Below are 72,089 nucleotides of genomic sequence, written 5' to 3'. Positions count from 1 at the left end.
ATCGATAAAATGGCTACAAGTGGTGGATTTAGTGACCAACAGAGGAGCTTGAGGCTGCGGTGGTTGCCCTAAAAGCTCATATGGTAACTCATGATCGACTGAAAGAGATTAGACATCCTAACAAGAGTTGTCTGATACTCTACATATCTTGGGTAAAGAGACCAAAGATGCCTTGAATGTCCTCCAGAGAGAGTTTAAGAAGCTCAGGGCCCAAGTGAGTGTGTTACAAATGGCTATGGCCAGGTCGAGTTCTAGCTCGAAGAAAAAAGGGAAAAAGGTTAAAGTACTGGAGCCTCGATATTATAAGGGGGCAAGAAATGCCAAAGAGCTTGAGAACTTTTTATTTGGCATAGAACAATACTTTTGAGCTATGTACACAAAATTAGAAGATAAAGTTGCAATGGCTTCAATGTACCTTATCAGGGATGCCAAACTGTGGTGGCGTTCAAAATTTGTAAATGATGAATGCCCTATTAAAACTTGGGTAGATCTTAAGCAAAAATTGAAAAACCAGTTCTTTCCTAGTAATGTGGAGTATATGGCCTAAAAGAAACTTCAAGAATTGGTGCAAATGAAAACTGTGTGGGAGTTTGTGAAAAGCTTTTCTATCTTAATGTTCGACATTAGGACATGTTAAAAAAAGACAAGAAGTTTTATTTCCTTAAGGGTCTCAAACCTTAGGTTAGGACGAAATTACAAAGACAAAAGGTGCAAGATGTGGCTACGATTATGGCTGTTGTCAAATGCCTTCATGATTATAATGATGGCCCCTCAAAAAGGAAAAATCCTTCATCAGGTGGCAATAACTCTAACTTTGGGAGTGAGAGAAAGATGGCCAGAGTGGATCGACCCTTTAATGGAGGATCAGATAGAAGGCTTTCTGATCAAGATAATACCCAACCTAAGGCAAACAATGCATCAATTTTTAAGCCAAGGCAACCGCTAGCTTGCTTCCTATGTTAAAGGCCACATTAGGTGGATGAACACCTCCATAAAAGTACCTTTAATGCTCTAAGAGCCTCGTCTTAAGAGTCCTCTAAAGTGCTCGAGACGATCAAAGAAGTTAAAGAGGAGCCAGTAAAGATAGGCTCAATACGGTTCCTTAGTAAAGAACCTAGGAGAGGTCTGATGTATGTGGACCTTGTACTCATAGGACAGCCACAATGGCCATGGTAGATACAAGTGCAACCGATACCTTTATCATACTAAAAGAAGCAAAAAAGTGTGGTCTCAAGGTTAATAAAGACTATAGGTAAATGAAAACGGTTAATTCATCAGCCTTTATGATCAGTGGAAGCTCTAAGAGTGTGATGACCAAGTTGAGGCCATGAAAAAAAAATGTCGACTTCATGGTTTCTTTTGTGGATGACTTTGATGTTGTCTTAGGATTGGACTTTATGATGTTAGCTTAGGCAATCCCAATCTCCATTACTAGTTGTCTATTGTTTTTAAGGGAATGCGCATGTGTTGTGCTGGCCACGATCCTTCCTAAAAATGAGAAAATATAATTTTAACATTACAATTCAAGATAGGGGTAAAGAGAGGAGAGCCCTTCTATATAGTCATGCCAATTTACAAAAAATAGATTGAGTTAGAACCGATACCTGATACGGTGAAAAAGGTATTAAAAGAGTTTGTGAATGTGATGCTAGAGTAATTGCCCAAGGTCTTACCTCTTTATAGATCGGTGGACCATGAAATTGAGCTTTCTCGAGAGTTAAACTACTAGCGAAAGCCCTATATCACATGGCTTTACCAGAGTTGGCTGAATTGAGAAAACAATTAGAAGAGGTCTTACAAGCTGAGTTTATTAGACCATCGAAAGTACTATTTAGTGCACCTATGTTATTTCAGAGAAAGCATGATGAGAGATTACAATTATGTGTGGACTATAAGGCCCCGAACAAAGTCATTATGAGAAATAAATATTCAATTTCCCTTATTGTGAATTTATTTGATCAACTAAGCCAGGCCAAGTAATTATCCAAATTGGACTTGAGATCTAGCTATCATTAGGTTAGAGTTGTTGAAAAAAATGCACTAAAAAGCACTTGTGTAATGCGATATGGTGCATTTGAATTTCTTATTATGCCTTTTGGATTGACTAATGCTCCTGCCACATTTTGTACCTTGATGAATTAGGTGTTCTATGACTATCTTAACAAATTTATGGTCATTTATTTATATAACATAGTGGTCTATAGTTCTACCTTGGAAAAGCACCAAGAGCACTTGTATCTTGTGTTTTATAGACTATAAAACCACCAGTTGTATGTTAAAAGGGAGAAATATGCATTTGCTTAGACGTAAATTTATTTTTTAGGCCACATTGTTGAACAAAGCCACATTTAAATTGACATGAAAAAAGTTAGGGCTGTCAAGAAGTGGGCAACACTAAAGAATGTCAGTAAACTTTGCTCATTTTTTAGATTGATAAATTATTATAGGAGATTTATGGAAAGATACTCGCGTAAAATCACAACCATCATGGGGTTATTAAAAAAGAGCATAAATGATGTTGGACAAGTGAATGTTAAAAGGCTTTTGAAGGATTGAAGGAAGCTATGATGAAGGACCATGTCTTGGCTCTCCCTGACATTATGAAACCTTTTGAAGTTCAAATAAATGCATCTAATTTTGCTATTAAGGGAGTGCTTTTGTAAGAATGGCACTCAATAACATTTGAAAGTTAAAAGTTGGTGAAACCAAAAAGAGATATATAACATAAGAGAAAGAACTCTTGGCAGTAATCCATTATTTGAGAGCATGGTGGCATTATTTGTTGGGTTCACAATTCATCATGAAAATGGACAATGCAACAATTTGTCATTTTTTCACCCAACTGAGACTCATTGCTAAGTAAGCTAAATGGTAGAAATTTTTAGCTGAATTTGAATTTTACTTCGAGCACACAGTTAGAAGAACCAATCAAGTGGTAGATACATTGAATAGATGAGTAGAGTTGGCTACCTTTATGAGAATTACCCCAATGGCAACTAGTAAAGTCACAACAAATGTTCGCAAGCTAATTGAAGATAATCTAGGAAAAGACTCATAAGCTAGTGCCATCATGAAGCCAGTAGAAGAAGAAAAGTGTAAGTACTTTTGGCAAAAAAATAGGGCTTAATTGACAAAGGGACCTCAGTTGTTTATTTCGAAAACAAGAGGTCTAAAATAGATGCTAATGAAATAATGCCATGACACACTATGGACAGGTCACCTTGGTTGACAACATAGTTTAGCTTTATTAAAATAAGGCTATTATTAGCCTTACATGCAAAAGACGTAATAGACTATACGAAAACTTGACTCATTTGCCAATAGGATAAAGTTGAAAAGAAAAAACTGGCAGGCATACTTGAACCATTACCTATACCCACAAGATCATGAAAAAATATCTCCTTTGACTTTATATTAGGCATTTCTAAAATTGGCAATCTCAAGTCTATTTTGGTGGTGATTGACCATTTCTCGAAGAATACTATGTTCATTCCCACCTAAAAGTATTGCACTACAGAAGATACAACCCAGCTAATATTTAAACATGTAACTAAGTATTAGGGTCTTCTTCAAAATATTGTCAGTGATAGGGATCCAAGATTCGTTAGGTTATTCTAGAGAGAACTTTTCAATATCTTAGAATATCAATTCAACATTTTTTCAAGTTATCACCTGTAAACCGATGGCCAAACCAAACAATTTAATGGATTGTTAGAGAAGTACTTAAAATATTTTGTTCAAGCTAATCAGAAAAACTAGCCTTCATTATTGGATGTAGCTTAACTTTGTTTTAATTCTAATAAGTGTTCTTTCACAAATAAGAATCCATTTGAAGTGGTCACTGGACAACTACCAAGACTACCGTATACATCCCTTAAGTCATATCGAGGGAAGAATTCGTGAGCCTTCAACCTTAGCAAAAAATGTAGACAAAATATAAAAATTACATAAGCATTTTAAAGAAGGCATCAAAGTGTATAAAGAAGTGGGTAGACAAGGTTCAAAGGGTACAACAATTCAAAATTGGTGATCATGTTCTTGAGAAAGTGGGATCATAAGTTGGTACATAAATATGAGGATCCAATGAAGATTCTTTCTAAAGTAGGGAATGCCTCTTACAAAATCAACCCACCAAAATGGATGAAGGTGCATCCTGTGTTCCATGTGAGTAACTTAAAGACTTACCATGCAGACTCCACAGATGCAAGTTACAGTGAATCAACCAGGACTGCCATTTTTATGAAGCCACCATCAAAACATCAAGTTGAAAAGATTTTAGTTGATAGGATATCCAAAGTATCTCAAAGATTAGTTCATGAATACTTAGTGAAGTAAAAGGGCTTAAAACTAGAAAAAACTAGTTGGGAAAGAGATTATGATCTCCGAGCATTCAATCAAAAGATTAAAGAACTTCAAGCCAACAAGTCAATGAAGGCATCGATAGGATAAGTGGGTGAGGACATCATAAGCCAACCTTGTATAGGACTATAACCAAGCTTAGGTTGTCATGTGTCACCCATGTATAGGGCCATGATCTGGTAGAAGTGCCAAGGAAGATGGTAGATCTCATATGCTAGGAAAAATGTTCCTATTTCAAAAATTGTAATAGTTCTTGGTAGCGTAGCTATAAAATCTCATTAGATTTTTAGAGGGGTAAACAATCGAGGTATTATTGGACTACTTCACTGGCTAAAGTATATGCTAAACCACTCATCTAAGGTTATACCTCTGGCCTTCACGATGGTGGAAAGACTTGTTATGCTATTCGTAATATTAATAAAATATTTTTTTATACAAAAACATCATAGGTCACTTTAGTGTACTCCTATTTTACCTCGATATATAGTTGTGTTTGCTTGAGATTAACTTATGACTTATTGATGGCCTATTCAGATATTGAACTATCCTTGACTAACTTATGTGGAAGCATCCATTTAAGTACCACACGATCTATTGCTTCATTGAGAGAAAGCTTAGCCCGTGACACCAAGCCTATTTCTTTCAGCTCCCTCTACTGCCTATTCCCTCTTTAGAAGTTCATTTTTCTTTTACATGCATAGCTATATTTATATGAAATACTAGGCTAAAGGCCCCTTCTTACGTCCTATCTAGTATTGTATGAACATCAATGCTTTTTATGCCCATGTATTTTCCTCTCATTTCTTGTTTGTTTTAAAAACCCATGCAAACTTTGTAGACACCCAATTGGGTCTAGGCCCAAATCAATTGGGCCTGGTCCAAATGGGTAAGTCCAATTTAATTTTTATCTTGTATTATTTTAATTTTTTTTTATATTTTATGTATTTTATTATTTATTTATTATTATGTATTAATATGTGTATATCCTTATTTATCTATTTATTTATTTATTTTATTTTTATTTTCATTTTTTTTGTTAATATTTATAGGTATTTTATTTATATAGTTATATATTTATTATATTATTATTATTTTGTAACATTTTTGGATTTATCTTTTTTTTTTAATTAATTATCTGTTAATTTTATTTTTATTCATTTATTTGATTTTTTTTTTATTATCTGATTATTATGATTTTTTTTAAGGCTGTGATTGAAAGTTGAAGAATCTCATTGTGAATGGGAATTCAATCTGAAGAGTCCAGATTGAATTCAAAGATTGAATTCTCGTCCAAGGAGGAATTGGGATTGATCAGGAACTCCTGATCAATTCTTATAAAAGGGACCTCCTAGAACAGATGCTACACACAGAAAACAGTAAGCAAAAGCTACTGATTGAGAGAATAGGGACGTATAGAGAGCTAAGAAAAGGTTTAGGAATGTTCTGGTAGATAGCAAAAATTTTTTAAAGTTTTTTTGATGATTTTTTTTCTGGGAATTTCTGGAAAATTCCAGATTTCGGTTGAATTTTTCGATGAAGTTTGAATTTTTCGGTGAAAATTCCGGCCAACCTTGAAGTTTTCGGTGACCTGCCCAGTTTCCGGCAAGAATCTCAGAAATCAATGATCTTTCGGCCAACTTTCGATGAAATTTTTCAGATTTTGACGACATTTTCCAGAATCCGGTGAAAATTTCACCGGAGTTCTTTAGCCTTTTAGAAAGAAGGGAGAAGAAAAAAGAAAAAGAGAGAGAGAGGGGAGGAGCGTTCTGTCAAAAAACAGAGGGAAGTGCCTTTTATACCCTCTCAAAATGACGTCATTTGACCTTAAGTGACCCAGAGGATCCGCGTATTTTACCGTGACCTGACCCGACTCGACCCGAGCGTCGACCCGCTTCTTGATCTGCGCGTGCCTGGCCCCCTCCAAGCCGAGTCGAGCTGAGCCGAGCTCCAAGCCGCCCCTCCCTGAGCCGTTTCTCTTTCTTGAGCCGAGCCGATAGCCGAGCCGCTCCAAGTTTTTTTTTTCTTTTTTTATTTATTGTTTTATTTTTTTATTTATTAGATTAGATTTATTTAATCTATTTTTTTATCTTTATCTTATTTTTATTTTTGTTTTATTTTTTTTTATTTTTTTATTTTCACTTTTATTCTGTTCTATTTTCTTTAAATAAAAAAAATCAAAAAAATATTTTTGGGGAAAAGTTGAAAGTATCAATTTTCCTTGAAAATCAAAATTTTCGAAAAATATTTTTAGGAAAAGTTGAAAGTATCAATTTTCCTCAGAAATAAATTTTCAAAAAGGGATTTTTGAGGAAAAGTTGAAAGTATCAATTTTCCTTGGAAATCAAAGTTTCAAAAAAAATATTTTTGAGGAAAAGTTGAAAATATCAATTTTCCTTAAAAATAAATTTCAAAAAATATTTTTGGGGAAAAGTTGAAAGTATCAATTTTTCTTAAAAATAAATTTCCAAAAAATATTTTTGGAAAAAAGTTAAAAGTATCAATTTTTCTCACATAAGAACAATCATTCTCTCCTTCATTTCTATTTTGATTTTGATTTTTCTTTAATCAATCCGACAACGGAGCCTCTACAAGTGAAACAGTAGTTTTTCTGGCATACTCTCGAGGTGAGGGAATTTTCTCAATTTTTTGCTAAAAGTATTAGAGTCAATTGAGAAAATTTTCCATTAATTAATTACTTGGTAAAATTTTAAGGCTTTTGGATAACACAAATTTAAGCTGGTACCATCTTTTGATAGGCGTTGTGAGGGTGCTATAACCTTCATCACACGTAACCAAACTCCCGAACCCTGTTCTGGTTAGTAGACCCGAACCTATTCTTTTAGGGACTCTTAAACTTAGGTGTTCCCTAAAAGGACAGATTCCATAAGTGGCCAATCGCACCTAGATAAAAAAAGATTGACGGCGACTCCCTAAAAGTCAATGTCTAGCGATAGATCCCCGGATCTAGACGTTATGACAGCTTGGGGACTCCGCTGGGGACTTTGAGATTCAAGCCAGCAAATAATTTGTGTTACCCAAAAGCCTAATAAAATTGAACCTTTTTATATATATGTATTATTGTTCATTCATGTTTATTTACTTTGTTAATTATGTCATTCATATGCATGTGCATAACATAAGCTCTATACCCGAGCTCCGACCCTCTAAGAGGGAGTAAAGTACCTATTGCTTTCGTGAGGTCTAATACCTCCGCAGTGGCTATTAAAATACTCCTACTCAAATTGAACATTTTTCACTTGTAGCCTGTAATGGGTGAGGATTAGGGTGCCTTACTAGTCTGTGATGGACAAGGATGTAAGGAACAATTTGAGGACCTTTAGACTTTGACCTAAAAACCTTATATAGTGAACCTTAAGAGTGCCTAAACCTAGGATAGAGCCTTTTCTACCCAATGATAGATATACCCTGAAATTAAGACACAAAAAGGGTGTTTATCTAATCATTTTGGTTGTTTAACTTTGTGTATCATTTTCATTATCATATGTAACATTATACATTAGCATCACTTTCATTTCATCCATGGAACTAACTATGTTGTTTGTCTGATTGTATGCATCTGCATTATTTTTATGATCATGTTTTAACACAATCATTTACATCCATTTCATACTATATTTCATTTAGAAAAATGTACATTTCATTAGTGCATCAAAGCATCAGACATAAAGCATAGCATAACATTTTTAATCATAAGATATGGTGCTAAAGGTTCAAGGATAGCTCCATCTAGTGAGAACCCTGCCCATCGATACAACACAAGATCCAGAGCAAGACAAATGGAGTAAAAAAATTCTCATAGATTTGAAAAAATAAAAAAAGCACAGAAAAAGATTGAAAGTGAGCTGAGCAAGATTCTGGAGGCTCTTAATAACATGAATAAAGAAAAAAGAGTTGAAGAAGATACAAGCCAACAAGTTCCCCCGTTGCAGGAAGTGGCTGAGCCTTTATATCCTTCAGGTTTTGGCCCACCTCAAGCCCAGTCTGCTCAAGAGGTCCCGTCACAACACTTTGCATATTCAACATATCCTGAAATGCCATCAATTTTTAACCCAGGGCAGTATAACAGCTATGTAAATCTTGTCTTCACTGAAAAGGTAGCAGAATCGATTCTTGATCTAGATGATTTAAAAGAGAAGGAGAAAGAAAAGATAAGAGTGGAAGTTCAGGAAAGCTCCAAGATTAGTATGCTAGAGCAAAGGTTATGGGCTGTGGAAGGATTTAGCTTTTATGGGTCAGTTGATGCTGCTGGGCTCTGCCTAGTTTCGGATGTGGTTATTCCCCATAAGTTCAAAGTACCAAAATTTGAAAAATATGATGGTACAAAATGCCTCAAAACTCACATCACAATGTATTACCGAAAAATGACAGCTCTGTTCATGATGAAAAACTTTTGATGCATGTTTTTCAGGATAGCCTTACAGGCTCAGCGGTCAGGTGGTATGTTCAGCTAGACAGAGCCCGCATTCGCTCTTGGAGTGATATGGCACATGATTTCATCAATCAGTATCGACATATCATCGATTTGGCCCCTGGTCGTTTGTCTTTACAGAATCTGAAGAAAAAAGCAAATGAGTCTTTTAAAGAATACGCCCAGAGATAGAGAGTTATAGCTTCACAAGTACAACCTCCACTAACAGAAAAAGAGACCACAGTGTTGTTTGTTAGTACTTTGAAACCTTCCTATTATGAAAAGATGATAGGGAATGCAACAAAGAATTTTGCTGACATGGTGATTTCTGGAGAAATTATTGAAAGTACCATAAAAAATGGCAAGTTGAAAGGAGGAGAAACCAAGAAGGCATCAGAAAAGAAGAAAGCTCAAGCTCAAGCTGTGAGCTTTGATAGATAACAATTCAGGGGTTATCAACCCTATCCATCCCAAAGTTACTCTCCATACTATCCTGCTGTGAATAATGCCTCATCCTACCCATACCAGCTAGCTCCACAACCACCTTATTTTAGCCCTCAAGATCTTACATATAGCTTTAACATTCAAGCTCCTACAAGAACCCAAATTCGCCTTATTAACCCAACAAGTGGTTCACGAGAACAACGAACTACTCGAGAAAAACCTGTATTTGATCCAATCCCTATGACTTATACAGAGTTATATCGAGAACTCTATAACAGCCATTTGATTGCCCCCAGCCATGTTGAGCCACTTAAACCACTCTACCTAAAGTGGTATGATCCTACAACCCACTGCGACTATCACTATGGAATTACTAGCCATTCTACTGAAAATTGCACTGCTTTAAAGTATAAGGTGCAACGGTTGATCAATGATGGAATGATAAGTTTTGATCAAGGAAAAGTAACAACATCTAATATTAGCGTTCTGAGTGAAAGTCAAGAACAGAAAGGGTCCGGAGAGTCACAATGGATTGAGGGGCAAGATGTCAATAGAGATTCTTCACCTGATCGCATAGGGGGACAATTTTAAAAAATGGAGATAAGGCTGGTTGAAGGTTTTTTTTGTCATGTTAGGATTTCTTTTCGAGTGATTGTTGGACTTTTTTTTGCAATGTGACTTCACTTGTTATCATTTTAATAAAGGCAAGTCAATGCATTTCATTACATTTTTCTCTTTCACTTGACCATTACTCCATGCTCCGTTACCTTTCATAACTTTACATTCCCATTCTTAAATTTCAGATGATGAATATTTAGACAATGATAACAATAATTCTGGGATTTAATTTTGAGAACTCATCTACGTTTAATATGAGAAGATGATTTGAGCAAAAAGTAAGCTATTACTGGAGGTGAAAAAGATATGTCTTGAAGATATGTAATCTTTCATACAGGATCATGAGCTTTGTTCAATAGATGATGTTCAAGAAAAGTATTCATAATTGAGATGAAAAATGGCCATCTTTCTTTTCGAAAAACCATTTATTGATACCTCTTTGAGCCTATTATGATTTTTTTCAGAGGAACCCCAACCAAGGATCACCCTCTACACTAGAGGGTAATTTTTTTTAAAAAAAAAAGAAAAATAAATGCTACACATGACTTGGGGCAAAGTAATGAGAATCTTTTGTGTGAGGAAAAAAAATAGTGAAACGATGTGGGGTAAAATGCCAAGTTGTATCGAATGATCCTTTGGTTTTAAACCTTTTTAATACATGTTTTGAGCCTATTATATCTATTTTTTTATGACCCTTCACCTTGACCTACGTTACAACCTTGAAAAGTCCATTTAGATCAAGTGTGAATACTCAACTTGAATGGTCATATGTTGAGCAAAGACATGCTCATGATGAAGCAATGGAATCATGCTACATGAAAGATATCAATAATGAATGAAAAATGAAAAAAAAAAGATGATGAAAAAAAAAAAAAAAGAAAGAAAGAAGAAAGAAATGGGAAAATGAAAAAGGAGATTCAAATTGAAAACCTGAAAGGTTGATTTTGATAGAAAAAGATCCAGGTCAAATGACTCACATGAATGGAAGATCAAAGACATCTGAAGATCCCTCAAAGACTGGGGCAAAGTTCGCCAAGCTCAAGATGACTTCAACAGTAAATGGAATGAGTTTTTAAAAAAGAATCCTAGATTAATGTTGAAAATTATCTGAATATTCATCATTCGAACATACCATCCATCTCAATGACATCCGATTTATTTCCTTTCCCATTTGTTTTATACCAAAATAGATCTTCATTGATAATTCACCTTTTGTTCTCTTATTATTACACCCTTAGAATGAATTGAGAAGATGCTTGATTGCATTGTATTTGTCAAGATTTGAAATGATAATGAATGAATGAATATGTGCTTAAAAGAGTCTTGTATTCATTTGAAAAGAAATCTAAGATGATGATAGTAACAAAATGAAGAAATGGTAGAAACCTAAAAGAGATGATTTGAAAAGATATATAATGTGATCAAATGAAGAATATAATTAGGTAAATCTTGAAAAGTGATGAGTAAAAAAATGAATTGGTCGATATAACTTGCAAGTTATGATTGAACAATCAGTGGACCAAGTTTGTTTTGTAATGGTTAATGCTGAGATATCTATGAGTAATGACCCAATGATGGTGGATGAAACTTGTTTTAAAATTTGTTAGTGCTGAGAAATTCATTGAATGATGGTCAAGTGATGATCGATTGATGAAGCTTATTCCAAAGTATTGAGAAACTGAACAAAGAAGAATATGAGTGGAAGAAACAATTAAGAGCTACACTGGTTTGATCTTAGAAGAGCAATACAATTGGATCCTTGAAGAAAAAAAGGGCTTGACACCCAAGAAAGAAAAAAAGAGCTTGAGAAATTTGAGTACCATACATTGAACAGGAATTAATTGACCAACATTTGCATAGCATGCATTGAAATTCATATGCATTTGCACAGCATATACTACTTTCAGGAAAGTATAGTGTATAAATTCAAGAAGCAGGAGTGTTCCAACATCCCACATAGAGAAGACAGATATGAAGATATTTTGCAAAATTGAAAAAAAAAAAGCTTGTCAAGTAAGTCCCTAATCCTTGAAATAGGATGTCATTTGGTATCAAGGTTGATTTATAAGACCTTTGGGCATAATCCCTTAAAATTACTTCAAACACAACTTTCAACTCCTTTGGACATGATCGTCAAGGAGCAATTTACTTTCCCAAAGTTGTGGTACCTCTGTTTAGAGGAGCAATTTATTTTTCCAAAGTCATGGTGCCTCTATTTAGAGGAGCAATTTACTTTTCCAAAGTCGTGGTGCCGGAGCAATTTATTTTTTCAAAGTCGTGGTGCCTCTGTTTAGAGGAGCAATTTACTTTCCAAAGTTGTGGTGCCTCTGTTTAGAGGAGTCGTGGTGCCTCTATTTAGAGGAGCAATTTACTTTTCAAAGTCGTGGTGCCTCTATTTAGAGGAGCAATTTATGTTTCTCAAAGTCGTTGAGCCTCTGTTTAGAGGAGCTTTGGTAAAAAAAAAGAAAAAACAAAAAAACAAAAAACAAAAAAAAAACACAAAAAATAAAAATAAAAAATAAAAAATGACAATGTTGAGTTGAGTCTTGATTGGGTGTCTACATCTTTGCGTAATTTCTGTTTCATAGAAAATGTGCAAAGAGGGGCAGCTGTAGACACCCAATAATGTTGAGTTGAGTCTTGATTGGGTGTCTACATCTTTGCGTAATTTCTGTTTCACATAAAATGTGCAAAGAGGGGCAGCTGTAGACACCCAATTGGGTCTAGGCCCAGATCAATTGGGCCTGGCCCAAATGGGTAAGTCCAATTCAATTTTTATCTTGTGTTATTTTAATTTTTTTTCTTTTGTATTTTATGTATTTTATTATTTATTTATTATTATTATGTATTAATATGTGTATATCCTTATTTATCTATTTATTTATTTATTTTATTTTTATTTTCATTTTTTTTGTTAATATTTATAGGTATTTTATTTATATAGTTATATATTTATTATTATATTATTATTATTTTGTAATATTTTTGGATTTATCTTTTTTTTAATTAATTATCTATTAATTTTATTTTTATTCATTTATCTGATTTTTTTTCGATTATCTGATTATTATGATTTTTTTTTTAGGGCTGTGATTGAAAGTTGAAGAATCCCATTGTGAATGGGAATTCAATCTGAAGAGTCCAGATTGGATTCAAAGATTGAATTCCCGTCCAAAGAGGAATTGGGATTGATCAGAAACTCCTGATCAATCCCTATAAAAGGGACCTCTTGGAACAGATGCTACACATAGAAAACAGTAAGCAAAAGCTACTGATTGAGAGAATAGGGACATATAGAGAGCTAAGAAAAGGTTTAGGAGTGTTCTGGTATATAGCAGAAATTTTTTAAAGTTTTTTTGACAATTTTTTTTCTGGGAATTTCTGAAAAATTTTAGATTTCGGTTGACTTTTTCACCGAAGTTTGAATTTTTCGACGAAAATTCTGGCCAACTTTGAAGTTTTCGGTGACCTGCCCGATTTTCGACAAGAATCCCAGAAATCGGTGATCTTCCGGCCAACTTCCGGTGAAATTTTCCAGATTTCGGTGACTTTTTCCAGAATCCGACGAAAATTCCATCGGAGTTCTTCAGCCTTTTAGAGAGAAAAGAGAGGAAAAAAAAAGAAAAGAGAGAGAGAGGAGGAGCGTTCTATCGAAAAACAGAGGGAAGTGCCTTTTATACCCTCTCAAAATGACGTCGTTTTGGCCTTAAGTGATGCAGAAGATCAGCGCGTTTTGCCGTGATCCGACCCGACCCGACCCGAGCGTCGACCCGCTTCCCGACCTGTGCGTGCCTGCCCCCCTCCAAGCCGAGCTGAGTCGAGCTCCAAGCCGTCCCTCCTGAGCTATTTCTCTTCCTTGAGCCGAGCCGAGCCGATAGCCGAGCCGCTCCAGGTTTTTTTTTTTTTTCGAAATTTTTTTATTTATTTGTTTTATTTTTTTATTTATTAGATTAGATTTATTTAATCTCTTTTTTTATCTTTATCTTATTTTTATTTTTGTTTTACTTTTCTTTATTTTTTTATTTTCGCTTTTATTCTGTTCTATTTTCTTTAAATAAAAAAAATCAAAAAAATATTTTTGGGGAAAAGTTGAAAGTATCAATTTTCCTTAAAAATAAATTTCAAAAAATATTTTTAGGGAAAAGTTGAAAGTATCAATTTTTCTTAAAAATGAATTTCAAAAAAATATTTTTGGGGAAAAGTTAAAAGTATCAATTTTCCTTGGAAATCAAAGTTTCAAAAAAAATATTTTTGAGGAAAAGTTGAAAATATCAATTTTCCTTAAAAATAAATTTTCAAAAAATATTTTTGGGGAAAAGTTGAAAGTATCAATTTTCCTTGAAAATCAAAATTTTCGAAAAATATTTTTGGAGAAAAGTTGAAAGTATCAATTTTTCCCACACAAGAACAATCATTCTCTCTTTCCTTTTTATTTTGATTTTGATTTTGATTTTTCTTTAACCAATCCGACGACGGAGCCTCTGCAAGTGAAACAATAGTTTTTCTGGCATACTCTCAGGTGAGGGAATTTTCTCAATTTTCTGGTAAAAGTATTAGAGTCAATTAAGAAAAATTTTTAATAATTAATTACTTGGTAAAATTTTAAGGCTTTTGGATAACACAAATTTAAGCTGGTACCATCTTTTGGTGGGCGTTGTGAGGGTGCTATAACCTTTCTCACACATAACCAAACTCCCGAACCCTGTTCTAGTTAGTAGACCCGAATCTATTCTTTTAGGGACCCTTAAACTTAGGTTTTCCCTAAAAGGATAGATTTCATAGGTGGCCAATCGCACCTAGATAAAAAAAGATTGGTGGCGACTCCCTAAAAGTCAATGTCTAGCAATAGATCCCCGGATCTAGACGTTATGACAAACTTCATGTGCATGGATTGCTAAGTTGGTTTTAAAACTATTCCATTCCTCCAAGTTTACTAATGAGTCTTTTGTTACAAATGCCAATCTTTTTCCCAATGCTTCACTGTTTATTGCATCATCACCTATCATGTTTTAACCTATGCATATTTATTTAGAGTCAACTAAGGTTTGTTAGGATCTATTGGATTTAAAATTTTTCCCGTCTCTTTTACTATCATACCTTGAATTATCATTCCTTAAAATCTTCTTAATATCTTCTATAGAAGTTGTTCCCAAATTAAACTCCACTTTCATTTTCTTCACTTGGTATTATGCTAATAAATTGTTCCCCATATGTTTCTGCTAGTTTACCCTGGATGCCTCTCCCAATTTACCTACCTCTTTTGTTGACCTTTGGCGTTTATCCCTTTTTACCCCTAGAGATATAGCCTTCTTTCATCACTCTGGAGTTTGTACTTGATTATTTACCCTGAATGATGGTTTGATTTAGTTAGTGCTCATCCCTCTCTTGACCGATGATATATAAAGCCAATCACCTTATTGTGTATCATTTTCCATCATTGAGTCCACCTCTTCCATGCCATTGCATTTGACATGCATATGCTCGAGAAGGCCATTGATATAATAGAATTCAAAGAGCTTTTCATATTTAAAATGACCTTAATGTCAACTACTCCTCCCTTTCGGAATAATGTCACATACCTTCTCAGTGTTTTTGAATATGAATTTCCACTTTGATTCTGATAAACCTTCCCTAACCAATATAGTCTTTATTCACATTAGTGTTTTTTGGTACCCTTATTCACCACCTTATGCATTCTACCATTTTTTATTCATCCACTTCATTGGAAAATCATAGACTTTTACCTAAAACAGTGCTAAGTTGAACGTATAATCGATGGTTTGATATATTTATTGTAATCTTAAAGCACTAGTAGAAGTTTGTTGAAGGATCAAAGGGCCTCATCAAGTACTCTAATTTTATCTTTTTTTGTCCCAAACTTAAAAAGAAAAAGTTTTGCATCGAGTACACTAACTTGTAGCTCTTTTACAAGTTTTCATATTACTTTGAAAGTGCCTAACATAGCATCTCTATTGAAATTCTATCTCATGAAAAGCTTTCCCATTAGCCAATTCTTTCCCTCTGGGGCTCCCATTAGCCATTTTCACCTAATCTAACTCCTCTTCTATTAGGCTGAGATTTCTCCCACACCATCTCTAAATCATCTACCATCATATCGTAGCATTGTTTGTCAAACAATCCCGTAACTAGTCTACGACCATAGAAAGAAATATTACTGCAACTTCTGATGTGCTAAACTAAAACTAAGGAACTTTGAGACCTTTCGCTTCTATTCCTCCATACAGAGAAACTCTAAGGAGACTTAATCAAAGCTTAATTATTGCTATCATTTTTTTAATGTAAATGATTGAGGAATCAAACATTAAGATATCTTCTATATAGATTTGAAATGAAAAAAAAAAGTTAGGTAAAAGTTTTGAAGTACTGAGAATAAAAGAAAAAACCTATAAAAGTTCAATACTATATTATTGTTGAATATTCAACAAAAAAGTCAAAATCAATACTACCCTATATAAAAAGGATCCTGATGATGACACATATAATTTTTTTTTAAGGTTTTCCTATTAAAGTTTCATGGTGACTTCTATGTTTAAAGAACAAAAATGGGAAAATAGATACATGTATTTAACTAGTTTTTTTTCTATTGCTAGGTGTATTAGACTTGTGTTTTTTGAATTTTTTTTAGGCTTTGTTTTATTTAAGATTAATACTAGTTTGAAAGAGTTGAATGTTGTTGCAAAACACAGTCATTGGTATGTAATTTTTTTCTGTCTTTTGTTTTTGGTTTTCTTTTTTTTTATGCATTTTTAGGTCAATTTCTTGGGTTTTTTTTTATTTTTTTAATTAAATGTGGATTTTGTTTATTTTTCTTTTTTTGGGAGGTTTTTGGTGTTATAGACTTCAATTTCTTTTGATGGTGATGAATTATTGAATAGGGTTTAGGTTTTTTTTATTTTTTGATTTAGTTTTTATGTTATTAAACACATTTTTTTCAATGCAATAGTTAACAAAGCCCAAAAGAAATTTTGAAAATATAAGAGAAACTATTGTGAGGTTTGCATGTTGGTGTTATTTCGATTTAAGGGTTTTCTTGATCTAAGGGTTGCATGTGTGCTTTGTCGTAAGATTTGCAAGTTGGGTATTTTTTTCTTAAATATTTACTTAAGTTTTTTGTTGCATGTTGTATAGATGATAGTATATTGGGTTTTTTTGTATATCGATTTGTTTTTTTTCTTTAATTATGTTTTTTGGACAAATATTGTTGAATGTTGTTGTAGATTTAATTACAGGTTAGCGGGTGTTTTGTTTTTGTGATTATTTTTTTATATTTTTAAGTTGAGTGGGATTTTGTTTTGTCATATGATTTTTATATGTCCTATTTTATTTTTATTTATGTCATAAAAAATTAGTCTATAAACTCAATCGTTAAACATAATCATTTATAATCGTAAAAAACATGGGGAGTCACCACCAATCATTTTAGGATGCAATTGGCCACCCAAAAAATTTATCTTTGTAATAAAACAAATTTAAAATTAATTAAAAAGATAATTTTGATTTACAAAAATAGGATTGGATTCGAGAATAAATTACGTATGAGGAAGGAGTAACACCCTTATAATGGCCACAAAATTGATTCCAATTAATTATGTTCTATTTATAATTTTGGATAAAAATAGTTTCTATATGAGATTTAATTGTAATTCCCTTCATATTTTAGGAAAGAAAATTAATTTAAAGAAATTTTATTTAAGAATATTATGAAAATTTTATATTAAAAAAATGCCTTTAAATTTTTCGACATAACGATAGAATTCAAAAATAATCTTTTCATCTTAAAATTTATCTAAACATTCCTTTTAAAAATAATAAAATAATATTCTTTGTAAATAATAATTCTTAGTAACTCTTCAACACCTATGCAGAGTACCAATACTTATATTTCACAGAATGTTATTTTAATTTTATTTGTTTAAAACTAATTTCTTTAAGAACTTTTTATGTAGTAAAAAAATCAAAATATAATATAATTAATGTTTAAACATCAATAATTAGAATAAACATATATAAGCATTATAAATGTACACATTAATAAAAAAAATTAGAAATGCAAATGATGATAAAATGCATATTTAATAATCGGGTTTTCAAATATAAGGAGACGACCTAAACTCCACAACCTGTAAACAAAGTTCAGATGTGACTAATTATATTTAAAATCTCATTTTATTATTTTATTATTTTTACTATTAAAATTTTTATTCTTTATTCTTTATTTAATTTTATTATTTTAAAATATGGAATTATTCAAAGATTCTTAATGAAATAAAATTTTCTAAATACCTTATTATCTAGCCAATATTCAGAAACAAATCACTTCACAAAAAGTTTTCACATAAGTTCTTAAATTTTGGAAGAATTTCAGGGTTTTATATAGATTTAAACTTCAAGGCTTCATCTAGGGTTTCAATTAGAATTTCGAGGTTTTGTTTAGGGTTTAGAATTTCACATAAGGATTAAGGTTTACCTAGGGTTTTGTTTTAGGGTTTACACATAGGGTTTTAAGGTTTACCTAAGGGTTTTAGGGTGTAAGTTCTCACATAGGGTTTTGTTTTAAGGTTTAATCTTGAGATTTCATTCTATAGTTTTAATTTAAGAATTCAAATTAAGGTTTTATTTTAAGGTTTTAACAAGTTTACAAATCTTTCTCAAAATTTTCAACAACTAGACAAACTCTTGTAGCAAGCTCGCTTTCTACAATTTTTCTAAAAACTATATATATTCTTATATATTTCTTTTTTATTGGAATATTATTATTATTATTATTATTATTATTATTATTATTATTATTTAATCTTTTATTTTTATTATTTGATACTTAATAATTCTCCAACATATAGGTAAAATTATTATATATATTTTTTAAAATACGATTTTTTTCCTTCCCTTCAACATTTAGGCAAAGATTTTAAAACAATTACTCTTTTTTTATCATGTTTTATAATTAAACTTTAAGAGACTTTAAAAATACAAATATTATCTAACATGTATGAATATAATTAAAAATAATAAGTATGCAAATTAATAAGCTATTGTATGTACAAACATATTAAAAAATCAAAATTGCATAAAAAACCAATCAAACATGATTAGAATAATAAAAAAATGAAACAAATATAAATAACTATGAACATAGTAGGGTTTCAAGCGTACAACTTTCATGCCAAAAGGGTTTACCAAGCTATAAAATGAAAGTCCCATATTATTAGAACCTAAAGCAAACTATTGTCCAATCTATCAAAAGCCAAAAGTATGGGTGGATAATCAAAGAAAAATAATAGACAAATTAACAAGAGGTAAATGTGGCAACATCAACTTTCTCCATGAACATGAAACAAAACAAATTGAAACTACCATCAACAATTAAACATGCATTGATATAAAATACCAAAAACAGGACATAAAACCCATGCCAAGAAGAAGGAAGAAAAAAACAACACATGCAACATGTTAATGCATAAAAACAAAACCAAAAGAGGAAAATAAAAGCATGCAACAAGAAAAAGAACAAAGATTTAACAAAACAAAAAAAAAAAGTTTGTTGCAGGACTTTTCAATTTTTTTTTTTTGCTTTGCTGCTATCTCTTTGCTTTTTGGTATTGCTCAAATTTTTTACTGCTGCTCATGGTTTAAAATTGTTTGCTGCATCTAATTTTTTTTAAAACTTTTTCCTTATGTTCAGCTCACTGGTTTTTTTTTTTTTTTTACTACCGTCATTTTAGCATGCTACCTTTCTCTTTCAGTTTTTTTGTTCACCTTTCCTCCCTCATTTTTTTCATTTTTCCCCATTGCTTGAACTTTGCTTCACCATTGCTGCTATTGATTTTTACTTCCTACGTTCTTCTTACTGTTCATGTCAAGTTTTTTCATTTATCCTAAAGCTTCACGTCAAGGTTTTTTCTTTTTCATTACTCACATTGCCCATATGGCCTCCTACGAAAGCCTTTCCACATTCTACTCTCTTTTATTTTATTTTTACGCGCTTCTTTTTTTTCCTTTTTGGTTACATGTTCTAGTCCCTATTTTTTTTGTTTTGTCATTTTTTTAAATTTTTTTCTGCTTCCCTTCTTGTTTTGTCACGTTCATGCCCTTAATGCCTTTTTTCCTTATTCATATTTTTTGCTTTACTTTTTGTTTTGTTTTCCTTTTTAGTTCACGGGCTTTTTTTTCTTTGTTGAATGCCTCTAAAGTTTTCTTCTTTGTTGCCATTAGTTTATGCCTTTCTCCACATTTTTTTTTTGTTTTTCATGCTAAGCTTCCTTCTCTTTAACCGGTCACTAATTATAGCTTTTATTTTGTAGTTTTTCTTTGCTTTCTTCTCATAAAAATGCCTTACGTTGGTCGACAATCTCTGATATAACTTTTCATTCTTTAGTAGGCTTATTTTTTTATGTGCAACTTCATATTCCATACACTTATTTTGCATGACTTTTTCCTTTTTCTTTCATGTGTTTTCATACACCTCAAGGTTTCCCCTCTTCTTCTATAAACATAGTCCTTTAAATAAGGCCAAATGGGCTTTTAACTATATTTGATTTTGAACCTTCATTGACTTTTTCTTATATCTTATTTTTGGGTTTTAAGGCCTTTAATTTTTTTACTTATTTATTTTATCTCCATTTAGGCTGTCAAAATCTTATTTTAAGCCAAGCCCATTTTCTTTTTAATAATTAATATATTTATTATTATTATTATTATTATTATTATTATTATTATATATCTTTTGTATTCTATTTATTTTTTATTTTGATTTTTTTTGTTTATGGCAACAATGAGCCATTATTGGGTTTTAAAAATTATCTTTTATCGAAGCTCAAATCGAACCTTTTAAAAATGGGCTTGAATGAGCTCAAAAAATAATAATCGGGGCTTAATTATCAAAACAAGTTTGAATTAAAAGAAGAAAATATACAGGATAAAGTTAAATGTTTATAGTTGTTCTTTTTTGCATATTTTTAAGGATCAAGAATAATTGAAAAACATAAATAATAATTTTTTTCGGATGTTACTTCCTACCAAAAATTTTTTTTTGGTTTTTCATTTTGTTTTTGTTTTTCTAAGACGGCTAGGATTAAATCGTGAGTTAAAAAAAATAATGATCGAGATTAAATTGTAGGTTGAATGAAGTTATCGAGATTAAACTATAAGTTAGATGAGATGATCGGGATTAAACTATAGGTCGAATGAGGTGACTGCTAATCTAGACTTGTGTGCCAATAAATTTGGGCTTTCATGCCAATTAAATTGGACTTAAATTTTTATTGGTGCCAGTTAATGCTGGGCTCAAAATCTATGTGCCAATTAAATTGGGCTTAAATTTTATTGGGTGTCAGCTAAGCTGGGCTTAAATCTTTTCATGAGTACAAGATAAAAACTGGGCTTAAATTTTCATAAGGTGTCAGCTAAGTTGGGCTTAAATTTTCACGAAATGTCAACTAATCAGGGGTTAAATTTTCATCAAATGCCAGCAAATCGATGATTAGATTTTCATTAAGCACCAAATAATCTAGGCTCAAATTTTTGTTGGGCGTCAACTAAACTAGGCCTAAATTTTCACTTGGTGCCAGTTAAATTAGGCTTAAATTTCATTAGGTACCAACTAAGCTAGACTTAAATCTTCATTGAGTGCTAGCTACAATGGCTTAAATTTTCACTTGGTGCCAACTAAGCTGGGCTTAAATTTTCACTAGGTGCCGACTAAATTGGGTTTAAAACTTCATTGAGTGCTATCTAAACTAGGTTTAATTTTTATAGGTGTCAATTAAACTAGATTCAAATCTTTCATAAGTGCTAGTTAAACTGGGCTTAAAACCTAAATGCTAGCTAAACTAGACTTAAATCTTCATTGATGCTAGCTAAATTGGACTTAAGACTTTATTGGTGTTAAATAATCTGGGCTTAAAACTTGGTACTAGTTAACTAGGCTTTTATTCTTCAGAATTGGCGATCCTTATAGAAAATAAAAAAGGTAAAAATTTTCTTTCCAAATGAATTGAATGGTTCAACATGTTGAGGTTTTTATTCAATCAAAAAGGTTTCTCTACCTAAAGAGGATAAAAGGGCTTATACTTTTTTCATGTAGGTTCATAGATAAAATATATGTTTTTTTCAAAAACATGAATCCCTTTAAAATCAAACATGTTAAACACTTTTTAGCTTTCAAATGTGACATTTTGATGTATGTCAAAATTAGCTATAAGGGCTTGAGATTTTTAAAGGTTACTTGGGAATGAAAAAAGAAAAGCTAAGATTTTCAAAATCAATGCTTCTCAAACTTCTAAGACTTTAATGTTTCAAATCTTACAAAAAGGTTTGACTTATCTTTTTCAGTATCCACTTTATTTAGTATTATGAGTGACCTTCAAAGTTTGCTCTATACTACCATTTTATAGGGTTTTCACCCTAGAGCCATATTAATATTTTTTTTTCCTTTTGTCCCATTTTTTATTATTATTATACTATACACTTAAAAATTCAAACTTATCTAAAAGGAGTTAATAGTCCAAATAGGAAATTAAATGATAAAAAATGTATCATATGGTTTATGGTCACTTTTTCAGAAGAAGCTCTTCAATTTTTACGCATTCATATATAACCCAATAAGAACTTTTCATAAAATGCAACATAAGCTAAGGTCCAGGGTTTTCAATGAAATGGATAGATAGGCTCAAAATAAATATATGAGGGTAATTAAAATCAAGAATCATTCTTTCATTTGAAGGATTTATTTTAGGGTATATTCTTTTCCATTTATTGGATTTATTGGAAATATTCCCCTGCATTTCATTATGAATTTCCCTATTGGCATCCATAATTTTTCCCATTTTTATCCCATCCTCGATTCTGCCTACAACAAATAGCAAATCGATAAATTTTGATGATGTATGACGAATCAACTTATCATAATGAGAATATGGAAAGGTATCCACAAATAGAAAATTCAACTTCCTACTAGTTAAAGGTGGTCAAACTTACGATGTAATATCTTTCTATCTAGCAGCATATTCTTTATAGCTCTCATTAAGGCTCTTTTCTCATATTTTGAAGGGTTAATCAATCTGAAGCAATCTCTAATATGTGTTAGTATTGTTTCAAGAATACTCACGATAAATCCCTCCAAGTATGAATTTGGCTACTTTCTAAACTATAACACTAATTAGCTACTGTCCTAGTTAAACTTTCTTGAAATATATGAATAAAAAACTTTTCATCATCGACATAACCAAATATTTTGTGACAATATTGAGCCAAATATGTCTTAGGACATCCATTTTTATTATACTTCTCAAATGTAAGAACCTTGAACTCGAGCGAAATAACCACATTTGAAACTAGATTCCTTTGCATAACAAGATTTATACATACATTCAACAACTTAAATCCTTTTTTCTAAGAGATTATACATCCTCTGTTCATCTAGATTCCACGATTGCTCCTTTAAAGGTCCTAAGCTATGTCCTTCAGGTTGATCATTTCCTTAAGCAAAAAGTCATTTGGTAATCTCTTTTATTTTTATTTTTTAAATCAATATTCTTCTTATCCTTAAAAAAGATCACGTGAATTATTCTCGAAGAAAATCTTTCTTGTTTTAGAGCACACATGAATTACATTCTATTACGTGCATACATAAATAAATGAATGAATGAATGCATGAATGACAAAACTCTTTAGTGAAAAGTGTAGAAATTTAAAAAAAAAGGGGTAAAAATTAAAGTTAAACCATAATTCACATATTCAAGTTCAAAAAGACATCATATTAACATAAAAAGAAACATTTTCCAAATGGAAAAAAATTATAAAGCATTTTACTTTTCAAATAATCTATCACTTGTAGACCTTCTTTAATCAAAAGTCCCATCTATGTTGGTCACAATACCCTTCCCTTCTTATTGTTTCAAAACTTTAATCCCTTATTATCATTAGATCAAACCATTTCGTATCTATGCGTGATTGCACCTTGTATTTAAACCCTCACAATTCTCAATGGAATACCTCATAACCCCACCATAGTATTCACATCTTGCATTGGAGTCAAAATATTTTAAGTATGAAGGCTTTAAAGGCTCTGAAGGCATAAGACCAATAAGGTGTCTCTTAAACAGATGAGGATAGAGTTTTTCATATAAAATGGAGATACATCTAATTGTTTCTTTTTTTTTAGGTAATTTTTAGGTAATAATTCACTAGGAGTTCGAGGATTTGGTAATGGTGCAAAAGTGCAAAATGGAAAAATTAATTGAATAAGTGATTGAGAAATAAAAGGGTGAAAATGTGGACTCCTTAGAAACTGCATGAAGTTTTGGGGCCTAATCCTAGATGCTTGAAAAAAGGTTGAAAACAGACATAAGAAGGATTTGAATACAGATTTAGGTTTAAAACGACTAGTAAAGGTTGTATGAAACTTGGTAACTCTGTTCTAAAAATCAAATTTTGGAGCCCAGTTACATGTGAGAAAAAATTAGCAACCCCACAACCCCACAAAATTGGTACCAATTAATTATGGGTTATTTACAATTATGGATAAAAATGGTTTCCATGTGAGATTTAATTGTAATTCCCTTCATATTTTAGGAAAGAAAATTAATTTAAAGAAATTATTTAAAAATGTTACGAAAATTTTAGATTAAAGAAATACCTTCAAATATTCCAACATAAAGAGAGAATTCAAATATAGTTTTTTCATTTTAAAATTTCTCACAACATTCTTTTTAAAAATAATAAAATAATATTCTTTGTAAATGATATTTATTGACAACTCTCCAACACTTAGGTAAAGTATCAACACTTATATTTCACCAAATGCTATTTTAATTTTATTTGTTTAAAATTAATTTTTTTTAAGAACTTTTTATGCAGTAAAAAAATAAAATAAAATATAATTAATGTTAAACATCAATAATTAGAATAAACATATATAAGCATTATAAATGTATACATTAATATAAAAAAATGAGATGCAAATAACAATAAAATGTGAATTTAAGAATCGGATTTTCAAATATAAAGAGATCACTTGAACTTCCCAACCTCTAGGTAGAGTTTAGGTATGATTATTTATATTTAAAATCTTATTTTATTATTTTTTATTTTTACCATTAAAATTTTTATTCTTTATTCTTTATTTAATTTTATTATTTTAGAATATGAAATTATACAAAGATTCTTAATGAAATAAAAATTTCTAAATACCCCCATCATCTAAGCAGTATTCAAAACAAATCACTTTACAAAAAGTTTTCACATAAGTCCTTAAAATTTGGAAGAATTTTAGGATTTTGCGTAGATTTAAGCTTCAAGACTTCATTTAGGGTTTCAACTAGAATTGCTTAGAGTTTAGGATTTCACATAAGGCTTAGCGTTTTACCTAAGGGTTTGTTTTAGGGTTTACATTTTAGGGTTTAATCTTGGGGTTTTATTTTAGGGTTTTAATTTAAGGTTTCAGATTATGGTTTTATTTTAGGATTTTAATAAGTTTACGAACCTCTATAAAAATTTTCAATATCTAGGCAAACTCTCAAAACAAGTTCGTTTTCTACAATTTTTTTGAAAAAATGAATTTTTATGCTCTTATATATTTCCTTTTTATTGAAATTTTATTATTATTATTTAATCTTTTATTTTTTGTTTTTATTATTTGATATTTAATAATTTTCCAACATATAGGTATTATATATACTTTTTAAAACATGATTTTTTTCCTTCCCTTCAACATCCAAGTAGGGATTTTAAAACAATTACTCTTTTTTATCATATTTTATTATTAAACTTTAAGAGACTTTAAAAATACAAATATTATCTAACATGTATAAATATAATTAAAAATAATATGAGCATGCAAATTAATAGGCTATTATATGTACAAACTTATTAAAAAAATCAAAATCGCATAAAAATCCAAGCAAACATGATTATAATAATAAAAAATAAAACAAATATAAACAACCATGATCGCACTAAGGTTTCAAGCATACAACTTTCATGCCAAAAAGGTTTACCAAGCTATAAAATAAAAGTCCCATATTATTAGAACCTAAAGCAAACTATTTTTCAATCCATCAAAAGCCGAGAATATAGGTGGATGCTCAAAGAAAAATAATAGACAAATCAACAAGAGGTAAACGTGGCAACATCAACTTTCCCTATGAACACGAAACAAAGTAAATTAAAACTATCATTAACAACTAAACATATATGGACGTAAAACACTAAAAATAGGATATAAAGTTCATGCCAAGAAAAAAGAAGAAAAGAACAATGCATGCAACATGTTAATGCATAAAAACAAAACCAAAAGAGGAAAATAAAAGCATGCAATAAAAAAAAAAAACAAAGTTTCAACCAAAAAAAATCTTTGCTGCAAGACCTTTCAGTCTTTTTTTTTTTTTTTGCTTTGTTGTTGCCTCTTTACTTTTTGTTACTGCATAAATTTTTGACTACTGCTCACTGTTTAAAATTGTTTGGTGCACCTAGTTTTTTTTTTCTGTGACTTTCTACTTGTGTTTTGCTCACTAATTTTTTTTACTACCATCGATTTAGCTTGTAACTTTCCTTTTTTGCCTTTTTCATCTACCCTTCCTCCTTTATTCTTTTATTTTTCCCCGTTACCTGAACTTTGCTTCATGCTTACTACTATTGATTTTTTTTTCTTATGTTCTTCTTACTGTTCACATTAAGTTTTTTTCATTTTTCTTAAAATCCCATGTCTAGTTTTTTTTTTTTTTTTGCTACTCATATTGTTCGAAAGGCTTTTTACAAAAACCTCTCCATGTTTGCTCCTCTTCATTTCATTTTTGTTACTTCTTCTCTTTCTTTTTTGGTTACACATTCCAATCCCCATTTTTCTGTTTTACCACTTTTTTTTGTTCCCCTTCTTTTCATATCTCTTTAATGCCTTTAATACATTATTTCCTCCATCTTTTTTACTTTACTTTTTGTTTTGTTTCCCTCTTTAGTTTATGGGCCTTCCTTTTTCTCTATTAAATACCCCTAAAGTCTTCACTTTTACTGCCACTAGTTCACACCTCTCTCCACTTTTTTTTTTTTCGTTCTGTTAAGCCAATCTTCATTCTCTTTTAATCGATCACTAACTATAGCTTTTCTTTGCTTTCTTCCCATAAAAATGCCCCACATTGGCCGCCCAGCTCTCATGCAATTTTTCATTGTTTACTAGGCTTGTTTCTTCACATGTAGCTTTTTATTCTATGCACTTATTTTGCATGAGTTTTTCCTATTCTTTTCACATGATTTTCATGCACCATAAGGCTTTTTCTCTTCTTTCATGAACCTAACCCTTTAAATAAGGCCAAACAGGCCTTTAACTATGTTTGATTGTGGGATTTCATTGTATTTTCCTTAGATCCTATTTTTGGGTTTTAAGGCTTTCAATTTTTTTGCTTATTTATTTTATCTTCATTCTGACTATCATAATCTTATTTTGAGCTAAGCCTTTTTTTAATAATAATAATAATAATAATTATTATTATTATTATTATTATTCAATTTCAATTTTGATTTTTTTGTTTGGTTTGATGGCAACAATGGATCATTATTGGGCTTTAAAAAGATATCTTTTATCAAGGCCTATATCGAATAATTTAAAATGGATTGTGCAATGAGCTTAAAAAAGATAATCGAGACCTAATTACCAAAACAAGCTTTGATTTAAAGAAGAAAATATCTTGAACAAAATTAGGTGTTTACAATTTAAAATCAATGTCAAAAATTCCAAAAATTAGGATATTATTTATAATTGTAAAACCATTTGCCTTATTACTCATGAAATCACTTTTGCCCCAGCATTAGTGTTTTTTTTTTTTTTTTGCTCATTATTTTTGAATGATATCAACGTTGAAGACTTACTAGTTAAACAAAAAAAAAGGAAAAAAAAATATCAATGCCTAAAACTTAAAATTTAATTGGTTGAGAGATAACAGCTTATAACTTTTTTTATTGGTGCTTGGTTTTGATAGCTTATTGTTGGTTGGCGTCGAGATAGTTAGATCCTGAGAAACATCCATTATTGATTACATGTGGAATCCATTATTGATTACATGTGGAACTGGAGCACACCTAATCCAATGATTTTCTTCGTTGTTTAATTAAAATAATAGAATATGTAGACAATTTGTTTATTCTAGAATAAACGAATTCTTGAGAAACATCCATTGTTGACTGCTTGGCCTTTAAGAAGAATAGCAAGAATCTTATATTGATGATTTATTGAAAAGAGAAATAAAATAGAAATATTAGGCATGGAGAAAAGAAGTAAAGAAAGAAAAGTGTTTGGGTTTGTGCTTTTTTCTTTCTCATTCAGTTTTTCTTTTTGTTTTTGATAAAAGTTTTTGTCTCTTTTGGTTGTTTAATTGAATGTGAGTTTTTTTTCTTTGGTTTTCTTCAAGTAGTTTACATTGTACAAGGTTCAATTTGGATTTATGGAGCTTAATTATTGAGTGGGTTTTTAGTTTTTATTTTTTTAGATTTTTATTTCTTATTAGAGAATATTTTCTCAATGTTATTTTTTTTTTTTGTTTATTTGTTTAAATTGTTTCTTCTAGGGTTTGCATGTTTTTTAATTCTCATTTAAAGTGATGTAAAAGTAGTATTATTTGGGATTGGGTTGCATGGATGGTGATTGAAATAGGATTTCTTTGTAGATTAGTTTTTGTTGTATATTTGATTTTTTTTTACAGCGATTGTTCAGTGCTGTTTTATGATTGAGTTCAAGGTGAATGAATGATTTTTTTATTGTCTTTTTGTGTCTTTAAGTTGAATGGAATTTTACTTCACTGCATCTAATGTGGTGATAGTTGTTTGAGTTGTTTTTGGTTCAACTTGAATGTTAGTTCGGTTTGACTTTTGTCTATATGTTGGTTGAAGGTATAGTTTGTAGGAATCAAAAGCTTGGACCTTTCACGCAAGTCCTTTTGATAAGTAGCCACTATTAAATGAAGGAACTTCTTTTACTATGTCATTCTTGGATCTAGGTTTTTTTTTTTTTTTTTATGCTCGAAATTTTTTCTACTTTTTATTTGGGATTGGGTTGTATGGATAATGATAGGAATAGAATTTCTTTATGGATTGGTTTCTGTTTTTTATTTGATTGTTTTTTTTTTTTTGGACAAGGATTGTTCGGTGCTATTTTGTGATTGAGTTCAAGGTGAGTGGATGGTTTTTTTTTTTTTTTTTTATTGTTTGTTTGTGTCTTTAAGTTGAATGGGATTTTATTTTGTTACATTTAATGTGATGATACTTGTTTGAGTTGTTTTTGTCTTTTACTTCAATGCTAGTTCGGTTTGAGTTTTGTGTATATATTGGTTGAAGGTATAGTTTGCAGGCATCCAAAGCTTGGACCTTTCACACAAGCCCTTCCAATATGTAACTGACTGTTGAATTAAGGTTACTTCTTTTACTTTGTCGCTCTTAGATCCAGATTTTTTTTTCCTAGGAATTTTGCTGCTTTTTAATTAACCATGTTAGATCAACCTGATTATTACGATCTTTGCTTGATCATATACTTGATCCAAAATTTTTTAGTTTGCTATGTGTTCCAATGCTGAAACACGACAACTCCCATCACACCATTGTGTTTTGGATACTGCCTCAATACTAAAATTAGTTGTTTACGACAAAGTCACTCAATGATCGTTATTGTTTTTATTAAATGGGCTTAAAATACTATCATCTTAAGCTGGCACACATTCCTGAGTATTAAGAATTCCAACCTTAGGTCTACCAGGGTTATGGTATGGTTTTTTTTCTTCCTTTTGATTCAAAGTGCCATGCATTTGACAAAAATGAATTTTAAGAGATTCTTAAGTTTTGGACTCTAAAGCTTATTGCGATTCAAGTTTTACTGATATCTTGAGGAGAATGTTTGACCATAGAAAAGCTAGGGTAAAAAAGGAGTAGCAATGTAAGTAGAGATTGAGTTAATGTAGGTACAAGTGCCACAAAAGAAAAAAACTACAAGACAATTACTCTGCTAAATTTGAATTTCAGAAAATCTTCTGATGTTTAATCTACTTGCAAGAATGTTAAGCTAATTATCTTGATTAGTTTGGACTAGAAATGATTTTCTAAAGTCTTACACATTCATTGTTTAGCATCAAACAGAAGTTTATATATTTTTCCAGCTAGCTAACCTTCCTACAACTAACATTAGCATTCTAAATGCATTTTTTTCGTTTTTATTCTTTCCATATTTTAGTATATTTTAGGTTCTAAGGTTTTTTTTTTTTTTTTCTAAGTCTTGCCTTAGAATGGTTAACAAGGGAGATCTGTTTTATTTTACTTGTGGTCAATGTCCTATTCGTACTTTGCAACCTTCATTATCCACTGTGGTCATTTTATGTTTCTCTGATTTGGTTTTAGATGCTATACTCCTTTCACTCATTGATATGTTTTCATAACTTCATCCATTTCTCATATATAATGTTCTTCATATGCAGGGATATTTCGGGTCTCGGGAATGATGCCCAACTAAGGATTTGGTGACTTTGATCGAATGTGGCATAGAAGCCCCAGTCGCATATCTTCTTCAAACCTTATGTCAAATGTTTTTGGTTCAGGATTAGGCGGCTGGAATGGTATTCATCAAGAGGTAACTATTTTTTAAATTTTCATTTTAGCACTATCAAGTAGTAAATGTTTAATTATACTTTCTTTTTAGCAGTAGTTATTTTTGGTAATTTTGTAGTTAGAAAATATCGCTTTATATTTTCTACTTAGTTTTACAATTTCTTTAAGAAAGCTTTCTCTTTGCCTCTTCAACTTTACCATCCAACTCTTGGAAAATGACCGATTAACAATATTAATTTTATCTTTTCAAACAAATAACAATTTAATAAAATATTAAAAATTATTATAATAGACCATAAGGCGAAGCCAGGCACTCAACACTAGTACTTATAATTTTGCACAGACAATCCGTTGAGAAAAGGCTGTAACTGATAATATTGTTATTGAAATATATAAACAAAGAGTCTACTAGTGCGGCAGTCTCTCATGTATTTATATTAAAACATTAAGTAGCACAAATGATTAACATAAACCCAAAAACTTAACCCTCCTCAAGCTGGAGATAATATTTATTTATCTATATATATATATATATTTTAAATTTTATTTATTATATTATAATTTATATATTACATTCAATTCATTAGTACATCTATTCTTCGTATTTCCTTGTTGTTTACTTTAGCTTGATCATTTTCTCTTGTCCTTTCATACTACAGCAACAGCAAGTAAACGAGTTAAGTCAGGATAACTTTACTATGTACAGAACCATCTTCCATCCTTATCCATGACTCTATAGAGAAGGGATCCTCATTGATTTCCAGGATTCTAGACCCTCTGGGCCAGTTTCCATAACCACCATAACCACTATGTCTAGCAAAGCACAGCCAAACCTTCCTGTATGGGCAGCACCAGTCCAATCCATGGTTATGCCCAACAAACACTGCCTGCCACCATTCACAAACAAATAAGTTAACAGCAATCCTTTACATCCATCAAAGCTAATTACATCATGTCCGAATTTGAGGAATACTACTACAAATGTCAAGGCACTATATGACCAATTACCGGGTGTCTTACTGAAATTATTGAAGTTTCCTTTCATTGAGCTCTCTCGACACTTCAAAATAAAAATTCAAAGTTAAAACCTCCATACCTGCATTCTTAAACTTACACATCATAATTGTTCTGAAGTAATTGGTTCATATCATACTCTTTTAGCAATGGCTTTAGTAATCCTATATATGGAGGTTTCTCCTAACAAAACTAGATTAAAGTCAATCTAATAAGGTATTGTCATACAAGGACAAATGATTTGGACATGGCATGCAGGGGAAAGATCGAAGATCTAAGGCTCCAAGTATACATACTGTAGCTGAGCTTCAGTTGAACTCTGAATCTACTTTACACACTCAAAAGTCAAATCCCAACTAAGATAGTAGGAACAAATTCATTTATTTTCCAAGTATTATCAGCAACCGTCAGCTCGTGTCAAAATGGAAAAGGCATGGAAATAGATGAAATCTCAAGAAGAAGGTTTTCCTCAACAGCTATAGAAGCAATCAAAAAGCCCACTGGTTTAAATCTAAGGGGGTAGCATTCATTCAAAAAGAACAAGCCTAAGGGAAAGCATAAATGGCATTTGTACATGAGTTATAACATGTATATTAGTTTATGGCTGTAAACAGGAGTAATTAACTCTTTGCATGCATATAAGTGACATAGGTGTGTGTGTGTGTGGGTATGTACAAAAAAGAAGCATGCTTATCCATGAAATCACCTTGATGGAAGGCCTTTCAACAAGAATCTTCATGATACCCATTTCAGCTTCTTGAGCAGCAACCTTTTCCTTGTTGATGGAACCTACACAAGGCTGGCGTATTCTAAAAATAGGAGCCACCTTCTTATAAGCTTTACTTGGTATGTGCCAGAAGATTAGTTCCGGGAACCTGTCAAATAACATTTCTTTCATTGACACAAACATAGAGGAAATAAAATTTTGAGACAGAGTAATAAAGACATAAAAAATCAAAGTAAACTCATTTGGAATACAATCACGTTGACACAATTGAAATGTTTTCTTTTCCTCTAAGAGCAAACATCAAGAAACCAATATGTAGAATTATTCATCCATTCTCCTTACATTTTGTCACCTTGCTATCTAACCTAATATATAAATGAAAAACTAGTTAGAATTTCGAGTTTTGTTTTAGGAAACCTATCCAAAAAAACAAGTAAAATTGTTCAAAGGAAACCATACAACCATTCTTCTACCTTGAATCGGGATTAATTTCTTCAGATAAGCGCTTAAACCATTCTACTTGGGCACTTGATATAACTTCTGGATAGGTACCTCCACCAGAATCTAGAAAGTAGAGATACACTAAAGGCGTTTGCGGTGTCTCTAGTGACAAGACTTGGAGTACATAGTTGGATATACCTGGCCAAAGATCTTTAGGCCCACTTCTAGAAAATGATAGCAAATTATTGTCCATCTCATTTTTCATCAGCTCCAATCGTGATGTTCCCCTAAAACTACATTCTAGTTCACCTGACAAGCAAATTTTGAACTCAGTTAAACAAAAGCTAACAGATATATGATCAGTTATATGATAAAGCAAAAAAAAAGGCATATTGTAACAACAGTGTTAATTTTGCAAATCAGACAGGTAAAGAGATCACATATGCATTAAACGCTGTGTGATTAGGGACGGCAATCAAGCTCGTCCCCGACGGGTTTCGGCCCGACCCAACCCTATAGGGTCGGGTTTTTTTTTTTTTTTGAATTTCGAGTTTCGGGTCGAGATCAGGTCGGGTAAAATTAGATAATAATCGGGATCGGATCGGGTTCGGGTATGCCTAAAACCCGACCCGACATTATTAAAAAATTATTTTTTAATTAATTAATTAATTAATTATATATATTTATATAATGATATTTTTAAATATTTATATTTTAAAAATAATATTTTATATTTAAAAAATAATATTTTTATTAATCTCGGATCGGATCGAGTACGATTTACATAATATCGGGTCGGGTCGAGTTTGGGTATTAAAAATCGGGTCGGGTTCGGGGCGAGCAAAACCCACCCCAAACCCGACCCGATGCCATCCTGTGTGTGATTCAAAAGAATTTTGACCTCAATGTTGCAAATGATTAAACAGAACAGAATTTGGAATTTATCAATTATATTCCACTACCTAGCTTCAGATCTTATCATCAGACATACTACCACTCAAGTTGAAGATCTCGGCAGTAACCGGTATTGAAGATCCAAGTGAAATCCTATGCTCTTAATGTTTCAATCAAGTATCACAATAATGTACTTTGCTGTAATATTTTATTATTTATATTTAACATCCAAATTAATATTTAGTTTGATAACTAAAATTCATTCACCAGACAGCATGAAGAAGTGTCTACAGTTAAAAGCAGCAAACATCTTAAATAGTGAGAATATAACCATTGTCCTGGATAACACATAATTGTGTTCTGAAAGCATCCACAGGTTCATCACTTCTTACTTCTTAGCCTACCTAGTATAAATGGCAATCAGTGACTTATTATCATCCACATTTTTTATAATCCTGCTTACCTGAATATGATGAATTGAACACAGGGCAAACAAGCTGAGGAATTCCAGGGGCTGAAAACCACTCAATTGGCCACACAAATGGTGCATCGTCATGGTTTCCAAATACACTAGCCCATGGGATGCCCCTGGATCTTGTCGGAGATAGTGCCTGATCCCAATATAAGCTTGCATTTGCAATTGGGATGTTGTTCGCCGTAATAACATCGCCAAGATATACTACAAAATCTGCTATGCATTTTTTGTTCTTAATAATGAATAAATACATAAACAACCAAAGCACGCTATAGTAAGATTAACTATTTAGTTTCATTTAGAGCATAATATTTAAAAAATTGTTCCAGGCTTGTTTAGAGCCCTAGTAAAGCAGGTAGTATAGCATACAGTTATGATCAGATATGAATTGACAAGCATAGATTTTTTTTTTTTTAACCCTTAGCTACAGAAAGCAGAAAACAAAAGAAATTATTGAAAATTGTCTTCTTTTTTTTCTTATGGTAGATTTAATTGCACCAAGCTCTTCAAAGTATGGTAATAAGTATTTGGCTGCAGAGCATATAACTCTTTAACACCCTTACATGCCTGCAGTTCCATCTCTTATTAAGTTTGCGAGAGGCAGAACACGAATCCACTTAACCTCAGTGGCACCAATTTTTATTATATGCCTCCTTGTTATATAGTGCATGCCAAGAAATAAAATTTGCTGCCACCAACTCTAAAGTTCTATCAAAGTGTATACATTATACAACTCAACTCATTTAGGCCAATATTCCAATCTGGTTGGATTATCAGTTACATAAATCCTTTTCCTCCATTGCTCTTGCTTTAGTCATTCAAATTGATCACATTAGGCACATTACATGTCCATTTCTAATTAACTTCTTGTTAGATTTAATAAATTGGCCAAGAAAGAAGACATAAGAGTTGGGAAAGTTACATTTGAGGCAGCTTTAAAACATGAGATCTCCCTCCCATTTTGTCTGAATAAAGGGAGACAATGGGAAAAGGTTCTAAAACGCAAGCAACTTGAGAAACATGTACTCCATGTCTAAAAGTCAACCTCTTAAGTGATCTACCAAGTCCAAAAATTTAAGACTTCTCATTAAGAATTAAGATATAGGCAACCTCTCTGCCAAAAGAAAAATGTTTTTTCACTGTTACGGTTATGTATAGCATTTATCAGGCCAACAAGCGAAAAACTCATGAATAAATGTTCTATGCTACCATTGGATAGGATGGCTTCGGGTCCTATGAAAATCTTAGTACCAAGCTGCATTTGTTGGGGAAAGTAAAGATAAGATGAGCTGTGGCTTGGTACCAATGCTGCATTTGTTGGGGAAATTAAAGATAAGATGAGCTGTGGACCAGCTCCGAGGGAGGTCACCCAGTTTTCTGCTCTCTGGGGTAACTGAAGTACCTATGCTCCATTATTTGAGGAAATTAGAACGCTGGTATCTGAAAGTCTAAAGTGCAATGATTAAACAAGCCAAGCCAACCCAAGCCAAGCCAACCCAAGCTAGGTCCAGCCTTAGTATTAATTACTTCGTTGTATAGGATGGTCCACACCTGAAGGCTTTTCAGATTTCACGGTGACCCACTTAAACAACTTGTCTGACATTTTTTAATCTTTACATCAGAAACAAAAGGCCACACCTTACCAAGGATGGATGACTACTCATTACCACTCCATATTTAATTTTTTATGGAAATTAAAAAATATTTGGCCTTTAATGTATTTTACATTAAAATTTTAAACTCATTTTCTAAAAAATTGATTCTTCATGGTTTTCAATGCCAAAAAAAAAAATATATATATATATAAATTAAAAGAATTAATTATTCAAATAATGAAAAATATATAATTATGAGAGATTAAAAAATGGATAAAAAAAATTGGATGGAGCAAGTTAAAAAATTAAGGAGTACCTTAAAATTTTGTCATTTTAGCAAAACGCATATATTAGTGTGGATAGAAAAATAATAAAGTGCACCATAAAAAATCGTCTCTTTAGTAAAATAAAAAAAAGTTTGGATAGAACAGAAAATATCATTCTTAAGAATAAATAAAGTTTTACGAAAAATTTACTGCATTGAATTGAAAGTCCATTTTTCTTTTAGCTATCTCAAAATAATGTTCACTTTCTCAAAATGAAAACCGTTTATTCAATATTTGTCCTACATTCATGATTCTTCCTCAAATATAAAAAATATATATTTATTTTAGGTGGGTTTATTATTTTATATATAAACAATGAAGTTTTTAAATTTTATAAATAAAATTTTATTTAATTATTACAAAAATATATTAATCTTTACAAATAACTGCAGAATTTTAAACCATTATGAATTTGATTTTAAATCGACTTTTTAAAAAAGTGTACGGATTAAATTTAATAAAATTGTGGTATTAAAATAATAGAGATCAAATATCGACTTTAATACCATTAACATTAACATTTTATCTAAGACATTAAAATTTTTGGAGCTAATCCTACTAGGATGAAAATTGAATGATAGAGTGAAAAAGTTGAAGGTTGTTGGGAACATTGATAACATCACCTGGAGTTTCAGTGTCCAGCACACTTGACATAACCTTGATAGACCTCACATCCTGTTGCGGGCCCCAATCCGTCCACGCGTTCTCCCCGAAATGCAAGTCGGCAAATAGGGCTATTTTAAACGGTGCACCCGCCCGTATCCGGATATGGTTTTCCGGCGTCGTCTTTCGTTGGACGATCGTCTGAAGGTGTTCTTGATGCGGATGACCGGATGCTCCAACGGCCAAAACGATGGCTTGGAGAAGGAAAGAGATATAAGGAAGGGACAAAATGGTCAAATTAGATAAGGACGGAGCCATATTAATCGGCGACGAGGAGATTGTTAGTTGAACTGTTAATTAGGCATGGAGAGCTTTGGAAATGGCGGCAAAAGCAGTAAGCAATAAACAGATTTTGGGTATACGAGGCGGATATTCCCGTTGGACGGAGGTCGGATATTCCAATTATCAACTGTGTCAAAAGACAGAAATGACCTTCACATCAACCAAACATTTATAAAATTTTATTTTTTAAATTACCATTATAATTATAATGGGCTAAATGCCTAATTTAACATTAAATCTTGTATCATACTAAACCCCTAACTTTTTCCACCGCTTCCTTACTTATTTCAAATACATTTTGTGGGACAAAACATGCGTTGCAATCTACCTGTAAAGAAAGAGAAAATATTTATTTAAATTTATGTGCTTTCATTTAAATTATAAAAAATATTTTTAAATATGCTTTAATAATAAATTTTTAAATTTATGGATTGGTGCGGAGTTATCGTTGCAAAGATCAAGTCCAATAAGAAACAATTCCAGTTTACCTATACCTGTAAATATTTTTAATAAGATTATTATCTTAAATAAAACAATAAGATTTTTTAATTTTAAAATCCAGTTTATATGATTATCACATATTTATTATTAATTAAATCGAGCGATTGAAACATTCTTCCAGTAGAATTTGTATCTTTTAGGTTCTTTTCCTTGGCTTTTCAATTTTCAAAATTTTCATTGTTGTTTTCAATTTTTTTTTTTAAATAGAAAATAAAACTGGTAAGAAATATGCTGAAAGTTTTCGAAATAAAAAAGAAAAAACTTTTATGTTTAATCATGTTTTTGATAAAAAAAATAATGTACTATGTATTATTTTATTGTTATTTATTTTCACACTATATATATATATATATATACCAAATTAGTGAGTATTGGCATTTAAAAATATATATCAATAAAGTATTGACTTAATTGTAAGGAAAACATTTTAATATTTAAGTTCAAGTTTTACTATGTTTAAGTTTGGTTTAATTATGTTGAATTTATCTAATTAAATTTTAATTTATTGATTAATTTGTTTTATTTTATTATATAGTGATGTAATATTTTAAACAAATTATTTGATATATTGTTAGTGAAATTTTTTAACTCTATCTCATTCCATTTTTAAAATTAATTTTTTATATTTTTTAAATATATATTAAGGAGTATACTCTACTTGTAGAGATAAAATTTTACTATTAATATGTTTGATAATTTTTTCATACTTAATTATGATGATATCTTTTATATTTGTAACTTCAAACATATTTCTTGTATAAATATATAAAAGTTAAAATTTTGGCAAAATAAGAAAATGTTCAATGTAAATAGTTTATAATATTGACAAGTTGACAACCTTTTATCAATCGTGTCTTATATTAATTATATTTATTTATATTTATTTCTTTTTAAATTGATATGAATTGATTTGATTTTATAAAAGTTTTAAAATATTTCAATGCATTAATTATATTTTTCTTAGTTTTTCAATTAACTTACCTTTTATTTTTAATAAAATATTCTAAATTATAAATCAAAACTAAATCAATAATACATTATAAATAAAGAATTTTTTAATGGTTCAAAGAATTAATAAATATAATAATTACGATCATTAAATATTTTTTTAATTATTCAAAGAATTTCTATTGAAATTTAATAAGAAATATTATAAAAAATTTAATAACCATTATAATTATAAGCAATAGTTAAATCCTTAATCAATTATTTTGATGCATTCATATTTGATTAAACATAATATCTAATGAATAATGAATGTTATTCATGTATAAATATATAATAAAATAATATAATAATTTTATATATTTATATAAGATTAATGATACATTATAATGTTAGATTTTTGTTTTTGTTATAAAATACATTATAATGTTAGATTTTATATACATAGGTTGTGATCAATAAGTAGTGCATCCCATTTTATATAAATATATAAAAGTCAAAACTTTTGATAAAACAAATCCAATGTGGATAATATATTTTTTTGACATATGGATTATTTTGAACAAGGGCCACATATCATGTATTTGATTATTTTGATTTGACTTCATATACATTTTATTAATTTAAAAGATATTTATTTGGCTAAATTAGGTTATTTATTTTCTTATAAATATCCAATGTTCTTATCTTTTATAAATGTGTTACAATTAAATTATGTTAAATCATTTTCAACCAAATACAATTATTAATTTCAAATATCAAATATGTATTCTATAAATAAGAAATATGCTTTAAAAGCATTTACTATTTAATGACTGTGATTTTAGTATTTAATTAAGTAATAATTTATGTATTTATTAGCTTAAATGAATATATAAGACATATAATGCTAAAAGTTCTAACCTAAAATAAAAGTCTAATTAGTTGGAAATAGATTTTCATATTTCTTTCTATATAAGTATTAATTACAATTGATATAATTTATTTTCTTACAAGAATTTTTCAAAAATATTAGGTGTAGATTTTTTCAAATAAAAGATATATTACACAAATAATTAATAATCCATTATAATTTTTTGTATAGATTACTTTGAATTTATAAAATTCTCTCAAAAGTTTTATTATAAATAGACAATCTTATATGCTAAAAGTATTAGGCGATTACTCTTTAAAACCTTTAAAATGAGTTGATTTCATTATAATAAAAAAAATTTTGATCACCAAGTTACATTTTTTTTTAATGTTCACAAATTTTTTCTTTATCATATTTGTCGATTGATTTTATTTCTTTTTTATTTATTTTTTTATGCATGTTCATATTCTATTTATCTATTCATTTTCAATTTTAGTTTTTTTATTTTTACTTTTGAATTAAATAATTTCATATGTTTTTATCTTTTTTAATTCTTAGTCATTGGAAATTTTGTCATATTTTTCTTCATGACTAATAATATATGTGAATAAAGTGAGAATTTTTAGTTAAGTTTGAAGTTTATTAGAATTTGATACAAAATTTTGCTCTCTTATTTACCTTCATTTACAATTTTATTTATATTTAATATGTAATATATGATTTCAAATTTATTTGCCAAAAAATATAATTTAATTTGAACTATTTTGACCTAAATACAATGCAAAGATGGGTAGGGTTTGCTTTATTATTGTAAATTTTAAACATCTTGCATCAAAATAAGGGACAGTACAGAGTAAAAGTTTTTGTAAAAAATTAATTTTAAGTGAAATAAATTTTTATAATTTGAAATCAAATATTATTTAATTTTATATAACTATCACTATGAAACAAAACATTTTTTATATTATAATCGAACATATTAATCTATAATATTTTTATTTTTTCATTATAGTCTTTTATTTTTATATAAAATTTATTAATTATATTATACATAATTTAGTTACATATATACATATATATAAAATCTTACGGATTTAAAAGGAGCATATATAAACAAGTGTCTCATGTAGAAAAAGTTTAGAAGATTACAAACTCCAGTTGAACGCGTGGCAGTCTGGCCAGTTTCACCGCTAATGACTCGGTCTTTGTCAGTTTATCCTGTTCGAAGCAAAGCGCCAAAAGGTCCAATTTTGTAATTTCAAGAAAAAGCAAGGACCATAAAACACCGAAATTGTTTCCTTAAAAACCTCAGCAAAGCCGTTTTTACAACAAAACAAACCCTTACGAAAGAATATAAAACTTTCCTAGTTATGAACACCAAGATAGAACGCATCCTTCAAATTCTCGTAACTTTTCAACCAATCAAAACTCAAAATATCGGATCGTAACTCTGACACAAATTTCTCTTAACCCAGATTTTTTTCAATTCTTTTTTGCCTTTTTTTTTTTGTTGGTTTGGGATGTTGAAAAATTCTGTCTTCTGCCACTTTGTTTCTTGGTTTTTCGAGTAGATTTAAAAAAAAAAAAATTTTTTTCGGGTACTTAAACTTTTTTTTTTCCTGGGGATTTTGGTTGTGGTTATGAATAATAACTGGAGAAGACAAAAAGGTGAATTTCATCATCAAGAAATGCAAGGGAAAAGATCATACAGCAGAAAGACACCACTTGGTACTTTGTATTTTCCTTTGTCTTGAGATGTTAATTTTACATTTTTTGTTCTTTAATTTTCTTAAAAAAATGGTGTATCTGCCTCCTTTTGTGAGTTTATATTTTAAATTCTTCATTAAATGTTGTATATATATTTATGAGATTTTTCTTTGGAGGGATTGAAGCGCAATTGAAGGAATATTTTGTTGTTTATTTCTAATAGTTATGGTTTGGCAAATTTGAAAATGTATATATTGATAAATTAAGTCCCCAGTCTATTGCTCTGGGTTGTAGAGATCGCTGGATCTCTTTTTAAACTGGGATTCTGTTCCTTTATTAGAAAAAAAAAAAAAAAAAAAAAAGAGAAGGAACTACCTTTTGCATGGCTTCTAAGGAACTTGCTTCGGTTCCCAACCTTCTATTGCAGTCGGGCAACAGTTGAGTGAAAAATGTAAGAAGTGATACGGAAACCCACTCTGACATTGATAGTGTTATTTTTGGATCATGATGATTATTCCAGTTGAGCAATACATTGCCAGAAATAGTATGTGTTATTATTCATGCAGACTATATAATAGCTTATGGGATCAGCTGTTTTGTTGTTGGGAATTTCTTTCCTATCTAGTTGCTTGTATGTTTTTCCCTTTATGGATATTTTAGCATTGTGTTTCGTTGAGAATGAATATGTTCATCATTAATCATCTGATTTTATTGTGATAGTGACTCCTGCATGAATGATTAACTTAACATTTCTTAATCCCTCTATCCCAGCTACTTGGCAGCCAACTGTGCCATCATGGGAGAAGAAGTTTTGCAGTTTGGTAGGCTCTGTTCCGTGGCGGAAGCTTCTGGAAGCCAAGAGGTTTATGTATCTTTATGACAATGTAGTCCAGTGGAATGACTCAGCTGGTGAAGAGGCATTCAATAATGCTAAGAACCGGTTTTGGGCTGAGATTAATGGTCTTCCCTGTGACATAAGACTCCCAGATCCTGATAGTTATATTGACAAAATAGACTGGGACTCTGAAATTGATCCTGAGCTGCTTCTGGACTTGGAGAGAGAGCCCAATGCCCCTGACGACAAGGATAGAAATGAGAATGTTGTGATTCTTGGTAATTCTCTTCTTTTGAATCAGTCATTTTCCTGTGGTGGTTGGGGGGATGCTGAAGAGGGTGTAGTGAAGGAGAATAATGTGTCTTCAAATTGGAAAAGCAGAGACTATGAAAATTCTTGGGAGCATAATTGTGCTCCCAATAATGGCAATATGAAAAATTCTGGATATGAGAAGTGTTGGAATAATTCTTGGGAATGGAACCCAAGGGAGAATAACTATAACGAGTGTGACAATAATGAACCAAACTTTGTGGATTATAGTACAGGTAGAGATTGGGGAGCATGGGATGTTACTAGAAGAAAGAGAGAAGGTGCTGGTCAGTACATGTCAAGGTATAAAACCTCAAGGTTTTATGGTGATAACCGTCAAAATAATCGGGGATGGAGGAATGTGAGAGGGAGGCAGAGAACGAATTTTTCGTATGAACGACCCCCTGTGGATCCAACACAGTGGAACTCTGTGAATTATTGTGGATGGGCCAATTAACCATAATGAATTTGGCAAAGGAGCCCCTATGGAATAGGGAGAGGCAAGTTTTGTAAGTATAAAGTTATAATAATATAGTATATAATTTTGTAGATTGTAGGTCTCAATATTATTTTATTTGTTGTTCTGTGTTGGAACGGATAGCATAAAATAGGATGATAACAGCTTGGCAATTTCCCCGTTATTTTTGGTTTATGTCCCAGTTTTGTAGTTTGCTTCTTTTGAAGGCTCGACTGAAGTTTGAATATTATTTGTTGTCCTGAGAGTGTTTAGGTGATGTGTTTGTTAATTACTCAAAACTGTTTGATGAATTATTGTGACTAGTTGGATTGCATGTTTATCATCAGAATTCCGTAGCTTGCATCCTGATAGCTCAAAGGGCTTCAAATGTACTGAAATCTGTAGGAGCTTCTTGGTTGTCTGAGGAAAAATGTGATTTGTTCCATCATGGTTTTTGGCAATTTTTTCTATTTTTATTTTCTGTTTATTGACGTTCTGCATTTTTCATTCACTTTCTTACAAAACTAATCTCTTTTTAAGGGAAATACCGCTCTGCTTGATCAATTGAATTTTAGGACTCTTTTACCACCTTTGATGCATGAAAATGGAATTCTTAAGCTTTTCTAGCCCATGTCTGCTGAAAAGCATAATGTAGCAAGCTGCAAATTTATTAACTTTTATAGAGATGTACACGAAAATTTTGATATTATTTTACAAGACTTCTGCTAAACAACGAACTGTTTGTGCTGGTTGTTTCACTCATATGCGGAAAAATTCATCATTTAAAGAACCATATTTCATAGTCGCTCAGGAAAGAAGGAAAAAGAAAGAAGTTTCAATGGACTTCAGCCTCGAAAGAGCTAACTTTCATCACGCTGAACGTTTTAAGTTTAATTAGTGCTGTTTTCACAACACTTTTAAGAATTCAAATGAACAAAATAAAAGGATTCATTTAAAGCTACTGGTGGCAGGTTTATTAATTATTTGAAAGGCATTTTTTTCATCTTCACACCAGCAAGGAATGCATAACTTTTGTGTTATTAGGCCATAGGATTACGGATAAGATAAGAAGGACCACTGACTGTGACTTCATTGAAAAGGAGGTGAAGGATGCTATTTTCTAGATGAATCCTTCCAAGCCCCTGATGCAATGACAACCTTATTTTTTCAACAATATTGGCATATAGTTGGACAACATATCACTAAAGCTATTTAGGAGTTCCTAAGTCATTGAGACTCTCCCAGAGAATAAATCATATTAATATAGTGTTCATTCCTAAGGTCAAATCCCTGAGCACAATGAAAGAGTTCAGACCCCATTAGATTATTTAAATAGTACATAAAATAATTTCTAAAGCGATTGTTAATAGACTAAAAGTTGTACTCCGTTGGATTATTAGTGAGAATCATAACGATTTTATTGCAAGAAAGATGGTTTTTTGTAATGTTACGATCTCTTATAAAATGGTTCATTATTTAAACAATAAATAAATTAAAAGGAGTTGAAATTAGATATGAGTAAGACATTACATAGAATTGAGTGGGATCACTTAAAAGTAAGGAGGACAATGAATTTTCCTAATAGATGGACCTCTGTAATAATGACGTGTGCATACAGTTACACATTCAATGGTGTCTGATGGTAAGTAGGAGGATTGTTCTAACTCTGGGAATTAGGCAAGGGGATCCACTGTCCCCTGATTTATTTCTTCCTATGTGTTGAAGGTTTATCCTGTTTATTGAACCAAACAAATACAATGGGATTGATAAGAGTAGTTGTGTTTAAGAATGCTCCAGGGGCCTCTCGTCCACTTTTTGCATATGATAGTTTCCTTTTCTGGAGCTAAAGGTCAAGACTGCCTTGCTATTTTAATTATATTATATACTTTATCAATGAGGCAGTCTCAGGACAACAAGTCCACGTGGATAAATCAGCGGAACTGTTTAACTCCAGAACACCAAATGCCCAAGGCTTAGCGTTTTGGAGTGCTTGGGTGTCAATGGGATGGAGGACCGTTATTTAGGTCTTGGGGAAAGCTAAAAAATGGGTACTCCAAAATTTGAAGGATAAAATCTGACAACGATTACAGGGTTGACACGAAAAGTTTCTTTCATATGTTGGTCGGGTTGTGATAGCATTAAAAGTGATAATGAGTCCTATGAAATAAGGTTTAGATTTTGTTCGTATTTAATATTAATAATTTATATATTTATTTGAATTTAATTTGATTTAAAATTTTAAGTTTTAAATTTTTTTTAAATGTAACATAAATTAAAAAAATAAATTTCAATCTTATTCATTAAACTTAATTATATAATACAAAATTAAAAAATATTATTAAATTAAATTTAATGATATTATTTAATATATATAAATAAATAATTTATATATATATATATATATATATATGTGAATTCGAGTTAAATTGGGTTAAGCTTGAATTTTAAATATTTTATTCAATGCCCTACTTAAAATTTAAAGAGTTTAAAATTTGTACTTAAGTCTATTTGATAGATTTTAATTTTTTATTAAATATTTTTAAATTTTGAGCAAATTTTTAGATTTAGATAGATAACCTTACTCTTAAACAAATCTAATTGATGAGTGTAAAGAGATTATGTTGTGAGGTGAGGAAGTATTGCAATCAAATAAAATAAAATGTGTTGAGAGACGACGAGGAAGAAGATTAAAATAACCCATAAAGTATATAGTACAATAATAGGTGGTGATGAATGATGAAATAAGATTAAATAGAAGAAAGAATAATGTTGGGAAAATAAACTTAAAAAGAAGGAATTGCATAGAGAATTTGAAAGAAAATTATGAGAAATGTATTCAAATCCAAAAGTCCCTTCTAATGAGTTGAGGGAGCTCTAATTTATAGGTTTTCAAAATGAGAATTATATAACATGAGTATTAAATTGGAATAATGATAAATAATAGTGAAATTGATTGTTACAAAAAATATTAATATATTGTCTATAAGAATTTAATTAGCTTTTGATGTTAAGAATAATAAATATATATAAAAAAAGAAAGAAGCACTCATACTTTAGAGAAAGGTTAAGAGAAAATTTTTTAATTATTTTTATATTTGGTATATTAAACCAAATTTTTCGAAACATCCAAATAATAGAATTAATCCAAAAATCTTGACATATTTTAAGGTTATTTTCACTTTTTTTTTTTATGAAGTAACTTCGATAAAATATCTTTTGTAAAATAATTTTTAGTGAAGTAACTTTTGTTAAAGGTGTTGGTGTTTTTTTTTAAGAACTATTCCATTAACAACTGTTTCATGAAAGTGTTATTCTATGAGTGAATTATTCTTTAAATATTTGTTTTGTAAATAGCTATTTTTTAAAAGAGTTGTTTCATAAATATTTATTTCGGTAAGGAGTTGTTTCATAAATAGTTGTTTCAAGAATAATTATTTCATGAAAGAATTATTACATGAAAAATTATTTCATGAAAAAGCAATCTCCAGTGAAATGATATTGTCATTTGTTCTAAATTACTTTGACAATATATATGGTAATTTAATTTATGAAAAATAACTTTAGCAAAAGAGATAAAATATTAATAATTAAAATCAAATACCAGCATAAGCTCAAGCTATCCCATTGTATTGTAAGAATAATTTTAAGTTTCCAAGTCCCGAGCCCAAAATACTTATAGCTGGCTTTTGGTGGCGAGACGGGGATGGAGATGGTAATAGAAGAATCCATTGGTTTGGTTAGGATTCTTTGTGCGTGTCTAAAATGGATAGAGGATTGGGATTCGGAGATTTGAAGTCTTTATCTTGCTTTATCGGCAAAACAGAGCTGGAGATTTCTTCAAACCGACTCAACATTATGGTACAAGGTTTTCAAGGCAAGGCATTTTCTTAACAGCGCTATGCTTCATCCAAATTTCGGTTATAAAGCTTACGTTGTTTGGCGGAGCTTATAAGAGGAAAGGGCAGTTGTGATTGAAGGATGGAGGTGGAGGGTAGGAGATGGTTCTTGTATTGATAAACAAACCACCTCATTTTAGACCGTCTTACCATCATAGCTTTACTGGTCATTAATGAAAGTAGAGGGTTTGATCATACAGGAGAGCAGAACTTGGAAATTCATGAGCTTTTTGAGGCTGAAGATGCGGAAATTATAACTACTATGCCTTTGAGTCGAAGGGTGGCTGTTGATCGGATAATTTGGGTTAGAACTTTGCTTGGGAATTTTACTGTAAAATCAGCCTACTATGTTGCAAGGAAGATTCTTGGGAAGATGTCCTTTGGAATATTGCTCTCCCATTTGGATACTGATGTGGTCAGCCAAGGCACTGCCTCAGGATAAATTTTTCACGTGGATTGGGAGTCACTTTTTCATATACATATAAATATAAATATATATATATATATATATATATATATATATACATATGTATATTTTCCAATGCAATTTTACATGTGAGATGTGAGTGATTGTTGCCTTTGTTGCGACATGGTCCTCTTCCGTAGAAAGCATGCATGATTGGGGAGTGAGCATTTCCTCATGGACACCCACTCCTCCATATCAGACAAGGTCGATACAAACGCAGCTATGGATGCTAGGAATGATACAACTCTAGGAATGGTTGTTAGAGATATGCGGGGTTCTGTCCTCTTTTAGGTGCGGTGACCAAGATTCCACATTCTGCTACTCCTTTTCATGCTGAAGTTCAAGCCATTTCTGTTTGGTTTCTTGCTTCTACTTTCCGCTCAATCATTATTGAAATGGTGACAACATTTGAAATTAATGCTTCCTTACGAGATGGGGCAAGTTGGACTTTGGATATTGTATATTTAATTTCCTCTTGCAATGCTTGTTCTTTTGTTCACTGAAAGAGCCCATTATTTAGCCTTTTTGAAGTGGAAGCATATAGCAAGGGCCTTTGCCCAATTTCTTTTGTAATCCAGATTCATTTTGATATCCATGATATTTCTTCATTATCAAAAAGAAAAATGACAATGTCTGAAATAATTTTTTTATATTTAAATTAAACTTTATTGCTATCATATTGTATAATCTGTTGTTAAATTTCCAAGAATAATTCTTGATTGGTGAAGTAAAATTGAGGTCAAAGGTTGGTTTCCACATGCAAATTTTGAGAAAAATAAGAGAAAACGATAGTGACATCTAAGACCAAAAAGCATGGAGAGCCCCTGAATGCATTTCTTTCTTAACTGAATTGCACTATTCTTTGATATAAAGTCTAAATCTAAAGAATAAAAAAAACACAGTTAAACAAAGAGTGGAAAGTCATAAAAAAAAATTATGAAAAATAACCTCAATACAAAATGGTTACATTATTTTGAAACAGCTTAAAGTAGAAAAATGCAGCATTCAACTAAAAGCAAATCATTCACACTCTAAAAAAGAAAGTAATAATCGTTCAAGTGTTGCCGGTTGCAACCACTCAAATTTTGAATTTACCATAACAAAATATAACAGAAATGTACAGTTTTAAACATGGCAGTACCATGTTCTACATCAACTAAGCCTAATAATTTAGGAACAACTAATGCAAATACACAAAAATTGCTCTTCCACACAAATGTAAATTGTCAACTGATATCAATAAAAATGAAAAATCATGCAAGTAATACTATGTCACAACTGCAGGTCATTCGTCTCTGCTGAAAGATGTACTCTTGTGTTCCCGGGCTAAATTATTCTACACCACAAACCCATATAGCAAAAATATTTTGCACTTCATTGACGTTGCTACCTTATTTATACCAACCAGCAAGGAAGTACCTCAGCATGAAACAGAAGCAGCATCCTAGGGCCTGATCAGAAATGGAAACATAAACGAATGAGAGACAGAAGTTCACAAATGGATGATGCAAGCTACTAAGAGATCATTAAGCTTTGCAAAGTGGAATTAGAACTATTTATCACACTAAAGATTTGACCAACATTTGTAGTTAAACCGGTCTATCTTAAAGCGAAAAACTGGAAAATAACGAACCCATTGTCAGGATAGGAAAACCCAAAACCAAAATTTATTTGGTTGGTTAGAATTCTGTCATATCTTTCCACATCTAGCCTATGTAAGATGGTATAGTAGAGATGTCCGCTATAAGTTGTTCACTACAGCCATATGGTACTTGGAGATTAGGGAAACAAAATGTTGGCTAAATGAAGAATAAAATCAAACATTAAAAAGTCACCTGAACAAGAAGAAGGTGGATGCAGAGTGACTTTTCTGATTTCGGCCCAAATATTCTCAAGTAAAAGTTAACGAGTGTCCCATCCTGTGTTCCGGTAAGTAGTCCAGTCTCAGGATTGAACCTAAAATACAAAAGGTATTAATGATAAAAGAGACAAGAAAATTTTGATGCAAGCTAAGTCTGATATGGATAAACAGAGTTACCTTGGAAGACGATGTCGGGGACATTTGACATAGCCAGAAAGCTTATAAAAAAATTTATGTAAATGCAAATTAGATGTTTTGCCTATTATTTATAGAGTTCTAAATAGTAACAGAGAAGAGAGAGAAAGGGAGAGAGAGAATGGTAGAGCAAACCTGCGGAAGTGACAAGAGAAAGTTCAACACTTGAGGAAGAAAGAAAATCAAGAGAGTTTCACTGTAACAAGAAATTTCAAAGAGGAAAAACAGAAAGGAACTTAATCAATATTAATAAGAATAGCCCCCCTACATTAAAGGTTGCCGATGGTAAGCATAAATATTTAGTTTGTTAGAAAAAACTTGGATATTATGCCACAAAAGTCACAGCAAAACGCAGATGGAAGAAGGATGCTAAGAGGTGCCTGCTTCTAATCCATGAATATTTATGTACTGATTACCCAGTAAACAGGCATTATGAATTAAAATAAAATGAGAAAGGATAGCGGCCAAATCACCATTCTTTTGACTGGGATAAATATTCTAGAACCAAACAAGTCATTGCATATTTCTTAAAACATGCCCTTTTGAGTTGGCTTGCTAGGTTTTCTTCCTTGACCATATCACCCTTTTTTATCATAAAAGGGGCATATTAACTCCCCAAATGTTTTGTCAGAAGGCTCTGTGTTTACTACTGTGGCATTAAGGTAAAAGAGACATGTAGACACATACATAAATGTATGCATGTATGCATGTATGTGTTAGTGTATGCTTGTGTGTGAGTTTGAATATTATGAGAATATTCCACGGGAGACAGTTTAGGAGGGATTAATTGGGAGCATTAATGTGTAATTTGTAATTGATTCTCTTTCCTTAGTATTGTCTCTATAATGAAAGGCTCTTTCCTTAGCAAGTTGTTCTCTAAAGTCTTAATTCTAACGTGGCATTAGAGCCAGTAGCGCAACCCCAGCCGCTGCCCCCCCTTTCTCTCTCTCTCTCCCCAAACCCTTTGCGATAGCCCCTGAGTCATCACCTAAGCCATCGCTACTACAGAATTCGATCTCAAAGCCCTAAAGCTGCGTATATAAAACTTTTCCTTCCTCTTCAGCAGTCCCTCATTAGTTGAAAGGTGGGGCCGCCCCTTTATTCTCAAAGGCAGCAAGAAGAAAGGGTTGCAACCTCTTTGTGAATGATAAATTAAGGGAGACAAGTTCTTCTCTGTGTAGAGCGTGGCTGCAGAACTAGGGACGAAGTTCCCAGTTGTTGATTAGGGGTTATGTTACCCGATTGAAGGATTACCAATTGTGTTCTGTGTTCTGGAGGAAGAAGGTTCTGTAGCCATGGCAAAGGAAAAGGCTCATGGTTGTCAAATGAGAAACTTGATGGCTCTAACTACTTATCATGGAGCAAGACTATGTTGGTGACCTTGCAAGGTCTTGGAAAGGCTTGGTTTCTGACAAGTGAGCCACTAGTAAATGAAAGCTCGGAGCATACAGCATGAAAGCAGGATGACAACCGAGTACTTGGACAATTATTCAACTCGATGAAATGACGGGTTAAGGTGATGTTCAATCAATACTCTACAAGTAAGGAACTTTGGGATGCTTTAAAAATTGCTTATGCAAATTCGGAGAATTGGCAGAGGATCTCAAATGTTGCCAGGACATGGACTAGAATGGAGCAGTTTGATAGGAGCCTAAGAGAATATTTTTCTATGTTCAAGGAGGTGTATGACGAGTTTAACGAACTCATGCCCTTGTCTATCGATCTGAAGACAAACTAGGAGCAACGAAAGGCTCTAGCTATAGTGTTTTTCTTAGCAGGATTGAGGAGGGAGTACGCTAGTGCTAGTACTTAGATATTAGCAAGTAGGATCCACTTTCTTTATTGGATGCTTATAAGTGCCTAAGCAAGGTAACTCAGCATGATCCTCCACAAAAAGATAGGATAGTTTTTGCGGCCCCACAGGTGAAGGGCGAGCACCACGCGGAGGACGTGGTGGATGAGGTAGAGGATGTGGAAATGGTATAGGAGACCCACAGTCCTTCTATCATTGTGAACAGCAAAAACACTTCCGGAATGTTTGTTCGCAACTTCGAGGCAATTTTGGCCCACCAACGACATATATGACTGATGCTACACTTTAACCCAAAAACAAGAGGAGAAAGTAGTTCAATTATCCCAGGATGAGTATGACAGCCTTATTCATATGCTTCAGAATCAGACTTCTGATCTCCTATCCGATAGCAACTTTTATATAAGGTATATCTACTGCATGCCTAGCTACCCCTTTCAGTACTTGGGTGATTGATTCAAGAGCTTTGAATCACATGACGAGTACTACAAGTACTCTTTAATTCATATACTCCTATGACAGGGAAACATTCTGTTTTGGTTGCTGATGGAAACTCTAAAGATATTGTGGGAAGTGGCAAGGCTCGACCTATATCCACGTTACCTTTACATTTTGTGCTACATGTCCCTTCTTCTCCTTTCAACTTACTTTCAGTTAGTCAGATTACAAGGAATTTAAATTGTAATGTTTCCTTCTTTCCTACTTAATGTGTTTTTCAAGATCTATTGGCGAAGCAAACTATTGGTAGGGGAAGCATCAAAGGAGGTCTTTATGTGCTTGATGACATACAGAAGATACATTAAGGATTAATAACATACTCAGGAGAATTGTCATCAGCTTATGAGTCTCATTGTCGTTTTGGTCATCCATCTATATCAACTTTACGAGCTATGTGTCCTCATTTATCATCCTTTAGTTTTGATTGTGAATCGTGCAAGTTTTCTAAACTGCACATAGTATCCTATTCACCTCAATTTAATAAAAGAGAAATGCTTCCTTTTGCTGTGATTCATTTTAATGTATGGGGGCTTTGTCCTATTATTTCAAAATCTAGTTATAGATACTTGGTGACATTTGTTGATGATTATTCATGAGTTTGTTGGTTGTATTTGTTGCAGAACCATTCTGAATTATTCTCTATCTTCACTACCTTTCATGCAGAAATAGAGAATCAATTCGGTAAGTCTATCAAAATTTTACTGAGTGATAATGGGGGAGAGTATTTTTCTACAGAGTTCGTTTAATTCCTAAATGCAAAAAGTATTGTTCATCAGTTCTCATGTATAGATATCCCACAGCAAAATGAGGTTGTTGAAAGGAAGAATTGCCATTTGTTGGAAGTGGCTAGAGCTCTTTTGTTTCAAATGAAGGTCCCTAAGGTGTTCTGGAGTGAAGCTGTCATCACAGCATGCTATCTTATAAATCGTTTGCCATCCTCGGTTCTTGAAGGAAAAGTTCCTCTTCAAGTATTGTGTCCTGATCGTCTCTTATTTCCAATCTCCCTTAAGGTGTTTGGGTGCACATGTTTTGTTCATGACACTTGTCCAGGTCGCACTACATTAGACCCACTTTCTCTTAAATGTATCTTTCTAAGTTATTCACATGTGCAAAAAAGGTATCGATACTACTCTCCAGACCTGGGTCGCTTTATTATTTCGGCATATGATGCGTTTTATGAGTCAATTCCTTTTCCTTCAGTACTACAACCTCATCCATCACCTATCATATCAAAAGAAGGAGATTTTTTCATTGATCAAATACATAATACACCAGCCAAAGCATCTCTTTCTGAGGCATGCCCAAATACTCGATTTGGTCATATGTACACTAGAAGGACCTGTGTAGATCCACCTACAGAAACTTTCCCTATCGAGGCAGTCTCTCCGTCGCTGGATCCACCTCAAGACACTATGGCTGAAGATGTACTGATTGCTCTACGAAAAGGTATGCAAACTTTTAGAAAATTTCTTTCATACACACCCTCGTACAAAGGACTTTTTGCTCAACTTCAAACCTGTATTGCCACAATTGACACTATTACTATGCCACGTACTTTGTGATGCTTTTGCAGATTCAGGATGACATAAGGCTATGGAGGATGAGATGATGGCCCTAGAGGCCAACCATAAATGGGACTTGGTTTCCCTACCAGAAGGGAAGCAAGTTATCAAGTGCAAGTAGGTTTACACCACAAAATTGAATCCTGATGGTTCATTGACTAGATTGAAGGCAAGACTAGTAGCAAAGGGATATGCACAAACATATGGAATAGATTATTTTGATACCTTTTTCACCAGTGGCAAAGATGACATCTACTCACCTATTTCTCAGTTTTGCTGCTACACATAAATGGGCATTACATCAGTTGGATGTGAAGAATGCTTTCCTACATGGTGACTTGACTGAGGAGGTATATATGGAGCAACCATCGAGGTTTGTTGCTTAGGGGGAATCTGGGAAGGTGTGCCGTTTGTGTAGGTCTCTGTATGGTCTGAAGCAATCTCCATGAGCATGGTTCAGCAAATTTAGTGCAACTCTTGTTCAATATGGCATGTGACAAAGTGAGAAGGATCATTCAGCATTTTATATGGGGCAGAGTTCTGGCCTTGTATTGTTGAGAGTGTATGTAGATGATATCATCATCACTGGCAGTGATAGTGCAAGGATTTATAGACTTAAGACGTATCTTAAGTCCCAATTTGAGACCAAGGATCTTGGTCAATTGAAATATTTTATGGGTATTGAAGTGGCAAGGTGTAAAAAAGGAATCTTTGTATCTTAGGGGAAGTATGTGCTGGTTATTTTGAAAGAAGCAAGCTTGTTCCATTCCAAGCCAAGTGACACACCGATGGATCCAGGTATTAAGCTTTCTCCAGAAGTTGGCACTTTACCTGATGATCCCACACCTGACAAGAGACTAGTGGGAAAACTGAATTACCTGACCATTACAAGACTTGATATATTTTTTCCAGTGAGTGTGGTAAGTCAATTCATGGCAGCTCCCAGAGATACTGGAGAGTAGCAATGCGCATCCTTCATTATTTGTTAAGAAATCCTCGAAAGGGAATACTCTATAGTTCTACTAGTGATGGGGGTATTCGAGCCTATGCAAATGCAGATTGGGCAGGCTTTCCCATAGATAGGAAGTCTACATTTGGTTATGCTATCTTCCTTGGGAGTAATATGGTGTCCTAGAAGAGCAAGAAACAGCAAGTAGTTGCTAGGTCTAGTGCAGAAACAGAGCATAGACCATGGCTTTGGCTACAACAAAAGTATTATGGATGATTCAATTCTTAGATGAAATTGGGCTTTCAGTTCAGACCCCTACAGAGTTATGGTGTGATGATCAGGTGGCAATTCATATTGCTTCCAATCCAATATTTCATGAAAGAACCAAGCATATAGAAGTTGATTGTCATTTCATTAGGGAAAAGTTGCAGAGTGGAACAATATTATTGAAGCATGTGCACACAAGGGAACAACTTGCCAATATTCTTACAAAATCACTTCCAAGAGTTCGAGTATATGCTCTAGCTTGAGGGGGAGTGTTAGTGTATGCTTGTGTGTGAGTTGCAATATGATGGGAATATTCCATGGGAGACAGTTAGGAGGGATTAATTAGGAGCATTAATGTGTAATTTGCAATTGATTCTCTTTCCTTAGTATTGTCCATATAATGAAAGGCTAATCCAAGAAATTAGCAAGTTGTTCTCTAAAGCCTTAATTCTAACATTATGCATGTACTGCATTATGTAACCAAAGACCTGACAAATGAAACAGAATGTAATGGACACACACCTATAATGTCCCAGAATCCCAACTACTGCCATGGTCATTCCAGCAAAGTATGTGTATGTATCCCCAACAAAAACTGAAGAAGGATACCTTCAAACAAAAAAAGCAAAAAAGCCATTAGCAAGACTTTATTAGCCAAGAAGTAGCATTTACAAACAGCTGGCGGTAAAATGCAGGATTATTACCAGTTGAAAGAAAGTAAAGCCAAGGAAGTGGCCAGTAAGGGTTGAACAAGATAAATAGAGAAGGCATGAGCCTGTTTATACTCGGGATCTGAAGATACTCCAATTTGCATTAAATTATGTATCAAAATCTGTGAATTGCAGAATGAAGTTAGACTGCTAAGGTGTCAGATTTTAAATATCATAGTAGTGTTTATGCTTACAGCTGATGCAATCACAACTGTCTGCCCAACCTCAAGGCCATTCAAACCAGCATGAATGTTAATGGAATTTGTGCAGAATACTGCCAAAAGCCCCATATACAATTTGTACACCCATCCTGCCACAACAAAACTAACTGTGAGGTCCTTGCAAGGTTAAACAGCTCACTGACTTGGTGCTCTACTTACAAAAGCAATTTCATTTTTCTTAAAAAAAAAAGGCAATGAAAATTGAAAAATTGAACAAAAAGATTCAGCAGTTCAAAAAGGATAAATCCAGAAAAGGTAACTTAAGAGGGAGATAAAACAGAGATGACAGAGATAAAAAGGTAGGTATGCTCAAATTGAAGGTCCAAACTCTTCATAAATTATAGTAATATTCGGCCTTCTGTTTATTCCCAAATAAAAAGATCATATGTTAACTCCAAGTATGTATCCTCACATATCCACCAACATGTATCAGTATGTAGATATAACATTAACATGGTAGGAAATATAGCGTGTTCTTGCATCAAAGACAGATATATTTGTCTGAACATAAAAGAGAGAGAGAGAGAGAGAGAGAGAGATTCTTGTCTATTTTTATGTATGACACTGCATACTCTATCTATCCTTTTCCTTGATTCAGTTTATTATTGAAAACAATCCAGGTTGATTGATTGTTTGGCATGGCTCAATGAAACTAGGTTCATAATTAAAGCGTAGGTCCACACCAAGTTTCTTCCACAACATATTGTCTTAGGGTAAAGGTTAAACTCATCAATTACCTTAATTATGGTCCAGCCTTACTTTACACTGTAAATAGTAAGTGTTGAAGAGTGCATTAAGGAAGATCTAAAAAAAATATGGCTATGTCCTCCTTATTCTATAAAGGATGCGTTGTGCCAATTGGCAAAGTAAAAACTTAGACGCAAAAGAAATTCTGCAGGTTGAGATCAATTATGTTCATCAGCCAAACGGGCAAATATTTCCACCTCTTGAGGATAATCATTTCAATTATTGCAATTATATGGGCAGTCATTAACTAAAGCTCAGGACATGGACATGCTAGCATGTTAACACAAGTATATTTTAGTGTTTCTTAAATGGCGGGTTGCATGTTGATAGAAATTTTGATGCCATCTTTTCATTATACAGTGAGCACCTTCTAATAGCTAATTCATGTTATATCTCCATGAAAGAGACATGTTAAAACTTCACCAAACCAACCTTTGCAGTTTACTTTCACAAGAGTACCAAACTTTGTTTTACATAATGGTTCTCTTTTGTTGTTTTCGTACAGCAAATGCCAAATATATATATATATATATATATATGCATTTACTCCAAGCAGAGGTGACAAAAACTTATTGAACCCCAAAACCTACCAAAGAGACTTGAAATCCACACCAACCAAATTAATTGGAAAGGTCAATGATGAAAGCAAAAACCTGAACCCAAACCTCACCCCAAAAGAAACCTGCTTTACTAGCTACTGTAGAGAAAAAATGTGGTTTGAAGCTGACTCAAACACAAAGACCCATCAATCTGGTCAGAACCCAACTTGACCAGCCTGATTTAACACCAAAGGTCACCTCAACTCAAAATAACCTGAAAAGGTCAGAAACCTAAATGACTTGAACCAAAGCTGACCTAACATGCTCAATAGCCCCAGAACTTTGAGATTATAGGATTTCATTAGAGTTAAGTTGATGATCACTAAAAGAAAGAAAGCATCCTACCACAAGAAAATGAGAATGATGGAACGAACACCATCATAACATTAAAAATGTTTCTTATTCTTACTGCCAAATTAATTCTCAATACTGTTCCATACCTAGATCCAACACCTCTTGTCCTATATAGAAAACAAGAGGCTTTGGAATGATGATAGTTGTGTGCCCAGCATAGGCCATCAACAATGGAAGAGCAGCAAATGATGGCAGTAATAGTTTCCTGCTCTTCATAAAAAGAAAGGATCTTGTTAAATATCAGTTCAGAAGCCATGGACATCCTTCCAAATAATTAACATGCTTTCATAGAATATTCAAAAACCTTAAGGCTAAATATATACTCACACTCTCCAAGGGACATCCAGGACATCATCTACGAATCCAAGTAAAATCATCAAACAGATAGATGCTAAGGCTGCATTGTATTCAACGAGCCACTGAAAAAACAATAGCCAACAGATTACTCTTAAATTGTCTAAAACATTAAACTCTATACGAATAAGCTAGCATCAGACCTAATGCAATGAGGAATCACACTAAATTATGATACAACAACTAGAATTACCTTAAAGTTGGAGGACAGAAAACATGCAATGTAGTAGTAAATTTAATATGTACAAGAAAAAGAAAGAAAGCAAAAGTTCTTAGAAAAAAAGTGGAGTTATCATGTTCAAAGTTCCCTATACCATACTCAACTTAAGTAAGCCTTAACCCCAAACTAGTTGAGGTTAGCTACATAAAAGTTTCTCCCCATTCCACTTAATTAAGGACTTTAACAATTGATGAAAGAACTAAAGAAGCTAAATCATATTCTAGAATGCTTTCAACTACATGATATGGTTTACATCTAACTGTACTTGAATCACAAATAACATTGATATATGTATATGGTACTCCTTTTTTCTTCAACACCTACAAGCATTCTCTAGAAAACTATTGCATGCTAATGCTAATTTTATGTTCGGTTTAAGGAAGGGAATATGACAGGAATGTGGATGCAATAAGAGTAAGAATGGCAACAAAAATTACTATTTCCTAGTTCAGTTGGTTAAAAGGAATGAAGCTTGAATTAATATTTTTATGCTATTTTTATGCTTGTTGTAGCCATGTTGCCCTTATCACACATTAAAATAAAATTCCCAATTTGCATTTTTTATCCTGGTCTTCCTTTTCCACCACCTTGTGCTTTACAATCCCACTAATTTGACGGACTTTCATACAAGTTCCAACATTACTACCTCAAATGTACAAATAATTATGTATTAAACGGTGTATTCACTTCCTCAAAAATGGTATCAATCATCCCTAGTGTTTGAATATTTTCATAAATCATTTATCTCTGATACTGCAAAATACAGCTGCATAATTAAAACTCAAAAAGAAAGGAAGAAGCAACAAAAAAAAAAAAAAAAAACCAGCTAGAAACTTCTTGAACATGTCACACTTACATTTGAATCTGCTGTGAAGTTAAAATATTGGAACAAGATAGCCAAGACCAAGAAAACAATGCCAACAACAATTCCCAATGACTCAGGCCTGCAAATTCAAACTTGAGCACATGGATTTGAAAGCATGACGGCATATAGTATCAGCATCTACAAGCACTATCAGTACCCACAGAATTCAAAAAAAGAAATTGGATAGTATTAAAAAAAGGTTGCAATACAATACTGTAAACCAATATTGAGGATATCACTTATAGGCAATCATCAATTCATTGAATTGAAAGTAAAATGATAAAGTAGAGACATTAATTAAACAACGTAAAGTTTAAAAAAAAAATCTTTCCAGGTACCCAGCTAATGAATTTGAATAAATATCCAAACCCAATTTATCAAATCCAATCAAAATTCAAAATTAAAACAAACCCTGCTCGTCAAATTTCGAAAGCAATGAAAACCCAATATTTTTCTTCTAAGAAAAAAAAAGTTTTAGACTTACACTTTGATAGCGCCTTGAGGGGTACCCTTCTTGTTAATATCAAATCCAAATAAACCGCGTTTCAGAACATATCTAGAAGCAACAGGAATCATTCTCTGAGTAAGGAAGAAGCCGGCAATGCTAAGGGCAGCATTGATAAGGATGGATCTCTTGAGGTCTCGCTCAATCTTATAGTGTTGGAAAAGAAGGTAAAAGTATGGGATTGAAAAGAAACAACAGAACTTAAAGATTAAGCCTTTCTTTGGTGGAGCGATTGGTGGCTCGATTTGGGTGGTTGTTGTTTGGGTTTGAGGAGGACTTGGCTTTGTATCTGTTGCGGTCGTTGCCGAAGCTCTCTTGCGAGCTGCCATGGCTGCTGCTCTGTTTCTCTGCAATTTTTTTTTTTTTAATTTCTCTCAAATTTGTTGTCCTTGAATTTTCTCGGTAACGATTCTATTTCTTTGTCACATGGAAACTGGCGTCAATTGGACTGAGATAAGTCTTTTAGGTTCATTTTTGGCGTCACTGAACCAACCAGATATTGCCACCATAGCAAATTTCATGCCTTGGTGTCACGTATTTTCCAGATCTTGACACGTAGATGTGACAATTGGACGATTTCGCCAGTACCTTTCCTAAATTCGGATTATTTTGGATCATCATAATTTTCGAGTTTGAATTGTTTTCATTTCAATCTGTTTTGAGTATGATCAAACTCATATTAATCACAATCCGATCTTTTGAGAATAAAAATTTGAGTTTCCTAAGTTTTAGATGGAACTGATTTGAAATTCATGTAATTACAAAATAATAAATTTAAATTATTTTGAATTTAGATACTTTCATATTTAAATTATTTTGAAATTTTTTTTGAATTTAAATATATAATATTTTTCAATCAATTCGAATAAAATTCAATCAATTTAAATGACTTTTTGAGTTTAATAAAATTTTACTAGCTCACTTGAATTTAATCAAACAAAAGTCTGCAATCTTTAACATTTTCATTGCAATCTTATAAATTAAATATAGGTTAAGTGATTTTTTCATGGCATTAGAAAGGGCAAATACTAGCTTATTGCTTTTTTTTTTAGTCAAGAAAGGAAGCATGCATGAAATAAAGATTAGTATGGCACACCATTATCTCATTAGTCTCAGCTAATAAAAGAGGGATGATACAATCAGGGAAGCAGTGAGAGAAATAAAAGATTCAAAAGGGATTAGGGCTAGGAATAATAGACAAGCGAAGCCTCACTTCGCCTCTTAGCAACGGCACTAGCACTCTTGTTTCCTTCATGAAAAATGTATCTCATTACTATCTGATAGAGGCTCATCAACATTGTCTTGCAATAACATAGAAGGGTGTTAAGGAATTGGTTGGTATAGTCAGTGTTGTTAATAAGATTAATCACCACCCTTGCATCTAATTCCACTTAAAATTTTTGAACTCCTGCATCAGTGGCAAGCTTAAGGCCATCTTTCAAGGCCCATAATTCTGCTTCCACACTGGTATCTCTTGGGATATGGGAGACGACCTTGCAATCCATTTTCTTGTATGGTCCCCGTAAGATTGTTCCAGCTTTAGCCTTTCCTGGGTTCCCAACTGAGGAGCCATCAGTATTAAGTTTGTACCAATCTCGTGGGGTGGTTCCCATTTGACACCAATGAAAGTGGGGAATGAAACTTTCATGGTTTTTCCCACGATTGCTTGGAATTCTTTTGCTCGTTCAATGGCTCTTGTTACTACCCTTGCAACTTCATATTTTCATTCTAAGACCAGTTTGTTTCTGGTTGTCCATATTTCCCACAGAAGGAAAGTGAAAATGATCTTCCATGGAAGTTTCTGGTTATCAAGGACATGATTAGAGGTGGCATTATATTGCAGCCACTCAGACCACATGAGAAACTTAGAATAGAGTCCTTGGGGTGGTATCCTGGCCAAGGTCCATCAATGTAACTCAATGGGACATTTAGTAAAAAAGTGAACTAAGGTTTCCTCCCTTGCGAGGCAAAATGGGCGCCTATCCTATATCTCCATGCCTCGCCTTATGAGGAATACCCTAGTTGGCAGGATTTGATGCATGCATTCCTATAGAAAGAACTGGAGCTTAGGGTAGATATTAAGTTTCCAGATCCACAGCCACCTCCATCTTTCCACCGATGAGCTTTGGAGGTTTTCAAGAGAGGCGATTTTGTAAACGTTGGTCAGAGAAAACTCCCCAGTATGAGAGTAGTTCTAGCATAAAGAATCAACACCATGTTATTGTAGGAAAAACAGGATACTACAAATCCTGCTAAGAATATCTTCTGGGAATTGGATAGAAATGTGAAGTTGTCCAGAAGTTTCTCCAACTTGCCTAACTTTCTTGACCGTGAGCGCTTTTTCACCCTCCTTGAGGGGACCCTCAATCAGTGATCTAATGTCCTTTAGCCCAATCCAGTTATCATGCCAGAAATTGATCTTAACTCCATCATGCACAACCCACCTCATCCCTTTCTTCAGGATCTGTTGGCATTTACTCATGGACCTCTACATCATTGAAGTGGTAAAGTTCTTTGGGTTTCTCTTGAGAAGATATTTGTTGGTGAGTACCTTTACTCAGAGGTCATTTTGATGATGGATCATTTTCCAACAAAGTTTAGTAAGGAGACCTTGATTTCAGGGTTGTTTTTTTTTTAAACCTAGACCACCCTTTTCTTTAGGTTTGGTAACCTCAGACCATTTGATTTTGTGGAGTTTTTTCTTCTCCTCCCCTCCTCCCCAGAGGAAATTTCTGTTAGTCTTGCCAAGCTCGCGGCATGTAAAAGTTGGTAGGGCTCTGCATTGCAAGAAATACGTCGATATAGCCGCCACCGTGGACTGGATAAGGATCATACACCCTGCTAGTGAAAGAAGATTGGCTTTCTAACCCACGAGCTTGTTTCTGATTTTCTCAAGAATAAAGTCAAAATTTTGCTTCCTTGTTCTTCAGTTGTGCATTGGAAAACCCAAATACTTACCAAGCTTTTCAGTACTTTTAATGCCAAGAGTATTAATGATCCAGAGTTCCAGACTCTGGGCCTTGTGCTCGTATTCTTGGAGAAGAGCATACATGAATTTTCGATGCTAACCTTCTACCTTGACTCCATCATGAATCTTTCAAGAACCTCTTTAATTGTAAATGTTGATTTCTTATCCATCCTTGAAAAAAGGATAACGTCATCCTCAAATAAGAGGTGTGATAATTCAGGTCCCCTCATTAACACTTTTATGGGATGCTATTTTTCCCCTCACATGCTTCCTGTATCATTAAATTAAGATACCCTATGCACAAGATAAAGATAGATGGAGACAAGGGATCTCCCTGTTGAACTCTTCTGGAAGGCTCAAACTAATCCACCTGCCCTACCAATCACAACAACAATTATATTCGGAGATGTGATGCAGTCCATAATCAGTGACGTCCATTTCTCGAGAAAGTTGAAATAGGTTAAGACTTTCCTAATAAAGCCCCAATCCATTCAGTATAGGCCTTCTCCAAATCAAGCTTCAAGATCATGTTACCAAATTTCCCTTTTTTTTGTCTTCATTGAGTGGAGTGTCTTTTGGACTATGTTGACATTGTCCATGGATTGTCTACCTCGGATGAAACTACCCTGCAAGGGGGATATGAGCTTGTTTAACGGGGGTCTTAGTCTTTAAACCAATAGTTCAATCACCATTTTGTAGGTGGTGTTGAGTAGACTTATCGATCTAAAGTTGTTCACAGTGCTTGGAGATTGATTTTTTGGCACCAAAATGATCAAGGTTCCATTTAGTCCCTCTTGTAGCTTTCCCTTCTCAAAGGTTTTATAACAGGTCTCATACACCTTGGCCTTAACTATATCCCAGTAACGTTGGAAGAAAAAGGGATGGAGTCCGTCTGGTCCTGGTGCTTTGAATGGCTTCAGGGACCAAAGGGCTTTCTTTATGTCGGATTCAGTAATTGGTGTTTGAAGATTTTGTCTTTCGCTCGCTGTTAACACAACCTACTTGAGGTTGCTATGGTCCAAGGTTAAGCTTTCACGTAAGTTAGCTGTAGAGAAGAGCGTCATAAAGTGTTCCAATATCATTTTCTCTAGGCCTCCTTGCTAGTGATCCACATACCATTTTCATCAAACAAGCCTCCAATTCTATTCATATATCTCCTCATGACGGTGGTTAAAGGAAAGAAACTTGTGTTTCTTTAACCTTCAATCATCCAATTGACCCTTGACTTTATGGCCTACAAGAGTGCCTCATATTTAAGGATCTCCTGATATTCCTCCATCAAGATTTTTTTAAGATCTAACAGGTACTTGCATAGTCCCTTAGCTAGTGCTCTCTCTCTATTCCTTTAAGTCTGGCCCTTACTCTCCTTTTCTTTTTAAAATTGCTGCAAAGGTTTCTTTGTTCCAGACTTTGAACTTGTTAGTGAACGATTAGACTGTTTGGGAAAGTGTTAGAGTTGTTGGTGGTCCAGTATATTGCCACAACATTCTCAAAGTTTAGATGGTCAACCCACATTCTTTGGAACCTGAAGGGCTTGTTCTCGTTTGTCGGTATAGTTCCCTTAAGGGAGATCAAAATCGGAGCATGATCCGACCTAACCCTTCCGGGTGGTTCGCATTCATTTCAAGGTAGAGCATTCTACATGCAGGATTTGCTAATGCATAATCTATCATTTCCTGGACCAAATGTTGAATATTCCTAAGATTGGACCACATTAACTTGGCCCCTTTATATCCCAGGTCAAAAAGATTGCATGCATTGAGGCATACATACAGCTTGCATAGCCTGCTATTTATAATAGGTCTACCTCCTTTTTTGTCATCCAATGATAAAACCTCATTGAAATCGCCCGCAACAAACCAAGGCAATTTAGGATTTAAAGCAACAGTTCTAAGCTTATCCCATAACAATAATCTTTCTTTAAATCTAAGGGTAGCATAAATGGCTGAGAAAAGGTATAAGCAGTTGGAGGAGTGTACCTTAACATTAGCATGGATTTCTTGTTCAGCTTGGCAAATTTCCCACACCGTAACTAGGTTTGATTGCTGCAGCATCCAAATCCTTTCTTGATATCCTATTGTCCCGATGTTTTTCCATGCATCGAACGGTAGTCTATCGATGATGTGACGAACATGTCTTCCTCTTACCCTTGTTTCGTAATCACCATAATCTGAGGTTGATGAGCTCTCACCATATCTCTTATAGTTATAACAAAATTTGTGTGGTGAGCCCCTCTATAGTTCCAGACAATGATAAACATAGTGGTCAGGGAGATTGGGTAGGTTCGGATACCTCCTGAATAATTTCATGTTCCATTTTTCTCTTGCAGGCTGACCTACTTTGGGTATCATTTCCAGTTTGTGAAGAAGGGTTTCTATCCTTTGCACCATCAATGAGCTCCCATAGATTTTGAACTGGTGTGTGGCCTTGTCCACTATGATCATCATGGCTGCAAGCTGCATCTTCCTTAGGTGTATCTCAAGGTTCCTTTCTACCAGTGGTGATACTGGGTTCTCCATTATCCATTGTGGAATGTGTAGAGAGCTCAATGTTTGAGGCTGGTAGTAAGCTCCTTTGGATCGATGGAGGTGGAGTTATGGCGGATAAAGGGTAGTACTAAGGGTGGGGTAATCAACAATAGAGGGCTGTCCAAGATGTCTTTGGAGTTTGTCTCCTCATTTCCTAAACCTCTTGTATGAAGTATCTTGTTTCTAGGGGAAATGGATCTGCAGAATCATCCTTCATTCCAATCTCGCTTAAGGCTTATCTTAAAGGATCTTAGTTTTCTGCCAGATAAGCCAAAGGAGAAGTTGATGACATCTAAGTGTTCCCTTTGTGCCTTGCTTGCAGCATTCTTTCCCTTCTTGGTCTCTTGTTTGTGCATATCCTCATCCTTTGACTTACATTGAGGCCGTCAAATTCTGGTTCCGGAAGCCGATTCAGGTTCCATGAAGAAGACATTATGGTTAGTCTAGGTTCTGATACACAGGCTCTCAATTTGTTTGGTTTTTTATAGGGAATAAGTGCTTATCTCCTCCGTGTAAACCGCCCCATTTTTGTTCAATTATTGTGTGGTCCTTTCACACTGCATGGGTATGGACGTGAGGTTTACCACTTGCATAGAAATGGGACCCCTATTTCCTGCTTCTTTTTCATATGTAACTTGCATGGGTTCTACCATGTTTGCCACTAATCTATCATGACACGTCTCACCCTTTTGGTGTCGGGCGACACCCTTTCTTTATCCGTACAGGTTTTTCCAAGTTGACTTCCTTCTCCTTTTGTGATGTTGACATGGGGAGCTTGCCCCTCTATTTGTCACTCAGTTTCTCGTGACTGGTCAATGTCTTCTTCCTTGATTCATTTTCAGTTTTTTGGAGATTTGATGTCAGCGTATCTTTCCTTTATGAGGAAATCACTGAGTTACTCCCTTTATTATACTTTCTTGCTTTCATGGAAAATAATTCATTTCCCTTTTGCTTGGAGGGTGTCACATTTAAAGTTTTCGGCCTCTGTTTCCATTTTCGTCTCTGGACTAGCGTCCATGATCCATAGCCATCATCGCCGATCTCCAGTTTGTTGTTTTGTGAACTCATCCCCTTTAGGGGTTCTATCTTCTTCGTTGCTTCCCCTTAGGGGAGAGGGTTGGTGACAGGCATTGATGGTAAGTCTAGCCAAAAGGCTTTGCTATGCCCTATTCTTCCACAGTTAAAGCATAGCATTCCTCTCCTTTCATAAATAATCAATTTTTTCTGCCCTTCAACATTGATGAACTTTTTTAATGGTTCGTCAAATTCACATGTATACATAGTCTGCCAAACTTACCTCTCTCTTCTGTTAGTGTATGATTCCACTCTGAGAAGGCTGCCAATGTTTCTCCTTATTTTTTAGCTAGAATGGTCTAATCACAGTATTCTATGGGTAGCTCAAGGAGCCTTGTCCAGACCGCAACAGATGAGAAAGAGGCTTGTGATGCTCTGAAATTTAGTGTCCATTTCCTTATGGCCAAAAAGTGTCCACCCAGAAACCATGGGCCTTCCTTGCTGACATAGTCATAGTCACTTAAGCTTTGAAATTTGATTAGGAAAAAGTCACTCCCAAGGTCGATAGTAAGGAACTTACCTTGGATTTTCCAAAATTAGTTTAGTTTAAACACTGGATATTATTTTTGCCGAAGAGTTTCACAATAAGAGATTTAGCCCATTTTTCTATGATTCTAATCCTCTTTTCCATTTTGAGAGTGATGCTAATCTCATCCTGCTTATTGCTATTACCTTGATTCAGGGACTCATTATTCGATTCCATATCTGTATCTATGATTTCTTCTTCCTGGGGATCGCATAGCTGTCGTAACCTCCTTAGGATGCTCCCAGCAGAGAGTCCCTATAAGAGATGACTTTTCTACCTGGCAAAGTATCTGTCTTTTTCCTTGCGTTTTGTATCCCTTTGACGTCAGAATCCTTGATCTTCTTGATGCTTTGTTGCAATTCCTCTTGCTCTTCCTTAGAAAGGGAAGTTTCTTTGTTTTACATGCTAATCTTTGAGAAGAAAATTTTCTCTGATTAGGTAAAGGAGAGATAGTTTATTACAATTCATTTTAACCAACATGCACTCCAGTTAACATGCTAAGATTTAGCTTAAGGAACAATGAATAGCCTAGTCTTTGAGAAAGAACTTACACATTTCAGTTTCAAATTTAGAAAAAATAGCAACCATAAGAAAAAAAAAATCATTTTCATCTATATTAAGTAACATCAGAAACACTTCCACAGTTGGTCATTTGACAACAGATGATCAAACTTTCAAGCCATCAAGATAGATTTTTGGTACACAAGCTATCTTGGGCCTTTCCTCTCCTATTATCATTTTACATCTACCTAGCAAGTTAGGACAGTATCCTATTTTCAATTTCCTTAAGGAAGTGAAATGAGACAATCCATCTGGCAAAGATGATATTTTTGGACATCTTAATAACTCAAGCTTTTGAAGTAATTTGCAATCTTGGAACCAGTCAGGCAAGGCTATGAAATTGGGACATCCATCAGTATATAGATACTTCAGGGTGCTCGCAGACCCATGAAACTACTGAGGTAGAGCCACTAACTATGATCATTCTCCAAGTAGCAATGAACGAAGCCTCAACGTGCAGTCTTCATCATCTTGTTCATTCACCAGGTTAAGCTTTCCACAATCACCAATCACTAGAGTCTTTAATGGAGTTAGGTATCAAATACTTCGAGGCAAGGAGTCAAGACTTGGACAAAAAGCAAGCACCAATGTTCGAAGGGCTACAAAATGTCGTATGCCTTCAAAGAAATGCTTCAGATTGTCGCATTCCAAAAATGATAAAACCCGAAGAAATGTTAGGCATTTTATTCCGTTCTTTGGAAGAAGTGCCTACTTTGTGTTTATTTCTAGAAATTGGAGGTTAATCAAGTTCCCAATACCTCGAAGAATCTCTTCAAGTTGACTACAATCTTCAAGTCTTAAAGCTTGCAGATTTTAAAGGCTACAAATTGATTCAAGTAATTTCTTGATTCTAATATTCCTATGAAGGTTAAGATACCACTTCAGAAAAATAGGGATTTTGTGGCATTTTTTTAGCAACGTTTTCTAACAAACGCCACTAATTGCTATGCCTTTATAAATTTAATGGCATTTTTTGTGCAAATGCTGCTAAATAAACAGTTAATGGCGTTTATAGTAAAAATGCCACTAATCTCGATTTTTAGTTAAAAATGTCATTAAAGTTTAAAATTTAGCGGTGTTTATAGTTAAAATTGTCATAAAATATAATATGTAAATTTATAGTTAGACTTAACAAATGGAGGAGTCGTCATCAATTTTTTTTATCAGGTGTGATTGGTCACCTAAAGAATATATCTTTTTAAAAAGCTCTTAAACTTAACTAAAGATTCTTAAAAGAATAAATTTGGGTCTACAAACTAAAATATGGTTCGAGAGTTCGGTTACATGTGAAAAATGTTATTGCACCCCCACATGCCCATCCAAAGGATAGTACCATATTATTTTAAATTTATCCTATGGTATTGAGTCTAATGGTTTCAAAATTTTATGCTAAATATTGAAAATAATTCATAAGATTCTTTCTCAATTTGATAGAATTTTTAAAAATATTTTTTCACCTCAAGAGTATTCAAGAATCCTATTTGATTTCTTGAAGAGGCTCCATTATCGAAAAAATATTTAATTTTTATTATTTATTATTTATTAATTTTTTTATTGAAAATATATCTAATTATTTCACCATTTAAGTCAAATTAGAAATATTTTCTTTTTAAAATTTTTAAAATTTTCACCATTTGAACCTCTTTAGAAATATTTTTTTTATTATTATTTTTTTATTTCTAAATTTTCTACTATTTGGGCATATTTAGAAAATTTTTTTTTCTTGGAAAGAAAATAATATGACAATTATTTTTATTGAGATTTCATCTAAAACTATTGTACCATTTGGGCTAAATTTAGAGAAAATTTCTCACTTAAAGATTTTTTAAGAATTTACCACTTGAAATTTTTAAGAATTTCATAATTAGATAATTATCAAATATTTTCAACCCAAGTTTTTATTTGAAAAAGAATACAATTACTTTTATTGAAACTTCATCTAAATTATTCCACAATTTAAGTCAAATTTAGAAAAAAAATTCTCACATAGAGATTTCTTAGGAATTTACTATTTAAAATTTTTAAGAATCTTATCATTAGGTAATTTGTATTTAATTTCAAATTTTTTATATTTTATGTTTTTTTATGTGTTTTTATTATATTTTTTTGTTGTAAAATAAATATTAATTATTGTTATTGAAACTTTATCTAAATTATTCCACAATTTAGGACAAATTTAAACAAAATTTCTCACCTAAAAATTTTATAGAAATTTACCATTTGAAATTTTTATAAATTTCATCATTAGATAATTAATATTTATTCTCAAAATTTATTTTTTATTAAATTAAATCATGCAAAAATATTAAAAAAAATAAATAAATAAAGTTCCAAAAAAATAATAAAATACCAAAGAATGGCTCGATTTAGGGTTGGAATCTGGCTTAGTTATAGGCACAAAGATCGGCTCGGAGGCGCGACTCAGGGAACGCGGCTTGACTCAGCTCGGTTGAGGGCTAGTTGGAACGCAGATCGGCTAAAAGTGGGTTGCGCTCAGGTCAATTTGGTCCAAATAAGAACACGCGAATCTTGGGGGTTTCGTAATGCTAAAATGGTGTCGTTTTGCACGGATATAAAAGGCTGAAATCGATCTTTTTCACCAGAGTTTTCTTTCTCCTTCTCTCTTTTTCCCTATTTTCTCTCATTCTTTCTCTCAAAATCCCAGAATATGGTTGAATGTTCTATGGAAAACTAGAAAAATATGTCGAAAACTAAAAAAATAAGTCTAAAAATTTAAACAACATCAAAAACTTGATCGAAATCTGAAAAATTTCTAGAAAATTTCCAGAAAAAAACCTAAAAAACCCATAAAAATTCTTAAAAATCCTAAGACTGCTTCTGTACCTTCTAAACACTTTTTTTGCTTCTTGCCTTCTATTTTCTACTCTCTGTTTTGTGAATTTAATCAATGTCTAAGCTTATATTTATAGGCATTGATTAGAAAAGTTTCTGATCAATGCCAATTCCTTTTGTAATTGTGATTCAATCTTTGAGTCTAATTTCAAGTTTACAAACCCCAGATTCACGGTAAATTTTTTTTTTCTAGAATAAAAATTATATTAAAAAAATAATTAAAATAAAATTCAGAACAAATAACCCAAAAAAAATGAAAATAAAAATAAAAATGGGCCAATCTTGCCCCATTTAAACTAGGTCCAACTGATCTGGGCCTAAACTAAGTTTGGTGTCTATAGCTGCCCCTCTTTATGCATTTCTTGTGCAACAGAAATTACGCAAAGACGTAAACACCCTGCATGTGATCATCCTAATATATTTGTGCTTTTTTTTTTTAAGTAAACAAAGCTCCTCTAAACAGAGGTGAAACAACTTTGAAAAAATAAATTGCTCCTCTAAACAGAAGCAACACAACTTTAGAAAAATAAATTGCTCCTTTAAACAGAGGTAACAGAACTTTGAAAAAATAAATTGCTCCTCTAAATAGAGGCAACAGAACTTTGAAAAAACAAATTACTCCTATAAATAGAGGCAACACAACTTTGAAAAAATAAATTATTCTTCTAAATAGAGGCAACACAACTTTGAAAAATAAATTGCTCCTTGACAATCATGACCAAATAAGTCATAAATCATGTCTGATGGAATTTGTAATGGAAACTCAAATATTCACAATTTGAGTTCAATATTCAAAGGTTCAGATTCGCAAGAACCTTTCAGCTTCGCAGGAATTCATTGAAATTTGATTCTCAAAATTTCAGTTCAAATCTACAAGATGTCAAGATTTACATTTGCAAGTTGCCATGCCCGTACTTAACATTTAAAACTCTCATTTGAATCTTGGAGATTCACATCCAAAAATTCAAAGCTTTTCATTTAGGTTCAAAGGTTCTCATTCAATAAATCTCAAAGTTTTATATCTCAAATATCCTCATTTGAAACTTAAAATTCAAAGATTTTTCTTTGAAATTCAAAGATTCTCATTCCAAATTCAAAGATTCTCATAAAAAAGTTCACAATTTCTTTTCAGGTGACCCAAAATTTTGCATGAATGAATGTCATGATCAAAGATGCAAATGCCTTCTTAATGATGCAAATGCAATAACCTAGATTCTCATAATGCCATATTCTTAACCATAATTTAAATGTTTACTAATTGATGCATGTCCAAACAAAGTTTTAACTCATCAAATTATGTGCATGTACTATTCAAACAACGATGCCAACGTGATGCATGGAATGTGGACATTAATAATATCATGAAATCCTAAATAACTGTGGTACTCAAGTTTCTCAAGCTTTTTTTTTTTTGTTATTATTGGGCCCCAAACCCTTCAATCTTCAGATACTAAAGCCAAATCGTTGTAATTCTCAATTATCCCTCTTCTTTAACCTTCGTCCTCTTTTTTAAAAGAAATCTTTTCTCAAATTCAATGTCTTTGTCAAGAACTAAACATTTCATATTTGCCTTTATCACTTTTAACCTTATCAATGTAATGTAGAAGTCTTTCATGCCATTATTCATTTATCAATCATTATTTCAATATAAAAAAGGTAAGAATGCAATCACATATTTCTTCCATTGTAAGGTAAAAAAGAGAAAAGAGTTAAGAAAGGTTAGGAAAATAATCAACAAAAGGGAAATGCAAAGAATGAAATGGAACATCTTTTATTAGCAAAAATGGAAACTCAACTTTGGCCAATGTGAAAATGAAAGAATTACCAGGATGGGTATGAGGTGATAATGCCCAAAATAGACAATCAGATAACCATAACAACAAAGCTCTAAGCATTTTCTAAAAAACTCAACCACCTAATGCCCTTAATAATTTAGAGCTCATCAGAACATGCTATCCTTCATGCTAATGAATCTTCAAATTCGATGCTATAACCTTCTTATTTAAGTCACCTTTTCAGGTTTTCAACTTAGACAAACCCCCTTTTAACTCAAACTACCCTTTCGAGTTTTTAACTTGAGTTTTTATTATTTATTATTTTTTATTTTTCATTTATTTTTTTTTTGCTTTTTTTCTCTTTTTTTAAGCATAGTATTTCTTTACAATGTTAAAATTTATTGGATGAGGTAAATCATCTCTATCCATCTCAGTTAATATCAGTGCTCCACTTGAAAAAGCTCGTTTCACAATATATGATCCTTCCCAATTTAGAGTCCACTTTTTTCTATTATCGTGTTGACTCAGGAGAACTCTTTTCAAGACCAACTCCCTTTCTCGGAAGCGACGAGGTCGAACCTTTTTATCATGAGCCTTCATCATTCTTCTTTGATATAACTGACTATGGCACAACACTGTTAACCTCTTTGTTTCAATGAGGTTCAGTTGTTCATAGCACTCTCGAATCCATTCAGCCTCTTTCAATTCAACTTTTTTTAGAACCTTTAAGGATAAAATTTTTACTTTCACTGGCAATACAGCTTTCATTCTATAAACTAAAAAAAATGGGGTTACCCTAATAGAGTTGCACACCTACGTTCGATATGTATGCAGTGTAAATAGTAACTTCTTATGTCAATCCTTATAAGTTTCAATCATCTTCTCAAAAAAAATTTTATATTCTTATTTGTCACTTCAATTACCCCATTCATTTTTGAATAGTATGGCATTGAATTATGATGCTTGATTTTATAGTGGGCACACACTTCTTGCATCATCTTACTATTTAAATTTTTGACATTATCTGAAATGATTCTCTCTGAAAGTTCATATCTATAAATAATCTCTCTTTTTATGAACTTATAGATTATAGATTGTATCACACTCTCAAATGATGCTGCTGCCACCCATTTCGTGAAATAATCTATCATCATAAAAATGAATCTATGCCCATTAGAGCCTTTAGGGTTATAAGACCAATAACATCCATGCCCCATATAGAAAATGACCAAGATGGTGTCAAAACATGTAAA

The 72,089-nt window shown here is 32.6% G+C and overlaps 2 protein-coding genes, 1 long non-coding RNA gene and 1 pseudogene across 7 annotated transcripts; 2 read left to right on the top strand and 2 right to left on the bottom strand.

The window, feature by feature from the left end:
* Positions 1–28,844: 28,844 nt before the first annotated feature.
* LOC149515641 (uncharacterized) lies at positions 28,845–32,160 on the top strand. Its single transcript, XR_016346892.1, has 3 exons — positions 28,845–29,266; positions 30,319–30,470; positions 31,721–32,160. It is a non-coding gene; the product is annotated as an uncharacterized LOC149515641 (long non-coding RNA).
* On the bottom strand, positions 30,981–36,965 carry PAP16 (purple acid phosphatase 16). 2 transcript variants are annotated; one of them, XM_022892062.2, is made up of 6 exons: positions 36,544–36,965; positions 33,988–34,212; positions 32,663–32,939; positions 32,169–32,337; positions 31,457–31,508; positions 31,182–31,335 (listed from the first exon to the last, which is right to left on the bottom strand). In XM_022892062.2, exons 1-6 carry the CDS (start codon positions 36,839–36,841, stop codon positions 31,316–31,318), a joined length of 1,041 nt encoding a protein of 346 aa, XP_022747797.2. In that variant the 5' UTR covers positions 36,842–36,965; the 3' UTR covers positions 31,182–31,315. The 2 variants fall into 2 exon arrangements, with proteins under 2 accessions (XP_022747795.2, XP_022747797.2); XM_022892060.2 differs by lacking the exon at positions 31,457–31,508 and having other exon boundaries at positions 30,981–31,335; positions 36,544–36,956.
* Positions 36,966–40,658: 3,693 nt separating this feature from the next.
* Positions 40,659–42,713, top strand: LOC111296518 (uncharacterized; annotated as a pseudogene). Its single transcript, XR_016346891.1, has 2 exons — positions 40,659–40,892; positions 41,643–42,713. The product of XR_016346891.1 is annotated as an uncharacterized LOC111296518 (transcript).
* A 5,168-nt stretch (positions 42,714–47,881) lies between these two features.
* Positions 47,882–58,986, bottom strand: LOC111295830 (uncharacterized). Of its 3 annotated transcripts, XM_022889579.2 has the most exons (11): positions 58,531–58,986; positions 58,038–58,125; positions 56,935–57,026; positions 56,694–56,812; positions 54,881–54,996; positions 54,681–54,808; positions 54,499–54,585; positions 49,026–49,086; positions 48,873–48,913; positions 48,670–48,790; positions 47,882–48,285 (listed from the first exon to the last, which is right to left on the bottom strand). In XM_022889579.2, exons 1-11 carry the CDS (start codon positions 58,878–58,880, stop codon positions 48,226–48,228), a joined length of 1,263 nt encoding a protein of 420 aa, XP_022745314.2. In that variant the 5' UTR covers positions 58,881–58,986; the 3' UTR covers positions 47,882–48,225. The 3 variants fall into 3 exon arrangements, 2 of the variants coding, with proteins under 2 accessions (XP_022745314.2, XP_022745315.2); XR_016346890.1 differs by lacking the exon at positions 48,873–48,913; XM_022889580.2 differs by lacking the exons at positions 48,873–48,913; positions 49,026–49,086.
* Positions 58,987–72,089: the final 13,103 nt, after the last annotated feature.

Source organism: Durio zibethinus, chromosome 12 (genome assembly GCF_047325235.1).
Source record: "Durio zibethinus cultivar Kanyao isolate XHJ-2024 chromosome 12, ASM4732523v1, whole genome shotgun sequence".
Lineage (NCBI taxonomy): Eukaryota > Viridiplantae > Streptophyta > Magnoliopsida > Malvales > Malvaceae > Durio > Durio zibethinus.
Note: the sequence above shows the minus strand (reverse complement) of the source record. Positions and strands in the feature narration are given on the sequence as shown.

Excerpts from the sequence above, each read along its gene's own strand:
- PAP16 (XM_022892060.2), bottom strand. The coding sequence starts at position 36,841 with ATGGCTCCGTCCTTATCTAATTTGACCATTTTGTCCCTTCCTTATATC. Across the intron at positions 34,213-36,543 it reads GCTGGACACTGAAACTCCAG|ATTTTGTAGTATATCTTGGC; the intron begins GTGATGTTATCA and ends AATGCATAGCAG. Across the intron at positions 31,336-32,168 it reads TTGAAAGGCCTTCCATCAAG|GCAGTGTTTGTTGGGCATAA; the intron begins GTGATTTCATGG and ends GAATGGTGGCAG.
- LOC111295830 (XM_022889579.2), bottom strand. The coding sequence starts at position 58,880 with ATGGCAGCTCGCAAGAGAGCTTCGGCAACGACCGCAACAGATACAAAG. Across the intron at positions 58,126-58,530 it reads CCTCAAGGCGCTATCAAAGT|GCCTGAGTCATTGGGAATTG; the intron begins GTAAGTCTAAAA and ends TTGAATTTGCAG. Across the intron at positions 48,286-48,669 it reads TCCACCTTCTTCTTGTTCAG|GCCCTAGGATGCTGCTTCTG; the intron begins GTGACTTTTTAA and ends ATTTCTGATCAG.